Source organism: Mobula birostris, chromosome 18 (assembly GCF_030028105.1).
Source record: "Mobula birostris isolate sMobBir1 chromosome 18, sMobBir1.hap1, whole genome shotgun sequence".
In the NCBI taxonomy this organism is placed as follows: Eukaryota; Metazoa; Chordata; class Chondrichthyes; order Myliobatiformes; family Myliobatidae; genus Mobula; species Mobula birostris.
The window spans coordinates 68931329-69003417 of NC_092387.1; the positions used below are offsets into that span (position 1 = coordinate 68931329).

The window sequence follows — 72089 nt, forward strand, 5'->3', positions numbered from 1 at the left end:
TGGGGGGGGGGCAGTTCTGTTGATAATAAATGAAATCAAATCCTTAGAAAGAGGTGACATGGGATTGGAAAATGTACAATCATTGTGGGTAGAGTTAAAAAGCTGCAAATGTAAAAAGACCCTGATGGGAGTTATATACAGCCCCAAAATTAGCCAGGATGTGGGATATAAATTTCAATGGGAAATAGACAGGCATATAATAAGAGAAAAGTTACAATATTCATGGGGAGCTTCAATATGCAGGTAGATTGGGAAAATCAGATAGGTGCTGGATGCCGAGAGAAGGAATCTGTAGAACGTCTATGATATGGCTTTTTAGAGCAGCTTGTGTTTGAGCCCAGTAGAGGAGAGACAGTTCTGGATTGGGTGTTGTGTAATGAACCCAGATTTGATTAGAGAGAATAAAGTGAAGGAACCCTTGGAAGGCGGTGATCATAATATGATGGAATTCACCCTGCAGTTTGAGAGGGAGAAAATATAGTCAGCTATATCAGAATTACAGTGGAGTAAAGAGAATTATAGAGGCGTGAGGGAGGAGCTGGAAGGGGACACCGACAGGGATGATGGAAGAACAACAACGGCTGGAGTTCTGGGAGCAACTTAGAAGACGCTGGATAGATACATCCCAAAGATGAAGAAGTCTTGTAAAAGGAGGATGAGACCACCATGTGTGACAAAGGGAGTCAAAGAAGCATAAAAGCAAAAGAGAGGACAAAGTCAAATTGCAAAGTTCAAAGTAAATTTATTATCAAAGTAGATATATGTCACCATATACAACCCTGAGACTTATTTTCTTGTGGGCATACTCAGTAAATCTATAGAATAATAACCATAGCAGAATCAATGAAAGACTGCACCAACTTGGTTGTTTAACCAGTGTGCAAAAGACAACAAACTGCAAACGCAAAAAGAAAGAAATAATAATGGTAAATAAATAAGCATAGATATTGAGAACATGAGATGAAGAGTCCTTGAAAGTGAGTCCCCATTGGTTGTGGAACATTTCAATGATGAAGTAAGTGAAGTTGAGTAAAGTTATCCACTCGGGTTCAATATATAAAATATTGCTATATAGAATTAGCATATAATATAGCAAAATTAGTGGGAAGATAGAGGATTGGAAAGCTATCAAAAACAGCAAAAGGCAACTAATAAAAACAAAAGGAGGGAAAAAATGAAATATGGTTTAGCTTGCCAAAAATATCAAAGAGGAAATGCCTTTTTCGCTGCCGCTGTTACTGTGTGATCCTGAATCTCCGGAGGAGAAGGCCCCGAATCCTCGGCTTTGCTTGTTGCTCAGCGGCCGGGACGGGGTCGAGGCACTCGGCAGAGATGGTGCTCGGTGTCGAAGGCCTGGTTGGAGGCTCGAAGTTTTCGGACGGACTCAGAGTTGGCTGTGGTCAGTGCTTCCAATGCACCGACGGTTGCTGGTGCCTGGAGGTTTATGGCAGAGAGAGTTTCTCCCTTCTGCCGCCTGCTATTGGGGACTGTCGGAAGTCGATCGGAACTTTGAGATTTTTTTTTACTGTTCCCATGGTTTGTTCTATATCAAATTATGGTATTGTTTGCACTGCTGTAACTATATGTTATAATTATGTGGTTCTGTCAGTGTTAGTCTTTGGTTTGTCCTCGCAAACACGAGGAATTCTGCAGATGCTGGAAATTCAAGCAACTTTGATTTGGTTTGTCCTGTTTTTTTTTTGTGATATTACTCTGAAAGAACATTGTATCATTTCTTAATGCATGTATGCATTTCTAAATGACAATAAACGAGGACTGAGTGTCCTCATAATCTAAAAAAATCTAATCTAAAAAAAACTTTATTTTAAGATACTGTGTATAAATAGTAAAAGCGAGGCAAAAGTGGATATTGGATATTGAACCATTGGAAAATAATAGACATAGTAGTGGGGAACAAAGAAATGACAGATGAAATGAACATGTATTTTGTGTCAGACTTCACTGTGGAAGGCACTAGCAGCACACCAGAAATTCGAGAGTGTCATGGAGCAGAAGAGAGTGTGGTTGCTGTTACTAGGGAGAAGGTGCTTGGGAAGCTGAAAGGTCTGAAGGCAGTTAAGTCATCTGCACCAGATTGACTACACCCCAAGGTTCTGAAATGGGTAGCTGAAGGGATTGTGGAGCCATTAGTAATGATCTTTCAAGATCACTAGATTCTGGAATGGTTCCAGAGGACTGGCAAAATGCAAATTTCACTCCACTCTTTAAGAAGAGAGGGAGGCAGAAGAAAGCAAATTATAGGCCAGTTAGCGTGACTTCAGTTGTTTGGAAGATGTTGGGTTCAGTTATTAAGGATTTTAGGATACTTGGAGGCACGTGATAAAGTAGGCCAAAGTCAGCAGGATTTCCTTTAAGGGAAATCGTACCTGACAAATCTGTTGGAATTCATCGAGGAAATAGCAGGCAGAATAAACAAAGAAGACTCAGTGGTTGTTGAATATGTTGAGTGGATGAAGAATGTAATGCTGAGGACTTATAAGGGATTGGACAGACCTCACTTGGAGTATTGTGAGCAGTTTTGGGCTCCTTATCTAAAGAATGATTTGCTGACACTGGAGACAGTCCAGAGGAGGTGCATGAGAATTATTCCTGGAATGACAGGGTAAACATATGAGAGAAAATCTGCAGATGCTGGAAATCAGAGCAACACACACAAAATGCCAGAGGAACTCAGTAGGCCATGCAGCATCTATGGAAAAGTGTTCTGTTGACAGTTCAGGCCAAGACCTTTCGCAGGATTGGAAAAAAATTCTGAGCAGTAGATTTAAAAGGTGGGAGGAGGGGTTAACACATGAGGAGCCTTTGATGGCTCTAGGCTTGAGCTCGTTAGAGTTTAAAAAAATGAGGGGGCATCTCATTGAAACCTATCAAATATTGAAAGGCCTAGACAGAGTGGATGTGGAGAGGATGTTTCCTGTAGTGTGTGAGCCTAGGATTAGAGGACACAGCCTCAGAAATGAGGACATCTATTTAGAACAAAGCTGAGAAGGAATTTCTTTAGCCAGTAGGTGGTGAATCTATGGAATTCATTGCCACGGATTGCTGTAGAGGCCAAGTCATTGAATATATTTGAAGCAAAAATTGATTGGTTCTTGGTTAGTCAGGGTGAGAAGGCAGGAGAATGGCTTTGAGAGGGATGATATAGCCATGATGGAATGGTAGAGAAGCCTCAATGGACTGAATGGTCCATTTCTGCTCCAATGTCTTATCGTCTCTGAGCCCATTCCAAGGCTGGTTTCTGATCCCCAGCTGTCGCCGTTTCAGCCTTGACAAATTGTTTCTGTTTACAGCTGTTATCTTCAGGCTTAGAGGTTCAATGTCGCTAACCCTCCCCCACACATGACCTTCTAACAGCCCTCCGTTATGTTCGCCTCTCTGCAAATATCTTTTTACAGGGCTAGCAATGGATTATCTCAATTGCTTTTTGGCTGAGGTTTTGGTGTCATGAAAGGGGATCTCATAACATTACTGGAATAGTTTTAGATGAACTATTATTTCAGGTATTACATTACACAAATTGCTGCCACAGCTGAATAATTGTTTGCTCAACTTCACTAATCCATTGCCAAGTCTATGATGTACTGTTTCCTCTTAGTTTTTAAACTGTATTTTAATTTCCTGCTTAATATTGTCAGCACGATAATTCAGGTTTCAAATAAAATTACTGCTTACATTAAATCAAAATTGGTTAAGTATAAAATTTACCACTATCCTTAAGTCCTTCGGGGTTTTGCAACCCTGTGGCATTTTCCATCTCTACAACTGTGATAAGTCCATAAGACCATAAGACATAGGAGCAGAATTAGGCCATTCAGCCCATTGAGTCTGCTCTTCCATTCCAACATGGCTGATCCTGGATCCCACTCAACCTCATACAACAGCCTTCTTGCCATATCCTTTGATGTCCTGACCAATCAGAAAATATCAACCTCAACCTTAAATATATCCACGGACTTGGACTCCACCACAGTTAGTGGCAGAGCATTTCACAGATTTACTACTCTCTGGCTGAAAAAATTCTTCCGTACCTCTGTTCCCCTCAATTTTGAGGCTGTGCCCTCCAGTTCTGGATACTCTCACCAGAGGAAGTGTCCTCTCTGCATCCATCCTATCTAGTCCTTTCAACATTCAGTAGGTTTTAATGAGATCCCCCACATTCTTCTAAATTCCAGTGAGTACAGGCCCGAAGCTGCCAAATGTGCCTCATATGTTAACTCCTTCATTCCCAGAATCATCCTCGTGAACCTTCGCTGCCTGTTTGCATTCGGCCTTGCCTGAGAAATTGGACTGTCGAGTCAACTGTCTCTGAAGACTAGTGGTATTTGTTTTATATTTAGTTGTTCTTTTCAGTCGCTGTGTAGGCTTCATTTTCCATTTGACAGCTTTAGTTAACGGCCCTGTTTGGCCTAGCGTTTATTGTTTTCTTTTCCTTTTAACACTGTTCGCATTAAAGTCTGTGAGTTATCGACCTGTTTCAGTGTCTCTCGCTCCACACTTGGGCTATACCTGAACCCAGTTTCACTTTTTTGCCCATTCTTCCAAATTGTCTAAGACCTGCTGCAATCGCATTGCTTCCTCAGCCCTCCTCAGCGAGTGAATCACGTAGCTTCCTCAGCCCTCCTCAGCGAGTCAATTGCATTGCTTCCTCAGCCCTCTTCAGCGAGTCAATCGCATTGCTTCCTCAGCCCTCCTCAGCGAGTCAATCGCATTGCTGCCTCAGCCCTCCTCAGCGAGTGAATCACATTGCTTCCTCAGCCCTCCTCAGTGAGTCAATCGCATTGCTGCCTCAGCCCTCCTCAGCGAATGAATCACATAGCTTCCTCAGCCCTCCTCAGCGAGTCAATTGCATTGCTTCCTCAGCCCTCCTCAGCGAGTGAATCACATAGCTTCCTCAGCCCTCCTTAGCGAGTGAATCGCATTGCTTCCTCAGCCCTCCTCAGCGAGTCAATCGCATTGCTTCCTCAGCCCTCCTCAGCGAGTCAATCGCATTGCTTCCTCAGCCCTCCTCAGCGAGTCAATCGCATTGCTTCACTCCCCATTGTGGGAAGGGAAGATGGGGAGGTTTTGCTCTCTACTGGGAGGGGAAGATGGTGGGAGTTGTTGCTGTCCACTGTGGGAGGGGTGGTGTTGAGGAGACTGTCAACACAGATTCAAACTGAGGTTCGGGTTCAGGTTCAGATTAATTTATTTATCACATATACATTGAAACACACAGTGAAAGACAGGTTCAAGCTCAGTTTTATTGTCATCTGGCTGTACATCTTGTACTGTGCAAAAGTCTCAGGCACATGTAAAATTCTGTAAAGCAAAGACACTTTCAAAAACGATGAAATTAAAAGTTTCTAAAAATCAAAAAAATTACTATGAAGAGCAGTAAACTGTAAAAAGTTAAATCAAATTGATATTTGGTGTGACCAATCTTTTAGGTACACTGTTATGCAGTTTCACAAGGAAATCACTGGTAGGTTGTTTCAAGTATCTTGGAGAATTTGCTACAGTTCTTCTGCAGACTTTGGCTGTCTTGCTTGCTTCGGTCTCTCCAAGTAATCCCAGGCAGCCTCAGTGATGTTGCGATCAGGGCTCTGTGGAGACCAGACCATCTGAAACAATATTAAGGTGCACAGTACTGTACAACCAGAGGGAACAATATTCCTCCGGACCACAGTGCACCCACAATTCATATATCACACAGCACATAAAACAAATTATTACCAGTTAATAAAATATCATTCAAAATGTTCGTGAAGTGTGCAGGATAGGTAATCAGTAAACAGCTGGCTGTCCAAGTGATAAGACCTCGGTGATGGCTGGGTATTCATCAGTCATTTGCAACAACAACACAAACTAAGGATGTGCTGGGGGCAGTTCGCCACACATTCTGATGCCATGTAACATGAACACAATGCTCAGCAGAACAATGCAAGCAATAAAACAAAACATCTTCATTGTTTTGGTCCAATTATATTCTAGGCAGTAGATTAAGTTGCAAGAGAGAAATTTAAAGATGAGTTGATGGCCTCTGAGATTCATAGTTACCCACATCTCCAGTGAGTAATTGCTGCCAGTAAAGATTCTCATCTCAATTGAATTGAGAGCAGACAGCTTTTAAACACATCCATTTTCCATGGTGATTCTACATAGTGTATCCCTGCATTATTATCAGGATTTTACTGATATAGCCTGGTCATGTTTTGAGATTAAAACATCTGCAAAGCACTCCAACGTGTGGTGAAAACTGCCCAGTGCATTATCGGCACCCAATTGCCCACCATTGAGAACATCTACCATAAACGCTGCCTGGGCAGGGCGAAAAGCATTATCAGGGATGCATCTCACCTTAACCATGGACTTTTTACTCTCCTCCCCTCCGGTAGGCACTACAGGAGCCTCCGCTCCTGCACCAGCAGGCACAGGAAGAGCTTCTTCTCTGAAGCTGTGACCCTGCTGAACCTCTCATCACAGCGCTAAGCAGTATTGCATCAGTATTGTACTGTCTCAGTACTTTTATATTTGTGTGCCGTAGTACTCATTTAATTCGCAGTTATTTTGTAAATAACACTATTCTTTGCATTTCTGGTCAGATGCTTACTGCATTTCATTGGCTTTGTACCTGTACTCGACACAAAGACAATAAAATTGAATCTAATTGAATCTAATCTAATCTAATTTTGTATGAATTCATTAAATGCCAATTTCAATTCAGTTGTAGCAGAATTTCTAAACTAAGGATGGCATGGTTAGTGCAATCGCCTTACGGTGGCAGCAATCACCAATCCAGGTTCAATTCCCACCTCTGTCTGTAAGGAGTTTGTATGTTCTCCCCTTGACCATGTGTGGTTCCACCAGGTGCTCCAGTTTCCTCCCACGTTCCAAAGACGTACAGGTTAGCGTCAGTAAGATGCGTGCACGCTATGTTGGTGTCAGAAACATGGCGACACTTCTGGGCTGCCCACCACAACTCTCACTGCTTTAATTTTATGCAAACGACACATTTCACTGAATGTTTCGATGTATATGTGAGAAATAAAGCTAATCTTTCTTTCTTTTCTTTCCTTATTAATCTTTTTATTGATTTAAAAAGAGCATATATACAAACAAGAGGACAATTATCTCAAATATATATATCAATAACAATACAAACAGAAAGTGAAATCGACATTATCAAAATCATACATAGTATTAAGCTAATATGTTGTATATAATTAAAAAGAAGACAGCTAATTTTCCTCTTATCAATTCATAGAGAGAGAAAAAAAACTTTAAATTTTTAAAATGAGAAGAAAAAAAACCCCTCGCTACACTATATGAGAAAAGGGAAAATAAAGGGACTGGGCAGTCCATTCTGAGAATACGGCCAAAAAAAAAGAAAGACTTTCTGATCAAATCTAAAACTTCAAAAAAAAAATTGGAAGAGTAATAAATCAAATTAAATGAAAATATTAAATAAAGGTTGCCAGATTTGCTTAAATTTAAAGGATGTATCAAATGTCCGACTTCTTATTTTCTTAAACTTAAGCAGGACATAATGGAGGAGAGCCAATAAAAGACAGTTGGTGGATTAGAATCCTTCTACTTCAGTAAAATGGCTCTCCTAACCAATAAAGTTGAAAAGGCTATCATACGTTGAGCAGAAACAGGAATATTTCCTGCTTCCGATGGGATAATCCCAGAGATTGCCGTAAGTAAATTAGGTTGTAGGTCCAGATCCAAGACTTTTGATAGTGTTTTAAAAACATCTCTCCAAAAATTATCTAGCTTTATACAAGACCAAAACATATGAGTTAAAATGGCCACCTCAATACTACATCTGTCACAAATAGGACTGATGGTGGAAAAAATACGGGCTAGTTTATCCTTTGACATATGGGCCCGATGCACCACCTTGAACTGTATCAAGGAATGACAGGCACAAATAGATGAGTTATTAACCAAATGAAAAATTTTACTCCATTGATTATCTGAAAATGACTCTTGAAATTACAATTCCCAAGCATGTCTAATTTTAACTTTAGATATCATTCGTAAATTCAATGACCGTTTATAAATTATAGCTATCAACACTTTTTGAAGTGGTTTAAGCTGAAAGAGAGCATCTGTCATATTAGGTGGAAAACCAGAAGGGTAATTTGGCAGCAAACCACATAAAAAATTCCTAATTTGTAAATATCTAAAGAAGTGTACATTAGATAAATCATATTTATCCACTAACTGAGAAAAAAACATTAAGCAATCCCCTAAAAACAAATCTGAAAAAGTTGTAAGCTAATCTTTATCTTTAAACTGAACAGGGTCTGCAGATGGTTTAGTGAACTGCCCCAATTTATATTAAAATTCTGCTATTTGTAGAATTAGTTTGTCCTAGGAATGCACCTATAATGTAGATGAAGGCTCTTATTTAATGACAGGAGCTTACCATTGTTCTAAAACCCAGCATTCACTGGTAATCTGTTATTGCCCCAGTGAAGATAATGGTAATCTGCCTCCTCACACCGCAGTACTGTTTATTAATTGCTTTATTGATTGAAGACCGTGCAGAATAGGCCCTTCCAGTCCTTCGAGCCGCACCTCCCAGCAATCCCGGATTTAACCCGGGCCTAATCGCGGGACAATTTGCAATGAGCAATTCACCCACCAACTGTTATGTCTTTGGACAGTGGGAGGAAACCAGAGCACCCACAGGAAACCCACGGGATCGCGGGGGGAAGGTACAAACTCCTTGCAGGCAGTGACAAGAATTGAACCTGGGTCGCCTGTATAGTAAAGCGTTGTGCTAACCACTACACTATCCTGCCGCCCTGTTGGACAGGGAGTTTCAAAATTTGGGCTGTTGAAGGAACTGGGATGTATTTCTAAGACAGGATAGTGTTCCATATGCCTCTTGTCTTCAGTCTGGGGGAGGTCACAGGTTTGGCAAGATGCTGTCAAAGAGACTGCTTGACACTCACTGACATTGACAGCTGTTTCCAGTTTACATGCACCCTCAGGAGAGAGAGGTCTCGTTTGTTACCATTCCAGGACTCAAGCTTGGCATTCCCAAGATCTTTATCAGAGCAGGCAATGTCCAGAGGGAGATGTGAGGAGTGACAGGAATACTCGATTGCAAAGAGCTGGCTGAGACAGTCACTGAGGTCCTCCTGAATCCAACTCGCTGCCTCTCCTCACAATCCATGTTTCACACATCAGTTATTTTCAGGTCGGTGGAGAAGTAAAAGCATTATTTCCCAGTCTAAAAAAAATAAATACTTTCTGACAGGGTCAAAGAGCAAGACAGGGTAGAATTTAGACAATTTCCTCAAATGTTCTGATTACATCCTTATGCAAGTATTTGAACGAGAGGCATTAACTTGATTGTTTTAAATGAATGATGCATCCTTCACCCAGTCCAATCCTGCCCCACGACAGCTCAGTTCACGGGTTTTCAAAGGCTGTACCTGCTTTTCCTGAGCTGTTGGGTAACAGTTTCAGGCACAAGTAATGTTATTTGAAACCAGAAAATAGAGCCTCCAAGACCAGGGCTGCACTGACCCTTCACAAAATGACCCATTGAATTCTGTACCAGTATATCTGGTATTGGAGAGGGCTCGGAGGAGGTTCATGAGAATGGTCCTGGGAATGAAAGGGTTAACATATGAGGAGCAGTTGATGGTTCTGGACCTGTATCCACTGGAGTTTAGAAGAATGAGGGAGATTCTATTGAATATTGAAAGGACCTGGAGAGGATGTTTCCAATAGTGGGAGAGTCCAAGATCAGAAGGCACATCATCAGAATAGAAGGGTGTCCATTTGAAAGAGAAATGTGGAGGAATTTCTTTTGCTAGAGAGTGGTGAATCTGTGGAATTCATTGCCATAGACACCTCTGGAGGCCAAGTCTTTGGGTATAAAAGGGATGTTGATAGGTACTTAATTAGTAAGGGTGTCAAAATTTACAAGGAGGAGACAGGAGAATGGGATAGAAGGCAGGAAAATAGGATGAGAGGGAAAATAAATCAGCCATGATCAAATGGTGGAGCAGACTCGATGGGCTGAATGGCCTAATTCTGCTCCTATGTCTCATGTTCTTATGTGAAAGGGACAGTTTTAAAAGAACTGGGAAGTTGCCACAGAATGGACGAACACTGAGACAGAGTTGTAGATATTGTAGAGAGGAAGGTTAATGGGAAAGTGAATCCCCTCGTTTGGGAAGGTCCCAAATCCAGCTACACCACTAATAAATGTTCAAATGCCAACAGACCCCAGTGGCATAATTCTCTGTAAGATGAAGCAGCTGATGAGAAGACAGATATAATACTGATTCTAAACTGAATGAGGAGACGTCATTCTAGAGAAGGGTTAAAGGTTCAGTGTTAAACCGTAGGACAGGAGCATTGACAGACCATAAACCCACTGGATAATTAGCTAAATATTAAATAAGGCCTCCTGGTTGTCTGAGGAATGTCTACCAACGATTCTTGGAATTATTTTGTTGATAATATTCCCAGAAGTGGAAATATCAGGAATTGTGATGTGTAACAAGCCCTGCTTACAGGAGAAGATGAGGCGGTATGGACTGGGAGATCAAGGATAACTGCTGAGTCATAGTGGCACAGAAGGCCATGAGACCATACAAGATTGGAGCAGAATTAGGCCATTCGGCCCATTAGGTCTGCTCCACCATTCCATCATGGCTGATTTATTTTCTCTCTCAACCCCGTTCTCCTGCCTTTTTTCCACAACCTTTGATGCCCTGACTAATCACCTCTTTCAGTACTCCCAATGACTGGGCCTCCACAGTTATCTGTGGCAATGAATTCCACAGATTTTCCACCTTCTGGCTAAAGAAATTCCTCCATCTTTGTTCTAAATGGATGTTCCTCTATTTTGAAGTTGTATCCTCTGGTCCAGATTCACCCACGATTTCAAACATCCTCTCTACATCCACTCTATCTAGTCCTTTCAATATTTGATAGATTTCAATGAGAACCCCCCCCCCCACTCTTCTAAACTGCAGTGAGTACAGGCCCAGAGATATCAAACGCTCCTCAAACGTCAGCCAAACGTTCCCAAAATCATTCTTGTAAACCTCCTCTGGACCCTCTCCATTAACAACATTTCTTTTCTTAGATAAGGGGCACAAAAGTGCTCACCATATTTCGACTCCAGTCTGACCAATGCCTAATAAAGCCTCAGCATTACATTCTTGCTTCTCTGGAAATGAATACTAACATTGCACTTGCCTCCCTTACTACTGACTCAACCTGCAAGTTAACTTTTAGGGAATCCTGCATGAGGACTCCCAAATCCCTTTACACCTCGGATTTCTGAAGTTCATTGAAGGTCCCAGCACTGATTCCAGTGATACATTGAGAATTACAGACATTTTGTCAGGAAGGTATGAGTAGAAAGTACCTGTGCCTCACAGCAGGTAACCAAGCCTCTATCCCAACTGTGTTTCTGTCCTGTATGAGTCTCTACTGCACCTCTTCCTGCTCCTGTATTCCTTGTGTTTATCCATCTTTCCCAGAAATGCTCCATGCCAATTCTCTCAAATGCTCCCCATCAGAGTTGTCACCTACAGCTTAACAAAAGTAATATCCTTGCATCCAGTAGTGACTACTCCAACAGTCAACTATTAAACACAGGGAAGTCTGCAGATGCTGGAAATCCAAAGCAGCACACACAAAATGCTCGATTAACTGAGGTGGTCAGGCAGATGCTGAGTCCTGCGGCATTTAACTAACAGTAAACTATTAAACTTGATACTTTCTTCTTCCGCAGGAGGTGACATCACTGCCAAGCATTTCAGAGCATTCCACAAGCTGCAAGGAAATGGGCTGTTGCACAAGACAGTTGAAAGTGAAGCCAGTGATGGGTCTGGAGTCACTTGGCTGCCTGAACCACTTCCCTGAAGGACCTTTAGGAACTAGATGGATTTTCCAGCAATAATTTTGTTTCAGGATTTATAATCCAAATATATTTAATTGCTTGAATTTTACCACAGCTCCCCTAATGAGGCTAGAATTTGTCTCACGATCAATAGTCCAGAACACCATATCAAAGTCCAAGATGCTCTGCAGTACCAGTGACCCAGGTTCATTTCCCACCACTGCCTGTAAGGAGTTTGTACCTTCTCCCTGTGACCACACGGTTTCCTCCGTGTGCTCCGGTTTCCTCCCACAGTCCAAAGACGTACCAGTTGGTCAGTTAATTGGTCATTGTACATTGTCCCATGATTAGGCTGGGATTAAATCGGGGGATTGCTGGGTGGTGCAGCTCAAAGGGCCAGAGGGGTCTACCCCATGCTGTATCTCAATAAATAAATTAAGTACTATGCTGTCCTAGGCTTTCTTGTTAATCAGGTGTTGACATGTAACAAGGCAGAGATCACACCAACAATTGTTTGGTATATAGGTTAATTATTGTATGTCATTTGGAGTAATGAATATCCTGTTTCTGTGCAGTGAGCTGTGAATAATCATCAGCAAGTCCCAATCACACAGGACAGACCCTGTTAGTCCTCTGATTTATTTCCACTCTGTCTGCAAGACCCCATCGTAATAAGTCCATGTTATACTTGTTCCAAGATCTTTGTTAATGCCCTGTGGGGTTGTGATCAAATTTGGAGAGAAAATTGTAGTCTTAATTCCTGAAAAGGTGGATTGAAATTCAACCACAACAACTGGAAACCATCAGCAACTTTATATGCCCAATGCGGCTGCAAATCCCCACAGATCTTCAGTTTATGTGAGCGTTTGAAAAGGTTGGTTGGGAATAGAATAGCAACTCCTGGCCGTGCTTCCCTCCTGCTATGCCGCACCTCTGAAAGGTCAAATGCGGAAAGAGTCAATGAGTCATGAGATCAAGACTTTTCCCCCAGACAATCCACTCAGTAAAATCTCTTATAAGAAGAGAAACCTCTGACAGAGAAATACAAACTATCTGTATTCCAGGGGTGTAAATGATCACAACACCTGTCCTACATCTGATGTGGTGGATGGCTTCTTGCAACTGGTTTAAGGGGCTGTTTGTTAACTTTCTACACCTGGCTAGACCACATGTGCTTCCTTTTCTTTAATAGTGGACTGATGACTACAGCAGGAAAGCGGGCTTGGAGGGAAGGTAAACCTCCCAATGGACCAGATCACTGATCAACATTAATTGGGTCTTTGACTGAAGGTTTCAAATGGCTCCCAGATTTTCCACAGTTGTTGGAATCTCTGGTCATTTCCAAATGGTGACAGATGATGGTGCTGTTATCTTCTCAGTGCCTAGTAGGGGCAACAGTGCTCCCTCTCGCTCAGTCTCAGTCCCCTCATGAGAGATGAGATACACATGCAATATACCAGGGGTGATTGATAAGTTCGTGGCCTAAGGTAGGAGTCAATTTTAGAAAACCTAGCACATTTATTTTTCAACATAGTCCCCTCCTACATTTACACACTTAGTCCAGCGGTCGTGGAGCATACGGGTCTTGGACCTGCAGAAAGTGTCCGCAGCAGGGGTAATTGATAAGTTCGTGGCCTAAGGTAGGAGGAGATGAGTTATTAACCTCAAACTTTCTGCATAATCACTCAAAGCGCTGCACTGCATGTGCATGTAACGAGAGCTGTATAACTCATCTCCTTCTACCCTAGGCCACAAACTTATCAATCACCCCTCGTCTACCTGGTACATCATTCCTCACCAGCCCCTCGAACCCCACAATGGCCACACTCAAGATTGTTCCTCAGTCAGTCTTCACTCTGGGCTCACACCTGACCACAAGTGGATGAAATGAGTCTGGTCCGCGACCATATACCCCAGCCAGTGGCGATTCAGGGTAAAACCTGCAAATGTTTAGGAACTGGCACAGACTCGAGAAGTGGAATAGATCATAGGCCATAGAACAGTACAGCATAGAACAGGCCCTTCAGCTCACAATGTTGTGTCAACCCTTTAACCTACCGCAAAATCAATCTAACGCTTCCCTCTCACATAGCCGTCCTAACGCCAACTCCTCTGCTTGCATCTTCGGAAGCAGCTCTATTTCCATCTTTAATATCTCTATTTTCCCCTTTCAGGGTTCTTTTGAAGACCCTGACCTGGAGTTACACCCTGAATTTGGTTCTTTGTAGGAATGGGACCCGCTCTCGGGGTTTCACAACTGGCCGTTATTCGATGTGCCCTTGCTCGCTCGCCTTCGGAGTTCCGGGACCTCGTGGCTCTGGAGACAGGCAGACCAAAGGTCAGTGTCCCAGCAGGAAATTGGTGTGTTGTGGGAGATGGAAGATCTCTGGCTGTGTCCCCAGAGACCTGAGATCTTTGGGCACAGAGCTTGGTAAAAGCGATGCAACAGACTTTTAACATCATAAACCAGCGAGTTGTTTGTTATGTCTCCCCTCTCGCTGTGAAAGAGAGAGTCCTCTTTCTCCCTTATTAGGGAGAGAGAGAGCCCATGGTATGTCGAATACTGGGTGAATGAATAGTCTTTGGGGTGGTGAAAGTCTATGACTTTATTGATGCTTTGTTGCACGCTTGAGTGCTCGGTGGGGGCTGTCGATGCTTTTTTTTGCCAGTGGGGGGGGGATCATTGCTTTGCTGCTGTTTACGTGTGGGAGGGATGAGCTGGGGGGGAACTTTGGGGTTCTAACATTTAACTGACATTCATTCTTTGGGGCACTCCCCTGCTTTTGTGGATGTTTGCGAAGAAAATGCATTTCAGGATGTATATTGTATACATTTCTCTGACGTTAAATGCACCTTTGAAACCTTTGATATTCCTTTCACCCATACCCCTATCTAAGAATCTCTTAAATAAGCTTAATGTAATGAATAGAGGCAGGAATATGGAGACAGTTGGGATTAGTGAGACCTCTAGACCAACAGCCAGGCTTGAAGGCCTATATTGGAATGAGGTGGTCAGGAAGACTCTTACTGGAGAATCCCTAAAAAGGAAGTTAATGATGAAGAAGAGCGGTCCGGAATGTTACCTCAAATTCATCTATGAGTGTAAGTACAACTTCAAGATAACACGAGGCAGATTCAGAACTAATTTTAGGACCTGCTTTATGCAAGATTAGGTCCTGAATTAATTTTAAATGTTGAATTGTTTGGCTGCAAGATCTTTCCAGGTGTCTGAGTGGAGATATCAGACAGCCTTCTCCCTTTGTGTTTGCTTTGTGCTGGTGGAAAAACATCTCAGGTATTTTCGTCTTGTTCTCGTGCGGTCCTTCAGTCATAAAACAACATTCAACCTCATTATTAACCGTTTGTTGACCGAGCTAGGTTTGTTTTCTGACCATCTGACCTTGCCCAGTAATCTGTAAGAAACTACCTTAGATGCTTCCCTGCTTCAGGGAGTCAGTGGTGAAAGTATCTTGGAAGCATAGAGTCAAAGAGCACTACAGCACAGAAACAGGCCCTTCAGCTCACACTAGACACACCCATATCATGGCCTTCTCTAACCCTCCCATCCATGTGCTTCTCCAAATTTCTCCTAAATGTTGCCATCGAACCAACAGCCACCACTTCCACTGGCAGCTCGTTCCACACTCGCAACACCCTTTGAGTAAAGAAGCTCCCCCTCAGGTTTTCCTTAAATATTTCACCTTTCGCCCTTAACCTATGACCTCAAGTTTTAGTCTCACCCAACCTCAGTGGAAAAAGCCTGTTTGGATTTACCCATTCTATACCCTCATAATGTTACATAGGTCTATAAGCTCTCCCCTCCTTCTCCAGTGATCCAGGAATAAAGTTCTAGCCTCTTTCCCCTATAACTTTATAATGATGTTAACAGAGTTCTGCTCTGGAAAATGAAAATGAGAAATTCTCTTATAAAGAGAATAATGCAGATCAAAACTTAAACTAAAACTGAAGCTGGAAATCTAAAATAAAAACACAAAACTCCATCAATTTATTTCTCAGTAGAACTGCTACTCCATCACTCTTAATGACCTGGGTTTGGTCCTGATATCTTGTGTCATCTGTGTGGAGATTGCATATTTCCTCTGTGGGTGCATGAGCTTCCTCCAAATGCTACGATTTCTACCCACATCCCAAAAAAAAAGCAGCTTGCTTGGTTAAGTGGCATTTGCAAATTGCCTCTAATGCGCCGGTGAATGGCAGAATATCAGAGAGGAAGGCAATCTGGGGGAGTACTGTGTAAGCAGGGGAGTTCAATAGTCAACATAGACTTGACAGGCCAAAGGGCTGGAATCCATGTTGCATCCTTCTAGGTCAGGCCAGATCTGTGAGAAGAGAATTAATGTGTTAGGTCAAAGAACCTTCAGCATAATGTGTCTTTCTCCTGAAATATTAATTCTGTTTCTCCTGAAAATTCTACAAAAGGTAATGGATATGGTCCAGTCCAACATGCATAAAGCTCTCCCCACCATTGAGCACATCTACGCAGAGCGCTGTCACAGGAAAGCAGCATCCGTCATCAGGGACCCCACCACCCAGGTCATGCTCTCTTCTCATTGCTGCCTTCAGGAAGAAGGTACAGGATCCTCAGGCTCACACCACCAGGTTCAGGAACAGTTATTACCCCTCGACCATCAGGCTCCTGAACCAGAGGCGATAACTTCATTCAACTTCATTTGCCCCATCACTGAAATGTTCCCACAACCTATGGCCTCACTTCAAGGACTCTTCATCTCATGTTCTAAATATATATTGTTTAATTAATTATTATTATTGTTTCTTTTCCTTTCTTTATGTATCTGCACAGCCTGCTGTCGTTGCACACTAGCCGTCCACTTTGTTGGTGCAGTCTTTCATTGATGAAGTTATGTTTATTGGATTTATTGAGAAAGTCTGCAGGAAAGTGGATCTCAGAGTTGTATATGGTGATATATTCAGTAGGTATTGTGACAATAAATTTACATTGCACTTTCAACTTTCCTCCTCCTGTTGTGGTGAATTGTGAACTTGTGAATTTACATTTTCATTTTGATATTTTGATGTACACCTGAAAAATAAAACTAATCTTTAATCTTTATCTTTTCTTTACCATTAGAAACATACATCACTAAAACTGTTTTTGAAATAATTTCCCAATCATTTCTCCTGCTTTAGCAAATTGTCTGTCAGTGTCCAGCAGTTACTGGTAGGGAAGAAATTTAAATTATTTTTTGATTAACACAGTGGTCATTTAACCATAACAATGTCTCAACAATTAACCATGATGGAATGGCGGAGCAGACTCAAAGGGCTGAATGGCCAAATTCTGCTGCTATGTCCTATGGACACTTAAGGACATTTCACTCAGTAGTTAGGATCTTGCAGAGTGTGCTCCTGGACTAGGTGAGGGGTGTAAGGAACAAATGAAGTGAATTGGAAAGAGGTTTGTCACGGGTGTGGGGGGGGGTGGTGGGAGAGACAGTGATGTTTGAACCAATTGTTGTAACACTTCTATAGTTCAGAATTATTACTGCTCACTTGAGCTCAAGAGCTATGAGGTAATGTAGCTCTGTAAAACTCCGGTTAGACCACATTTGGAATATCATTTTCATTTCTGGTCACCTTATTATAGGAAGTTTTAGACAGAGTGCAGAGGAGATTTAACAGAATGCTTCATGGATTAGATAGCCTGTTCTATGAGGATAGGCTAAGTGAGCTAGGGCTTGTCTCTCTGGAGCAAAGGAAGATGGGAGGAGATTTGATGGAGGTGTACAAGATGATAAAAGGCACAGATTAAATGGACAACAAGATAATTTTTCCCAGGACAGAAATAGCAAATTCCAGGATGCACAATTCTTAGGTGATTGGGGGAAAGTAAAAGGGGATGTCAGGATAAGGTTTTCTTGCACAAAGAGTGGTAGGTGCATGGAATGCACTGTATCTGCAGAGGTAGAGGCATTAGGGACATTTAAGAGGCTCTTAGATAGGCACATGGATGATAGAAAAATGGAGGCTATGTGGGAGGTTAAGGCTAGATTGATCTTAGAGTAGGTTATAAAGTTGGCACCACATTATGGGCTGAGGAGCCTGTACTGTGCTGTATCATTCTCTGCTCTACTATTTGGACAAGATTTAGAGAGACCTCGGCCAAAGCCAAGCAAATGGGAATAGCTCACGGCAGCCATCTTGGTCGGGCAAATTGGCCAAAGGGCCTGTTTCTATGTTGACTTTATAACTACCTCTGCTTGGCAATGAACTGGGGTGGTGTTTGTCAGTAAATGTACCAGCTGACTTGGCACTCACGTATCTCTAGTTATTCATTGTCAAGAACCTGCTTCAGGAAAGGTCGCAAAATTTAGCCCAGAGATGAATGATGGGAGTTAAGGGCTTTTAATTAGAAAATTAATGTCAAATTAGACCAGAGAAATTCTAAATATCTATTTAAGAATGAATCCAATACCAGAAGGAATTACAGGAATTAAAAGGAATCGATGTTCCCGCCGATCATTCCTTCTTCACTTACCACCTTCCAAATTCTTATTTCAACCCCCTCCCCTACCCTACCCACCTATCTTACCCATCACCTTGTCTCACCCGTCACCAGCCAGCTGGTACACCCCCCCCCCACCCTCCACCGCCTTCTTATTCTGTTTTCTTCCCCCTTCCTTTCCAGTCCTAAACAAAGGGTCTCAGCTCAAAACGTCAACTGTTTATTCCTCTCTATAGGTGCTGCTTGACTTGCTAACTTCCTCCAGCATTTTGTGTTCCTTACTCTGGATTTCCAGCATCTGCACAATCTGAAAGTACGCGTAATTTTCTACCCCAGACAACCACTTGATGGACATCTGTAGTCCAAACATTGTCAACTTAGCAAATGGTCCATCAACAATGTCTAGTCATCAACATAATGAACAGGCTAAAAGTAAATTAAATATGCTTTTATTTGTATAATAATTGCAAAACAATATATAATAATGTCCCCGTTCAATAACTTTTGTGAAATAGATATCCCTCAGCCCGGCTCTTGAACCAGAGACGATAATTTCATTCAAATTCACCCGCCCCATCACAGAACTGTTCCCACAACCTACGGACTCACTTTCAAGGACTCTTCATCTTTATATTTATTATTTTTGTTTATTATTTTAATTATTTTGTTTTATCTTTTTGTATTCGCACATTGTCTTTTGCACAGTTTGCTTGTCCTCGTGTACAGTTTTTCATTGATTCTATTCCGTTTCTTTGTATTTATGGTGAATGCTTGCAAGAAAATGAATCTTGGGATTGTATACAAAGACATATATGAACTTTGAGAATAAATTTACTTTGAACTTTAAACATTTCTTTTCACATTTTCTGGAGTTTAGCAGAGGAATGTAAACTTTCACAAATTTGGTACTGTGCTTTGCCACGGTTGCAGACTGGGGGCAGGAAATCAAACAAACAAAGTGAACTGAGCTCCTGGGAGCAGGCACAAAGACTCCTTAATTTTAGAACAAATTATGAGGAACCTTGCAAAATAGCATTGTATTGTGTTACAATGACCGATCCTGCCCCGGGAATGCTGTCAGACAGAAAGGCTTCAGAATCTGCAATTACTGCACATTACTGTACTCGTGAAATATTTGGAAAACAATGCAGAATATTCAAGGACAAAATCAATAGCTGATACAGATCATTAGGTAAGAGAGAGAAATCAGCCCCATTGTATGGGTCTTATGTTTATAATGAGTGACATATAGAATGCAGCCCTTCCCTTGGGTCCTCCATACTCATTTCCAGAAGTAATTCAGTTTTTATTTAGACCACCCTGTAACAAAATACACTAAATATGTGTACCCATCATCCTAGACATTGATATTGTTTAATAAAACTGAATTTATATTCATTATATTCATAGCCTATAGGTTATAGCTAGTAGTTTTCCTTTAAGAAATTTGAGTGAACAGTTTTAAGAATGTCTGAACTTGCTTAAACGTTTCTTTTTGCATGATGTTTGTCAACTAAATAGTCTTGTCTTATTTCTTCATAAAATCTTTGGCAAGTGTTTTCCTCAGTTTGCAATCTGCAGAAACATCTTTCTTCAATTCAGAAAGGCAGCAAAGGCAGTGTGTGTCCAACGAACTAGCTTGAAAAGACAATGAATGCAGCAGGAATCTTCAGAGGGTCATGAGGTGACAGACAGATTAGAGTCGTAGAATCATAAAAAAGTACGGCATAGAAACAGGCACTTTGGCCCATCTAGTCCATGCTAAGCCATTTGAACTACCTACTCCCATTGGCCTGCGCTGGACCATTGACCTCCATACTCTTGCCATCCATTTACCTATCCAAACTTCTCCTAAATGTTAAAATAGACTTTGCATGCACCACTTGCACTAGCGGCTCGTTCCACACTCTCACGACCATCCGAGTGAACAAGTTTCCCCTCATGTTCCCCTGAAACTTTTCATCTTTCAGCCTTAACCCATGACCTCTAATTGTAGTCCCACGCAATTTCAGTGGTAAAAGCTTGCTTGCATTTGCTTATCTACACCCCACATAGTTTTATAGACCTCAGTCCAATCTCCTCTCAGTCTTTTACATTCTAAGGTATAAAGTCCTTCCTAAAACTCATGTCTTCCAGACCTGCCAACATCCTCGTAAATTTTCTCTGTACTCTTTCAACCTTATTTACATCTTTCCTGTAGGTAGGAAACCAAAACTGCACACAATACTCCCAATAAGACCTCGCCGATGTCTTATACAACTTCAACATAACATCTCATTTCCTGCAGATTATCCCAGGAGAATATTGTCGGGTGTATCAGTGGGCTGATAGGGTTCATGACTGTCCAACACTGGATGAGGTCCAGCTTGATGAACGTAGCACCAGTACAGACATGAGCCCATCATCTTCTGATTCAGAGATGGACAGCTGGTCACTGAGTTGAACGAACACTAAGATGTATCATTGTGCAACAAAGATCTTTCAAAAGAAAATGTTCAGCAAAGGAAAATGAGTATGAATTCTTCTGAATGTTGTAACTCATGTGGAACGTATATTTCGCTCTACATTTTTCAGGGAAAGTTTGTGTGCTGTGAGATGCAGACCAAAACACTAACAGATTTACTCTCATGAACATTTTTAGTGTGCTAATGTTTTTTTGGGCCAGCTGGTGGCTGCTATTATGCTTATTCTTCCTGCTGAGTCTCTTTAGCCGGTCCACAGGGACCGATGTATCATTTCCCTCTTGGCGCCAACACCTCACTGTGGAATGATACATGCGACTCTCCATTTAAGGTGAGAGGTTAGTCATAGTGTTCAACTCCAATTGTAACTCTTCAGCAGCCCATGCTAGCATGCAGCACACCTTAGATAACACTCAGACTAGGTGAGATAAGTAGCAAAGCATTATAATAAAATCACTACAAAAGTGTTTAGGCAATAATCATCTTCCACAAGGGACAGTCTAAGTACCAGCCCTTGATATTCAATGATATCACGGCAACCAAGCCCCCAGTATCAATATCCTGGTGTCACCATTAACCAGAACTCCACTGGACCGTTCACATAAATATCAATGCTTAAATAGCTGGTCAAAGGCTAAGTATCTCACCTCAAATGACTTGTATCTTGGAAACCCAAATTCTTTCCATCATCTACGAGACACAAGTTGGGGTATGACAGAGCACTCTGCACTTGCTGGGAAGAGTTGTTGTCGTCATCATCATTATGTGCAGTGTCGTATGACATCATCATTATGTGCCATGTCATGTGATGTGGGTGATCATGGTCTCATGACCACGATTGATCTCAGCAAATTTTGCTTCTTCTGGGTATTGTCTTTACAAGATGGGCAACCCCAGCCATTATCAATACTCTCCAGAGATTGTCTAGCTGGCGTCAGTGGTCACATAACCACAACTTGTGATATGCACTGGCTGCTCATACAACTATCCACCACCTCCTCCCATGGTTGCACGTGACCCTGATCAGGGGCTAGGCAGGTGCTGCACCTTGTCCAAGGATGACCTGCAGGCTAGTAGAGGGAAGGAGCACCTTACACCTCCTTTGATAGAAACATAGCTCTACGGCACCGCCCATGCTGAGATGAGTGCATTTCCCAAAAGCCACAGAAGCCTAATGCCATCCAGGACAAAGCAATACCTGTCGTCACAGAATCATCACTTGCATCCTCCAGCACCAGCACACAGTGGCTGCAGGTTATACAGTCTACTGATCGCACTACAACAATTTGCCCTGTCCGCTTTTACTACACCTTCCCAGTCTGCAACCTCTGCCGCTAGGGCACCTGGCACAGCCTGTATGTTCTGCCACAAACCTCACAAGATCCTGCCGTTTTGAAAACACCAATGATACTTTGTTATTAATGCAAACATAGCTCTTTGCCAAAACCAACCAGTATTCTTGTCCCATATTCCCCTTGCTAATTTACTTTCATGTGTGATTAAGATTTAAATTTGACGAGTCTCTTTCTGGGACTCTGGTGGCAGATGGGCAGGTCCCCATAGGTAAGACCATTGTCACTATCACCTGTGCCCTGAGCGGAGATGGGAGATCACTCATTGACCTCAGGGTGGAGGTCTCCTCCCTTTTGGTCAGGAAATTGAGATGCTTAATTGGAATCCAAGAGATTCTTCCGATGCTGGAAATCCAGAGCAACACGTACAAAATGCTGGAGGAACTCAGCAGGTCAGGCAGCATTTATAGAAATGAATAAACAGCTGACATCACAAGCTGAGGCCCTACATCGGACCGTGGTTTAATTGGAATAGTTGGGGAAATGGACATTATTGGGTGAAGGAAGCAAGTTGCAATGTCACCTCAGCAGTTCAGAAATCCCAAGCAAACCACACTAGCCCGAGGCCTTGTCATCTCATGCAATACTTATGCTCATCATTGTACTTCTTTATTAAATGTCCAGACTTAAGGTTAGCATGTGGAGGATGAAAGCCTTAATAAGATAGTTGCTAAGCTGAATCTGAAAGCATTTCTCAGCATGTGCTGTTATTAACATTCAGCTGGTAAATAATATCACTGAGCTTTTGGTGCTTGGTTACTGAGTGATGAACTGTGCCAGATCCCAATCTTCGTGGAATATAAATCAGTTTCTTCAGCATACAGGATCCGCATGGCTTTAGTAGCCCTTACATCTTCGATTTCCTGAAATTTAACAAAGATTTTATGAAAAACTAGGTGATACTTATATTTGTTCAATCAATACACTGGCTCAAGCTGTTAATACATTCATAGAGCACTACAACCCTTAAGCCCATCAGGCCCTTGCTAACCTTTTCTCTGCCTAGTCCCATCGAACCGCACCTGGACCATATCCGTCTATGCCCTTCCCAAGCAAGTACCTATCCAAGTGTCTCTTAAATGCTACAATCGAACCCACATCTACCAGTTCCACTGACAGTTTGTTCCTCATTCACACCACCCTCTGAATGAAGGGGTTCCCCCTCATCTTCCCCTTAAACATTTCACACTTCACCCTTAACCCATGACCTTTGCTTGTAGACTCACCCAACCTCAGTGGAAAAAGCCTGCTGGCACTCTTGCTATCTATATCCCTCTACAAAATCTCCCCTCATTATCTCGCAATCTAGGGAGTAAAGTTCTAACCTATTCAACCATTCCCTATAACTCAGGTCCTCAAGTCTCGGCACATCTTTGTAAATTTTCTCTGCAGTTTTTCAAGCATTGATTTCTTTCCTGTTAAATTTAACTTCCTTGCACTAACTTGACACATTGCATTGTAGGATCCACATGTTGGCACTGCCCCTGTGTGAGTCGTGTACCTGTGGTCAGCTGTGCACAACACACAGAGCAGAGGCAACTGTTTTCCAGTGTAGGACTGGGCTGGCAGTCCAGGGGGACCTCTAACTGTTTCAGTAGGGAGTTCACAGTGCTGGGACATCACAAACCCCACCATGGAGTACTGCCCTTCTCTGGGACACTCTCTACCACTGATGTTCAGGGTCATGCACCAAGCTGAAATCATTTACATCCCTATTTGTGGCCAGAACAGCAAGCATCAAAGGAGAAACAAGTACTGAGGAATTGGTGTAGCAATTAGCACAATGGTTTATTGCATCATTTGTAAGATCAGAGTTCGATTCCCAGTACTGCTTGTAGAGAGTTTCTACTTTCTCCCTGTGAGAATGTGGGTTCCAGTTTTCGCCCACATTCCAAAAACATACGGGTTAGGGTTGGTAAGTTGTGGGCATGCTCTGTTGGTGCCAGAAGCATGGCAACATTTGTAAGCTGCCCAACACAATCCTCACTGATTTGATTTGACGTAAACAATGCATTTCACTGTGTGCTTCGATGTACTTGTAACGAGTAAAGTTAATCTTTATATATGTCCAACAACAAACTTCCACAATTTTAAGATAATTTTAAATGTTACAAAAGAGTGGACATCAGCACTTTGGCCAAATCAACCTATTCATAGCAATATGGGTAAAAACCCAGACCAGTGGCTTCCGACAATCTAATATCTGAAGTGTCTCTTTAACAGTTGACGAGAGCACACCAGTAGTGTAGTGGTTACCGCAACGTTCTCAGTGCAATGGCCAGAGTTCAGTTCCACTGCTCTCTAGAAGGAGTTTGTACATTCTCCCCGTGACCGCATCGTTTTCCCCTGAGTGTCCCACTTTCCTCCCACATTCAAACGATGTACGAGTGAGGAGAAGTAATTCGTGGCCATGCTATTTTGGTGCCGGAAGCATGTCGGCCCTTGCAGGCTGTACCCCAACACATCCTCGGACTTTGTTGGTCATTGACACAAAACGATTTGTTTTACTGTATGTTTCAATATTTTGATATACATATGACTAATAAAGCTAAAAAAATTAGTAGTGCCAGGCAGAACATAGCAAGCCTTCCAATATTAAGGTAATTAAATGCCTTGTGCTGTACATTAATGTGTTAATTATTGCAGCCCAAACATCTTTCATCCGAGCCAGTCATCGTTCACGAGCTCCTCTTACTCCTGGGATCCCAGGTCACAGGTTCTGTTCCCTGTGCTCAACAACACCTCCCCCCGCCACCCCCGGAGACAGTGGCTTCACAAAGCAGTGGGCTGCCAGTCAAGTGTTGTTAGATGCCTGGTGTCCATCTTCAGCCTAAGGACTCGTACCAGAATAACTAATAAACTGTTTGCATAGCGCAAAGGAAATCTGATATTCCATTAATGGTGTGAATTTATTGACAGAGTTTTGAACCGAATTGGGATAATTGCCATTATTAAAGTTCATTACCTGATTTATTTTCAATGCTTCTTAGAAAAACAAAAGGAGAGCATACTTTCCCCAGATGAAAAAGACTGTGCCACAAACAGGCAGCGTTTAATTCATTTGCCTGTTATATTATTTCTCTAACATTCCAATAAGAAACAAAAATACACAAAAATTACCCTCCTCTGATACCTTTGGGTAACTCAAGGCTGCTGTGACAAATGATGTCTCGGGAAATCATTATTACAGGAAACTAAGGAAGTATGCTTTGTATACACAAATTTATAAAAAAGATTTCATTTGAAAATATAACAGCCAGCGATAGGTATACTTAATCTCAGTGCCTCATGTGACAATAATTTAAGATGGCCACAGGGTTTCTGTGTTTCTTACAGATATTTGTTTCTGAACCGGAGCCATTTGGTTTTGGGATGAATGCAGATTTGGTCACCGTTGTTCTTCAGAGTGGCTCTGTGAAGCAAAAGATCAACATACATGAGTGAGTGGGTCGATTTTCATTGCCTTGTAGATCTAACAGCAAAGAAAACAAAAGGCCAGAAGGCCATGAGACATAAGGAGCAGGATTAGGCCATTTGGCCCATCGAGTCTGTTCCACCATTCGATCATGGCTAATTTATTATCCCTCAAAGTTATCACTGCTCTCAATATTATTTGTAAATTTATTTATAATTTTCTTGTATTTGCACAGTTTGTCTTCTTTTGCACATTGGTTGTTTGGCTGTCTAGGTGTAGATTTTCATTGATTCTGTTGTATTTCTTTGCTCTATTGTGAATTTGAGAACAGAGGTGGATTTCTGTGTAGTATATGGTGACATATACGCAGTTTGATAATAAATTTACTTTGAACTTTGAACTCTCAACCCCATTCTCCCTTTAACCTTTGATGCCCATAGGCTTGGTCAGTCCATAACTTGGTGCACTCATAATCTAAACTGGGAAAGGAGTGGCGGTGATCGGATTAAAGAGGTGTCTCGATAAACTCTTGGAGAATGGACAGAGTTGCCTAGTGCTGGACGATAGGATCAACAGCAATGAGTGGCAACTCATTGCAAAGGATATGGTGGATTGAATGGCCTACTTGCCTGCTGCATGACTATGAGATTGGAACATGTGCAAGGAGAAAGTCTGCATTCTGCCCTTGGCAGTTTGACTAACAATGCTGCGGGGAGTGCTCAGGGACCCAGGGAGTAAAGTTCAGAGTGAAATTGAAGGAGTTCTGAGAAACCCCCTAATTCTCTCCTTCAGCACTCAGAGATTTAATGAGTAAGTTGATGGAATTTGAACATCTCAGTTTGCAACAAAATGCCAGACATCAATTATAATCCAAAATGCACAGAAACTACTGCACTCAATTTTTAATATTATATTTCTCTGTCAAAATTACTGACAATTTTCCTTTAGAGCAAAAGACGGAGAAATGTGAGGTGAACGAAACTTCTAGGATTCTATAGGAACTTCATTGCTTGAGGGGAACAGCAGCGAGGAAAAATTTCTATGCTGTTTTCATTTCCCTCAAGCCAACAAGTTCACATAGAGTCTGGGCAGTTTCATTCACCTTATGTTGAAATATGCAAAGATGTTTTCCCGGTAACTTTTGGCGAGCAGCTTTCACTTCCAAAATTCCTGTGTATGCTGTGCTACATTGCAAAATACAAAAAACTGTCTAGTTCTACAAGTTACTGAGGCTGAAAGCACTATAACACAGAAACAGACCCTTCATCCCATCTGGTCCATGCTGAACTATTCTTCTGCCTTGTCCTATCGATCTACACCTGGACATAGACCTCTGTACCCCTCCCGGCCATGTATTTATCCAAATATCTCTACCTTTAATATCTTTATTTTTGCCTTTCAGGGTTCTTTCGAAGACCCTGACCTGGAGTTACATGCAGGCTTCAGTTCTTTGCAGGAATGGGACCCGTTCTCGGGGTTCCACGACTGGCCGCTATTCGACATGCCAAGGGTTTGGCCTTGGGATCTCAATCGTGTTCGGAAGCCTAAGATCTCGGGGCTCTGGAGACAGGCGGATCGAGGGCTGGTGTCACGGCAGGAGACTCATGTATTGTCGGGGAGGCCAGAGAATCTTTCATTGTGGGCCCGAAGACCTTCAGACACAGAGCTCTCTGTTGGATATAGCAGGGAGAGAGAGAACCTGTGGGTTGTCGAATTTCAGATGAAATGCCAAGCCTTTGGGGTAACTTTGGTTTGTGTCTTTGCTATTGCTTAGCACACGCTTGGGCTCAGTGATAGCATCGATGCGCATTTATTTTTGCCAGTGGGGGGAGGGGGATCGCTTGCTGCCGCTTACATGCAAGAGGGGAAGCTGGGGGGGCGGTCTTTGGGGTTCTCACATTTAACCGTCGTTCATTCTTTGGGACACTTCTCTGTTTTCATGGATGTTTGCAAAGAAAAAAAATTTCAGGATGTATATTGTATACATTTCTGTGACATTAAATTTGACCTTTGAACCTCTGAAATGCTGAAAACAGACCCCCATCTACCACTTCCTCTGGCAGCTCGTTCTACACTCTCACCAGCCTCTGAGTGAAGAGGTTCCCCTTAAATATTTCACCTTTCACCCTTAACCTATAACCTCTAGTTCTAGTTTCTACCAACCTTGGTGAAAAATCATGCTTGCATTTACCCTAGTTATACACTTCATAATTTTGTACTGTATTCCTCAAATCTCTCTTCATTCTCCTATGTTCCAGGGAGTAAAATCTTGATAATTTAGTGACTGAGAGTCACCTTTACCAGTGGGATTTATTTATTTATTTGTTTGTTCGTTTTGAGATACAGTGGAGAACAGGACCTTCCAGCCCAACAAGCTGAGGTGCCCAGCAACCCACCAATTTAACTTGAGCCTAATCACAGGACAATTTACAAAGACCAATTAACCTCAGTCTTTGGAATGTGGGGGGAAACCGGAGTACCTGGAGGAAACCCACGTGTTCACAGGGAGGATGTGCAAACTTCTTACGGACATGTCGGAATTGAACTCTAAACTCCAATGCCCTGACCTGTAATAGCATCGCACTAACCACTACGTTATTGTGGCACCCAAGAGGATTTATACTTTCCTTAACATTACAAGGACTTATGACAGTGTAAGAGAATTAAATGAATTGTACAAACAAAAACCTAGTATTCCCTAAGTGATCATAAATGGAAAAGAGGACACTTCCCAATTTCACATTCTTTCTGGGCACTGGATAAGCTGGAAAATTCACACCCCCATCAACAATACAAAATAAACAATCTGCTCAGACCTTTCGCTGAACAACTTGCTGTCGGTGCCAGACAACTGGGAGGTGGCGGGTCTAAGTGTTTCCAGATGTGCAGTTCATCGTTAGCACTGATGCACCCAGGGGACTGAAGGATGACTGCAGTGTGAATACATTGAAAGCTAAACCAAAGCTGTGGAATTGATGTGTTTGCAGATCAGGCATTATTTCTATTGACCTTTACTTGACCATAATGTGAACAGTGGTTGCTCCTGAGCTGGACGTTACTGTCTGAGCCACACACGGCATCATCAGTCTGACAGTCAGGCTGGTGGGCGTTGGAAAACTTGTGGACTGTGTAACTCCACAAATGATGGGTGGGCCAAGTGATCCATCCCAGGATTAGATGCACCAGGGACTTACGTCGCCCATTTCAACAGCCCCAACCTGGGGTTTGTTATATTTGTGCATTAATATCCCACTAAAATCAGCACAGAAAGTGAAGAGTCTGTTCCAGTGCTGTGCTGTTCTATGTTCTATGTATGTAAGCTTTTCCTAGTCATGTACCTGTCCGAAAGTCTTTCACATATTATTATTGCATCTGCCTCACCTGCCTCCTCCAGTCGCCCATTGCATATTAGAGGGAGAAGGCAGGAGAATGAGTTGAGAGGGATTATCAGCCATGATCCAATGGCAAAGCAGACGGTCTAATTCTGCTCCTACAGTATGTCATATGGTCACAGACACCCAAGGGACTGAAGGACAATAGCAGTGCGAATACATTGAAAGTTAAACCAAAGCTGTGGAATTGGTGTGCTTGTAGATCGACAATATTTCTATTGACCTTTACTTGACCATAATGTGAACAATGGCCGCTCCTGACCTGGACATTACTGTCCGAGCTCTCATGGCATCGTCAGTGAGACGGTCAGGCTGGTGGGTTTTGGAAAACTTGTGAACTCTGGATCTCCACAAATGGACCTGAGATCACAGCCTCAGAACAAACTGACATCACTTAGAACGGAAATGAGGTGGAATCTCTTTAGCCCGAGAGTGCTGAATTTGTGGCATTTGTTGCCATAAGTGACCGTGGGGGTCAAGTCGCTGGATAGATTCTTGATTTGTCAGGTCATGAAAGGGTAAGGGGAGAGGGAAGTGGATCAGCCATGATGAAATGGCAGAGCTAAATGGTCTAATTCTGCTCCTATATCTAATGGTATTAAAGACACTTTTAGATGGAATCTGATTTCTCCAACTTCTGGTAATTTTCTCCTTCTGCCTTCCCTCTTCTTCCACTTCCCACTCTAGCCTCTTACCTCCTCTTCTTACCTGTCTATCACCTCCACCTGGTGCCCTTCCTCCATTCCTTTCTCCTATGTTCCACTCCCCTGTCATATCAGATTTCTTCTTCTCCAGCCCTTGACCTTTTCCACCTCTCACCTCCCAGCTTTTTATTCATCCACCTACCCCACTTCCCTAGCCATCTACTTCCACCCGTCACCTTCTAGCTTCTACTCCCTCCCCTCACTGCACCTACTTATTCTGGCATCTTCCCCCTTCCTCCCGAGTCCTTAAGACGTGTCTCATCCTGAACTGTCGACTGTTTATTCATCTCCATAGAAGCTGCCTGATCTGCTGAGTTCCTCCAGCATTTTCTGTGCATAGCTTCAGATTTCCAGCATTTTGTGTGCGTAGCTTTGGATTTCCAGCATTTTGTGTACGTAGCTTTGGACTTCCAGCGTTTTGTGTGCATAGCTTTGGATTTCCAGCATCTGCAGAGTCTCTTGTGTTTATAGAACACAGAACAGCACAGCACTGGAACAGACATTTTGGCTCATGTTGCCTGTGCCAAAGTCAATACCAATTTAAACTAATCATTTCACCTTTCACATGATCTATGTCCTGCATACCCTGCATATTCATGAATCTATTCAAAAGGCTCCTAAAAACCAGCATTTTATCTGTCTGTTCCAGGTAAAAGAGGTCACTGTATATGTAGCTTTTGAACATTCCCCCTCTCACCTGAAATGAGTGTTCTTGTGTTTTGTCATTTCCTCTCTGGGGAGAAGATTCCATTTGTCTACCCTGACTGCATTTATCAGACTTTTTCCGCCTTAAAAGTTGAAAGGTGCTCCTGACAGGGAGGCCCCTCTGTTATCTACTGTGGGCACTTGGTCTGCTGAGTTTGGGAGTTGGCCTGGTACAAGTTCCAGATACTCGGCAATGTATTGTCATTTCTCCAGCTCACAAGCTGCTGTAGGGACTCTGGTCTCACAGCCTGAGCTGTTTTGTATCTTTTCCAAGCATTTGGAGCTAGAAAATGATGCTCTTGAAGCAATTAACTTTGGATGTTATTCTCCCGTCCATATGGGATCTGGTGGCTGTTCCACATTTTCATCTTTGGTTCTGATGGAGTACCAGTCTGCGGAAGCCCCCCTCCAGGCCCCAGCACACCACTGGTTCCATTTCTAGGTCACCCAGATTCCAGTTCTCTGGGCTCACCCATGTCAGAATCAGAATCAGGTTTATTATCACCGGCGTGTAACTACAGAACTGGATGAAAGTCTCGCTATATGTGTGTTGAAAACTTCTGCACACTGATGTATGTAGACCCCCCCCCCCACCGTTTATCAGGACCCCTGTTTCAGACACTGTCGGTGTGGAGCATGCACGTTTTCCCAGACACTGTGTAGTTTCACACTGGGTGCTCCACTCTCCTCCCACATCCCAGAGGCATGGACACACCTTTGGGATGTTGCACTTTCATCAGAACCACGTTCCATCTGGCTACAGCATAATCCAGGCCCTTCAGCCCACAATGTTGTGCTGACCCTATAACCTACTCTACCATCAATCTAACCCTTCCTTCCCACATGGCCCTCCAGTTTTTCACCATCCATGTGCCTAAGAGTTTCTGAGTGAGCTAGGGCTTCTCTCCTTTGAACGAAGGAGTATGAGAGGTGAAGTGACTTGACAGAGGTGTAAAAGATGATAAGAGCCATAGTTAGAGTGGACAGCCAAAGACTTTTTCTCAGGGCAGGGGGCATCATTTTAAGGTGTTTGGAGGAAAGTATAGGGGGTTCTTAACACAGAGGGTAGTGGGTGCATGAAGCACCCTGCTAGGGGTGCTGGCAGAAGCAGATGCATTAGGGAAAAGAAAACGGAGGGCCCTGTGGAAGGGAAGGGTTAAGCTGATCTTAGATTAAAAGGTTGGCACGATATTGCTGCCCAAAGGGCCTGTGCTGTGCATTGTTCTATGTTCTATAACAGAAGGGGAAAGGTTGGATCAGTTTAAAGAGAGGGGTGCCGAGTCCCAGGAGCACATGAGCAGGGTTTGTGAGCTAGTGCTGGTCGGTGTGTCCATCCCGGGCAGAGGGTACTCACCCAAACCCCACTCACCTACTGTGGGAGCCAGCCCTACAAAGAATTTCACAGCTGCAAGAAAGAGTCTGGGCTGGGCACCTGTGCAGATGCCGCATTCAGTTCAATACCCTCTCCCCACTCACCAGTGAGGCATCTTGGCAACCTGACAGGGAGTTTAAAACCATTCGAAGTGTAGGTATCATTAACAGATTATTCAGGGAAACTGCCTCACAGAATCTTGTTTTAAGGTACTAGCAATAAGTGTAATTTAAACAGCAAAATGTTAGATTATTAGAACTTACATGATTTGCAGGGGGCAGTTTGGAATCGGAAGAACTGTCAACTTTTGAATGCTGTTCGGGCCAAGACGCAATGTACCTCCTCTGCACTTACATCTGTTCATTATCGATGATGGCTTCTCTGTGGAAAAAGAGGGAAGGAAAAGAGAAAGAGGGAGACAGAGAATGAGAAAGAAAGAGAGAGAAGCAGATAGAGAGAAAGACAAAATGCAAACTCTGTCACAATAAGTTTTCAACTGCAATTACAAATCTAGTTATGGCCTGCAGACAATGTGCATCAGGGAGCATTCTGATTGGTTCCATCACTGCTTGGTATGGAGGATATAGAAAAGTGCAGCAAAGAAACAGGCCCTTTGGCCCATCTAGTCCATGCCAAAACCATTTAAACTGCCTACTCCCATCGATCTACAAAACTCTTTATTTTAATTCTTTTAAAAAAAACTGCTGATGAACGCAGCAGGCCAGGCAGCATCTATAGGAAGAGGTACAGTCGACGTTTCGGGCCGAGACCCTTCGTCAGGACTAACTGAAAGAAGAGATAGTAAGAGATTTGAAAATGGGAGGGGGAGGGGGAGATCCGAAATGATAGGAGAAGACAGGAGGGGGAGGGATGGAGCCAAGAGCCGGACAGTTGATTGGCAAAAGGGGTATGAGAGGATCATGGGACGGGAGGCCTAGAGAGAAAGAAAGGGTGAGGGGGGAAGCCCAGAGGTTGGGCAAGGAGTATAGTGAGAGGGACAGAGGGAGAAAAAGGAGAGAGAGAAAGAAAAAAATTAATAATAAATAAATAAATGAATAAATACTGGCTGGGGTACGAGGGGGAGGTGGGGAATTAAGGGAAGTTAGAGAAGTCAATGTTCATTCCATCAGGTTGGAGGCTACCCAGATGGAATATAAGGCAAACAACAGGAATTCTGCAGATGCTGGAAATTCAAGCAACACACATAAAAGTTGCTGGTGAACGCAGCAGGCCAGGCAGCATCTCTAGGAAGAGGTGCAGTCGACGTTTCAGGCCGAGACCCTTAGTCAGGACTAACTGAAGGAAGAGTGAGTAAGGGATTTGAAAGTGGGAGTGGGAGGGGGAGAGGGAGATCCAAAATGATAGGAGAAGACAGGAGGGGGAGTGATGGAGCCAAGAGCTGGACAGGTGATAGGCAAAAGGGATACGAGAGGATCATGGGATGGGAGGTCCGGGAAGAAAGACAAGGGGCGGGGGGACCCAGAGGATGGGCAAGGGGTATATTCAGAGGGACAGAGGGAGAAAAAGGAGAGTGAGAGAAAGAATGTGTGTATAAAAATAAGTAACAGATGGGGTACGAGGGGGAGGTGGGGCCTTAGCGGAAGTTAGAGAAGTCGATGTTCATGCCATCAGGTTGGAGGCTACCCAGACGGAATATAAGGTGTTGTTCCTCCAACCTGAGTGTGGCTTCATCTTTACAGTAGAGGAGGCCGTGGATAGACATGTCAGAATGGGAATGGGATGTGGAATTAAAATGTGTGGCCACTGGGAGATCCTGCTTTCTCTGGCAGACAGAGCGTAGGTGTTCAGCAAAGCAGTCTCCCAGTCTGCGTCGGGTCTCACCAATATATAAAAGGCCACATCGGGAGCACTGGATGCAGTATATCACCCCAGTCGACTCACAGGTGAAGTGTTGCCTCACCTGGAAGGACTGTTTGGGGCCCTGAATGGTGGTAAGGGAGGAAGTGTAAGGGCATGTGTAGCACTTGTTCTGCTTACACGGATAAGTGCCAGGAGGGAGATCAGTGGGGAGGGATGGGGGGGACGAATGGACAAGGGAGTCCCGTAGGGAGCGATCCCTGCGGAAAGCAGCGGGGGGGGGGGAGATATGCTTGGTGGTGGGATCCCGTTGGAGGTGGCGGAAGTTACGGAGAATAATATGTTGGAGCCGGAGGCTGGTGGGGTGGTAGGTGAGGACCAGGGGAACCCTATTCCTAGTGGGGTGGCGGGAGGATGGAATGAGAGCAGATGTACGTGAAATGGGGCAGATGCGTTTGAGAGCAGAGTTGATAGTGGAGGAAGGGAAGCCCCTTTCTTTGAAAAAGAAGGACATCTCCCTCGTCCCGAAATGAAAAGCCTCATCCTGAGAGCAGATGCGGCAGAGCCGGAGGAATTGCGAGAAGGGGATGGCATTTTTGCAAGAGACAGGTTGAGAAGAGGAATAGTCCAGATAGCTGTGAGAGTTAGTAGGCTTATAGCAGACATCAGTGGATAAGCTGTCTCCAGAGACAGAGACAGAAAGATCTAGAAAGGGGAGGGAGGTGTCGGAAATGGACCAGGTAAACTTGAGGGCAGGGTGAAAGTTGGAGGCAAAGTTAATAAAGTCAACGAACTCTGCATGCGTGCAGGAAGCAGTGCCAATGCAGTCGTCGATGTAGCGAAGGAAAAGTGGGGGACAGATACCAGAATAGGCACAGAACATAGATTGTTCCACAAAGCCAACAAAAAGGCAGGCATAGCTAGGACCCATACGGGTGCCCATAGCTACACCTTTAGTTTGGAGGAAGTGGGAGGAGCCAAAGGAGAAATTATTAAGAGTAAGGACTAATTCCGCTAGACGGAGCAGAGTGGTGGTAGAGGGGAACTGATTAGGTCTGGAATCTAAAAAGAAGCGTAGAGCTTTGAGACCTTCCTGATGGGGGATGGAAGTATATAGGGACTGGACATCCATGGTGAAAATAAAGCGGTGGGGGCCAGGGAACTTAAAATCATCGAAAAGTTTAAGAGTGTGAGAAGTGTCACGAACATAGGTAGGAAGGGATTGAACAAGGGCGGATAAAACCGTGTCGAGGTATGCAGAAACGAGTTCGGTGGGGCAGGAGCAAGCTGAGACAATAGGTCGGCCAGGACAGGCAGGTTTGTGGATCTTGGGTAGGAGGTAGAAACGGGAAGTGCGAGGTGTGGGAACTATAAGGTTGGTAGCAGTGAATGGGAGATCCCCTGAGCGGATAAAGTCAGTGATGGTGTGGGAGACAATGGCCTGGTGCTCCTTAGTGGGGTCACGATCGAGGGGTAAATAAGAGGAGGTATCCGCGAGTTGTCGCTGTGCCTCGGCAAGGTAGAGGTAGGTGTTGTTCCTCCAACGTGAGTGTGGCTTCATCTTGGCAGTAGAGGAGGCTGTGGATAGACATATCAGAATGAGAATGAGATGTGGAATTAAAATGTATGGCCACTGGGAGATCCTGCTTTCTCTGGTGGACAGAGTGTAGGTGTTCAGCGAAACGGTCTCCCAGCCTGCTTCAGGTCTCGCCAATATACAGAAGGCCGCATCGGGAGCACCGGACGCAGTATATCACCCCAGCCGGCTCACAGGTGAAATATCGCCTCACCCGGAAGGACTGTCTGGGGCCCTGAATGGTAGTGAGGGAGGAAATGTAAGGGCATGTGTAGCACTTGTTCCGCTTACAAGGATAAGTGCTAGGAGGTCGATGGGAAGGGATGGGGGGGATGAATGGACAAGGGAGACGCATAGGGAGCGATCCCTGCAGAAAGCAGAGAGAGAGAGGGAGGGAAAGATGTGCTTAGTGGGTAGGATCCCGTTGGAGGTGGCGGAAGTTACGGAGAATTATATGTCGGACCCGAAGGCTGGTGGGGTGGTAGGTGAGGACAGGGGAACCCTATTCCTAGTGGGGTGGCAGGAGGATGGGGTGAGAGCAGATCTGCGTGAAATAGGAGAGATGCATTTGAGAGCAGAGTTGATGGTGGAGGAAGGGAAGCCCCCTTCTTTAAAAAAGGAGGACATCTCCCTCATCCTGGAATGAAAAGCCTCATCCTGAGAGCAGATGCGGCGGAGATGGAGGAATTGTGAGAAGGGGATGGCATTTTTGCAAGAGACAGGGTGAGAAGAGGAATAGTCCAGGAAGCTGTGAGAGTCAGTAGGCTTATAGTAGACATCAGTAGATAAGCTGTCTCCAGAGACAGAGACAGAAAGATCTAGAAACGGGAGGGAGGTGTCAGAAATGGACCAGGTAAACTTGAGGGCAGGGTGAAAGTTAGAGGCAAAGTTAATGAAGTCAACGAGCTCAGCATGTGTGCAGGAAGCAGCGCCAATGCAGTCGTCGATGTAGCGAAGGAAAAGTAGGGGACAGATACCAGTATAGGTTTGGAACATGGATTGTTCCACAAAGCCAACAAAAAGGCAGGCATAGCTGGGACCCATACGGGTGCCCATAGCTACACCTTTAGTTTGGAGGAAGTGGGAGGAGCCAAAGGAGAAATTATTAAGAGTAAGGACTAATTCCGCTAGACGGAGCAGAGTGGTGGTAGAGGGGAACTGATTAGGTCTGGAATCGAAAAAGAAGCGGAGAGCTTTGAGACCTTCCTAATGGGGGATGGAAATATATAGGGACTGGACATCCATGGTGAAAATAAAGCGGTGGGGGCCAGGGAACCTAAAATCATCAAAAAAATTCAGAGCATGAGAAGTGTCACGAACATAGGTCGGAAGGGATTGAACAAGGGGTGATAAAACCGCGTTGAGGTATGCAGAAACGAGTTCGGTGGGGCAGGAGCAAGCTGAGATAATGGGTCTACCTGGACAGGCAGGTTTGTGGATCTTGGGTAGGAGGTAGAAATGGGAAGTGCGGGGTGTGGGAACTATAAGGTTGGTAGCAGTGGATGGGAGATCCCCTGAGCGGATAAAGTTGGTGATGGTGTGGGAGACAATGGCCTGGTGCTCTTTAGTGGGGTCACGATCGAGGGGTAAATAAGAGGAAGTATCTGTGAGTTGTTGCTGTGCCTCGGCAAGGTAGAGGTCAGTACGCCAGACTACAACAGCACCCCCCTTAACGGCGGGTTTTATAGTGAGGTTAGGATTAGTGCGGAGGGAGTGGAGAGCAGAGCGTTTGGAAGGAGTGAGGTTAGTCATAGTCATAGACATAGTCATAGTCTTACTTTATTGATCCCCAGGGAAAATGGTTTTCGTTACAGTTGCACCATAAATAAATTAAGTAGTAATAAAACCATAAATAATTAAATAGTAATATGTAAATTATGCCAGGAAATAAGTCCAGGACCAGCCTATTGGCTCAGGGTGTCTGACCGTCCAAGGGAGGAGTTGTAAAGTTTGATGGCCACAGGCAGGAATGACTTCCTATGACGCTCTGTGCTGCATCTCGGTGGAATGAGTCTCTGGCTGAATGTACTCCTGTGCCTAACCAGTACATTATGTAGTGGATGGGAGACATTGACCAAGATGGCATGCAACTTAGACAGCATTCTCTTTTCAGACACCACCGTGAGAGAGTCCAGGTCCATCCCCACAACATCACTGGCCTTACGAATGAGTTTGTTGAATCTGTTGGTGTCTGCCACCCTCAGCCTGCTGCCCCAGTACACAACAGCAAATATGATCGCACTGGCCACCACAGACTCGTAGAACATCTTCAGCATCGTCCGGCAGATGTTAAAGGACCTCAGTATCCTCAGGAAATAGAGACGGCTCTAACCCTTCTTGTAGACAGCCTCAGTGTTCTTTGACCAGTCCAGTTTATTGTCAATTCGTATCCCCAGGTATTTGTAATCCTCCGCCATGTCCACACTGACCCCCTGGATGGAAACAGGGGTCACCGGGTGCCTTAGCTCTCCTCAGGTCTACCACCAACTCCTTAGTCTTTTCCCATGGAATGGGAATGGGAATGGGAACAAGGTGAGGTGAAGTAAGCAGAACAAGTGCTACACATGCCCTTACACTTCCTTCCTCACCACTATTCAGGGCCCCAGACAGTCCTTCCAGGTGAGGCGACGCTTCACCTGTGGGTCGGCTGGGGTGATATACTGCGTCCGGTGCTCCCGATGTAGCCTTGTATATACTGGCGAGACCTGACGCAGACTGGGAGATCATTTCGCTGAACACCTATGCTCTGTTCGCCAGATAATTTATTTATTTGATAATAAATAAACCTTTCAACCTTTGAACCACCAAGGATATCACTAAGGACTCTCTCCATCCAGGATGTTCCCTCTTCTCATTATTACCATTGTGGAGGAGGTACAGGAGCCTGAAGACACACACTGAATGCTTCAGAAACAGTTTCTTCCCCTCTGCCATCCAAATTCTGAATGGTCCATGAACCCATGGACACTACCCTATTATTCCTTTTATTTTGTAATTTATAGTAATTTTATGTTTTTGTTCTGTACTCCTACTGCAAAATAATAAATTTCACATCATATAAGACAGTCTTGATAAACCTGATTCCTATTTTGATTTCAAACTCTCCAAGAAAATCATGAGGTGGAAACTGTTCCCTCTAGTAACTCACGAAGACAGGAACTTCTGGCACAGTTCCCCTCCTGAGCCTACCCATTAATACCCGATTTATTTACTCTGTCAAGGAGGCCTCTGCCTGTGATTTACCAGAACACACCAGATCTCTCTGTATCTGGTCAGCCAGAATGTGGGAACAGACATCCTCCAGTCAATAGAGTTACAAGCAATGGTCAGTGGTAAATACATAAGGCCACAAGACATAGGAGCAGAAATAGGCCATTCAGTCCATCGAGTCTACTCCACCATTCCATCCTGGCTGATTTATTATCCCTCTCAACCCCATTCTCCTGCCTTCTTCCCGTGACCTTTGATGCCCTGACTAATCACGAGCCAATCAACCTCTGCCTTAAATATATTCAATAACAGACAGCCTCTGTGGCAATTAATTCCACAGATTCAACACCCTCTGGCTGAAGAAATTCCTTCTCATCTCTGTTCTAACAGGGATGTCCCTCGATTCTGAGGCTGTGCCCTCCGGTCCTATATTCCCCCACTATAGGAAACATCCTCCCCATGTCTTTCTCTATCTTGGCCTTTCGATATGTTTCACACAAAAGGATGATACTGTACAATATGTCTAATGATGCAACATAACAAGTGTGATGCAATTCCCTTTTAAATGCACGGCAGCATGGTGGTTACAGTAATGCCTTTCAGTACCAGTGATTGGGGTTCAATTCCTGCCTCTCAGTGCCAGTGATTGGGGTTCAATTCCTGCCTCTCAGTGCCAGTGATTGGGGTTCAATTCCTGCCTCTCAGTGCCAGTGATTGGGGTTCAATTCCTGCCTCTGTACGTGTCAGTTTGTAGGTCCATCCTGCGACCACATGGGTTTCCTCCAGGTGCTACAGTACCCTCCCACATTCCAAAGATGTACAGGGTAGAGTTATTAAGTTCTGGACATGCTTGGTAGGTACTGGAAGCATTAAGGCTATTCTGGGCTGTCCCAGCGCATTCTTGGGCTGTGTTGATTGTTAACTCAAATGACATATTTCACTCCATTTTCTAAATGGGGAGAAAATCCGAAAATCTGAGATGCAAAGGGATTTGAGAGTCCTTGTGCAGAACTCCCTGAAGGTTAACTTTCAGGTTGAGTCGGTGGTGAGGAAGGCAAATGCCATGTTAGCATTCATTTCAAGAGGTCTAGAATACAAGAGCAGGGATGTGATGCTGAGGCTTTATAAGACACTGGTGAGGCCTCACCTTGAGTATTGTGAACAGTTTTAGGCCCCTCATCTTAGAAAAGATGTGCTGGCATTGGAGAGGGTCCAGAGGAGGTTCACAAGGATGATTCCAGGAATGAAAGGGTTATCATACGAGGAAGGTTTGATGGCTCTGGGTCTGTTCTCACTGGAATTCAGAAGGATGAGGGGGGATATTGATGAAACCTTTCAAATGTTGAAAAGCCTGGACAGAGTAGATGTAGAAAGGATGTTTCCCATGGTGGGAGAGTCTAGGACAAGAGGGCACAGAGATGTGGAGAAATTTCTCTAGCCAAAGGGTGGTGAATTTGTGGAATTTGTTGCCACATGCGGCTGTGGAGGCCAGGTCGTTCAGTGTACTTAAGCAGAGATTGATAAGTTCGTGATTCGACTTGGCATCAAAGGTTACAGGGAGAAGGGGCTGAGAAGTAAAAAGGATCAGCCATGATTGAATGGTGGAGCAGACTCGAGGGCCAGATGGCCTAATGGTACTCCTATGTCGCACGGCCTCTCCGGTGAAATGATATCATATTTGTTAAATAGGGGGCCGTTCACAATTCTGATTTGATGGAGACAGACGTGAGAAGCACGGAGGAACATCTGGAGAAACTTCTGAAACGCCCGGTTTGCTGCTGCTGCTACTGTGCGATCGAGAATCTCCGGAGGGAAGGCCCCAAATCCTCGGCTTTGCTTGTTGCTGGCGGCCGGGGTCGAAGCGCTCGGCAGAGATGGTGCGCGGTGTTCAGTGTCGGAGGGCTGGTCAGAGGCTCGAAGTTTTCGGACGACTCGGAGTTGGACTGTGGTCGGGATGCTTCCAGGATGCTGCATCGGCCAGTTTGTGGCACTGGAAGCGCATGGCAGGGAGAGTTTTCTTCCTTCTCCCATCTGCGTGAGATGTGGGACTTTCGAAGGACTTTGAACTTTTTTTACCGTGCCCATGGCCTGTTCTTCATCAAGTTACGGTATTGTTGCACTGTTGTAACTATATGTTATAATTAAGTGGTTTTTGTCAGTTTTTCAGTCTTGGTCTGTCTTGTGTTTCTGTGATATCACACCGGAGGAACATTGAATCATTTCTTAGTGCATGCATTACTAAGTGACAATAAAAGAGGATTGCATATCCTCATAACCATAATCATAATCATATTAATCATAATAATGTCTTATGGTCTATGATCTTTCTTTTCTTATAAGTAAATTAATTGCCATTCTTTAAATTAAATACATTTTTTGCATTGGGTGATGGGAGGTGTGAGAAAGTCTGCAGATGCTTGAAATCCAAAGCAACACACACAAAATGCTTGAGGAACTCAGCAAGCCAGGCAGCATCTATGGAGAGGAGAGAAGAGTCAACTCAACATGAAACTGAATTCCTGCAGCAGCTTGTGTGGGCTGCTGCTGTCATCCGTCTTAGGGTCAAGCCAATCAGCTTGGAGGCTTGCGTACGTAGCGCTAATCAACAGTTTATCTTTAACGTTTTGTTCTGTTATGCTTCAAAACTAAACAGGTGGTGTTTGTGATTTGTGTATCATCTAAGCCATTGATTTGAAAACCGTTCAGTAATCCGTCAATCCACCAATCGGAGCAGCAACCTTGGAAGGACAGAGGAGTGACTTCCTGAGCCGGAGCCTGGTGTTCCTAACATTCAGAGTCATTTACTTACCAAATGTACATCGAAACATGCAGTGAAATGTATCCTTTGCATTAACAACCAACACAGTCCGAGCATCTCCTGGGGGAAGCCCACAAGTGTTGCTGCATATTCTAACACCAACATAGCGTGCCAAACAGCACAACAACAGCAACAAAACAAAACTCCAACAGCAAATCAAGCCCCTTTCCTCTTTCCCACACACACAAAAACCGGCCTCCTGAGCTCCAACCATAGCCCAGATTCACATACTCATAGTCATCAGTCTTCTAACTTCCAGGTACACCACTGGGTGTCCAGTTCTCAGACTCGCAGACACTGGGCCTCCGATTTGCAGACAGCAGTCCTCCAACTCATAGAGTCACAAACACTGGGCCTCTAACTTCCAGATACACCATTAGGCAGACATGCAGATATCAAGTGTCCAACTCACAGAGTTGCAGACATTGGGCCTCGGCTTCCTGACTTGCTGACTATGATCTTCTGACTTTGACTTTCAGTATTAAGCCCAGACTCACTGATTACGTGAGTGTGAACTCCTGACTCACACCTAGGGTGCACTGGACCTCTAGCTTCCTGCCTGCATGATCCTGCGATCTCTAGACTTGCCAGTCTGGGGTCGGTTTCACTGACATGGAAATGCAAGACAGACTGAGAATATTCGTCACCTCAACATCAAATTCACACACACTTTGATGAATATAACAGAAATTAACCTTTAACATCTAAATCTTCGACAAACATCTGTCGGTGTGTGGTGGAAGGTATATTGACTATTTTCATCATGGCCTAGTATGGAAATACAATGTCCTCGAATGGAAAAGCCCACAAAATGTAGTGGCTACAGCCCAGTCTATCATGGTGAAGCCCATTCCACCAGTGAGCACAACTACGTGGAGTGCTGTCGCCGGAAAGCAGCATCCATCATCAAAGACCCTCTCCATCAAGCCCATACTTCCTTCCCACTGCTGCCATCAGAAAGAAGATACAGGAGTCTCAGGATTCGCACCACCAGGTTCAGGAACAGTTCTTACCCCTCACCCATCTGGCTCTTAAACCAGAGAGGGTAACTTCACTCAAGTTCGCTTGCCCCAACATTGAACTGTTCCCTTAACTTTTGGACTCACTTTCAAGGACTCTTCATCTCATATTCTCAATAGTTATTCCTTATTTTTTGCTCTCTTTTTTGTATTTGCATAGTTTCTTGTCTTTTGCACATTGATTATTTGTCCATCTTGTTATGTATGGCCTTTCATTCATACTATTGTATTTCTTTGTATTTACTGTGAATGCCCTCATGAAAATGAATCTCAGGCTCGTATATGGTGACGTATATATACTTTGATAATAAATTTACTTTGAACTTTGAATGGTTGGGAACCCCTGCTTATTATCAGTCAGGACCCAAGATCAAAATACCCCGAGGATCACACTGCCAGTCAATTTTTAGCGATTGTGTGGAGGGTCCTCTGGAATTCTGGACAAGAGCCCATGGTATTAAATCAGGCCCTGATTTATCAATGTCACTTCATGGAGACCTAGTTTAAAAGAGCAAACTCCCCATTTCAATGGGACATGAGAAATTGCAGAGCAATGAAAGTGCTGTGTGGTGAATGCGTTAACTCTTTAGGAATGAGATCCCTTTGCGTGTGTGAGCTCCTTCTCCCAGTGAGTAACCCACAATCAGCCTGGTAAAGTGGCCATTGACACAGGCAGTGCAATGGCACAGAGAGCTCCCACCTACTTCATGTCTCTTTGATCATTACCAGCAATCGATTTTCTCAAAACAGATTGAAAAGGAAATAATATGGAACATTTGTATAGCTTTTTGTCATAATATTGGCTGAAAAAGTGGTAGAGTTATAACTTTCTTTCTATTCTCTCCAAACCACCTACAAGTTTGGCGAGTTTGTCAAACATCTGGTAGGGAGGCTCAATTCGCCAAGGCCCAAGGATAATTTCACGCTATTTTCTATGGCTGATTTCATAAAGACAGAATCAAATATATGTTGAGTCCGTGTTTCCGAACTCGTAAAATTATTTGAATAAGAGAGTGTTTTATTTCCTGCTGCAGTCTGGGAGGAGTTTGTATGTTTTCCCTGTGACCATGTGGGTTTCCTCTGATGCTCTGGTTTCCTCCCAAATTCCAAAGACGTACTGGCTACTAGGTTAATTGGTCACATGGGGTAATTAGTCACATGGGATAATTGGTCGGCATGGGGTAACTGGTCACATGGGCTTGTTGGACCAGAAGGACCTGTTACCGTGCTGCCCCTCTAAATAAAATATATATATAAAATTTTGCATAGTGTGCACAGTTATGGTTAGTTACCCTGTTGTAGGAAAGATGTTATTAAACCAGAAAGAGTACAGAAAAGATCTGCCAGTACGTTGCCTGGAATTGGGGACCCGAATTACCAGGGGAGGTCTCATAGGCTAGGACTCTATTCCCTGGAAAGTTGAAGATCGAGGGGTGACCTAGCAGAGGTCAATAAGATCATGAGAGGCATAGGCATGGTGAACAACGTAGTCTTTTTCTCCCAGGGATTGAAAGCTAAAAACAAGAGGGCATAGCTTTAAAATCAGAAGGAAGTTTTCCAAGACAGCTTCTTTACCCAAAGTATTTGAAATGAGCTGCCGGAAATAGTGGGTGAGCTGGGCACATTAGCAATATTTGAAAGCCATCCAGGAAAGTATATGTCGAGAAGACGTTTAGAGGGCTGTGGGCTAAACAAAGGCAGATAGGACTCTCTCACCGGGCAACACAGCCAGCTTGCATAAGATGGGCTGAAGGGTCTGTTGTCATGACTGTCTGACTCACAGTAGAATGCACCCTAATCAAACCAATTGAAACCTATCAAATATTGATCGGCCTAGATAGAGTGGACGTGGAGAGGATGTTTCCTATAGTGGGAGAGTCTAGGACCAGAGGACACAGCCTCAAAAGGATGTCCCTTTAGAACAGAGATGAGCAGGAATTTCTTTAGCCAGAGGGTGGTGATTTTGTGGAATTCATTGCCACAGATGGCTGTGGAGGCCGAGTCATTGGGTATATTTAAAGCAGCGGTTGATAGGTTCGTGATTAGTCAGGGTGTTAAAGTTATGCGGAGAAAGCAGGGGAATGAAGTTGAGAGGGGTAATCTATCAGCCATGATTGAATGGTGCAGAAACTGAATGAGCCGAAAGGCCTCACTCTGCTCCTGTGTTCAATGGTCTTCATGTAACAGAAGATGCAGCTAGTTTGTCTGTAACATCACTGCTGCTGTTGGTACGTTTACATTGAAGTTCAATACAGAATACTGGCATTCTGTATGTCTCTGGAGGACCAGACTCCAGCTCTCTGCTGTTATTATCTGATCTTTCTCATACATACTGTTCGGGAATGCAATCCTGATTACACAGTTTGATTGATCATTTCCTGCGGTGAAGGAGTCTGCTGAAGATCATGAAGACAGCACAAGCCCACAGCCTGGCACCAGTTAAATTATTTGGCACAGATTGCACCACAACTCTGAGGGTTCGTTACGCATCAAGGAGTGTGGGCAATACCCGAATCAGAACTGAGACCGTGGTCCTGTTCAACTTCAAAACTCTCCGTTTGACTACAGCTTCCAAGACTGGACCCCATCCAGCTGGGATGCAAACTGTTGCAGCAACACTGGAGACCAGATGTATGGAAGGATTCACAATACACACAGACTGCTGGAGGAACTCAGCAAGTCCACGACGTTCAGTACTGCAACACCAGCTATTTACCTCTTCTGCCAATCACCTTCCAGCTTTTTAATTCAAACCCCTCCCCACACACCCACCTTCCCCTTCTCCTAGTCTCATCGATCACCTGCTAGCTTGTACTTCCCCACCCCCCCAACCTTTTTATTCTGGCTTCTGTCCCCTTCCTTTCCAGTCCTGATGAAGGGCCTCGGCCCGAAACATTGTCTGTTTATTCCTCCCCATAGATGCGGTCTGGCTTGCTGGGTTTCTGCAGCATTTTGCATGTGTGGTTCAAGACTTTCAGCATCTGCTGAATTTCTTGTGTGTTTGGAAGCATTACTCTGGTTCCAAAACATCCACACCATCCCCTCCAGTCCTGAGACATGAATCCATGGCTAGGTGAGCTCTGGAGACATGTGCATGGCGTAACAACCATTGCAAAGCAAAGCCACACAGATCGTCAGACACACAAGTCCGTGTCAGGAATAACAACCACTGCAAAGCAAAGCCACACTGATCATCAGACACACTAGTCCATGAGTGCACAGGGGCAATGAACAACGTACAGTATCTGCGGCAACATTACAGGCTCAGAGCCTCTGATAAGCAGGGTTCGTATAATTTAAATAGAAATCATACACAATTTTTGTAAGAAAGAGTACGATTAGAACAGAACTCATCCATTCTAGTGTAAAGTGTTCAAAGCGGTCACAGAGTCTAACTGCAGTGTCATGTCAGTTGGTTCAGAACCAGATGGTTGAAGGGAAGTAGCTGTTCCTGAACCTGGTGGTGTGTGTCTTCAGGCTTCTGTATCTCCTGCCCTATGGAAGATGGCATGGCCTGGAAGGCGGGTATCTTTGATGATGGACGCTGCCTTCCTCAGGCAGCACCTCCTGTAGGTACGACTGATGGTGGGGAGGGATGTGTCCGTGATGTATTGGACTGAGCCCCGTGGATATTCCTGATGGGGAGGGATGTGTCCATGATAGACTGAGCCCTGTGGATATTCCCAACGGGGAGGGATGTGTCAGTGATAGACTGAGTCCTGTGGATATTCCCGATGTGTCCGTGTATTGGGCTGAGCTCTCTACTCTCTGCAGCTTCTAACGTTCCATACCAGACTGCAAAGTACCTAGTCGGAATAGCTTAAACAGTCCATCTGTAGAAGTTTGTTTTAGAGTGTTCAGTGACAAGCCAAACCTTCTATGAATATAAAGATGCTGGCACACTGTCTGGTTATTACAGCTGTGTATTACAGTATGTGCTGGGACTGACAGTCAGCTATTTATGTCTTGTTTGTCTATAGAATGTGGCATTTCCAGTATGGCTAGAATCTCTTGTTCTGGCTAACTGTTCTGAACCGTGTCAGAGGGCAGCTAACGACTACTTTCCATGGGCCTGTCATTCCTTATTTGCCAGGACTCTGTCCCTGAAGGGCATCAGTAAAAACAGTGGTTTATCAGAATCATGTTTGTTGTATGATATGAAATGTGGCGGCACTACAGTACAAAGATAAAATTATTACAAATTACAAAATAAATAAATAGTGCAAAGCAGAGGAATAGTGAGGTCATGTTCACAGGTTCATGGACTGTTTAGAACTCTGATGGCAGAAGGCAGGAAGCTGTTTCTAAATCTGGTGAGTTATCAGTTGAGGAGAATTTAGAGACTTTGTTTAGAAATTCAGTACAGAACTGGCACGCCCAAGCCACCGAGCTGCAACAGTCAGCAACTCACCAACTTCAAAAGGATTCAAAGTACGGTTATAGAACCCTGAGAATCACCTCCCCACAGACAACCGCGAAACAAAGAAAACCATGAAAACCATTCAAAGAGACACATCAACCCCTGCGCAAGAAACAAGGCATGCAAACGGCAGCAGGATGAGCAAAAACATGGAAAATAAGACACAAAATCAAAGAGTCTATAGTCAGTTCAGCTCTATGTTCATTATCTGCAGGCAGCCTCAGAAAACACAGCGTGATGTGAACTACAGTCCCATCCACAAACGGTATCGATCAGACCTTGCTCCAGCACCATCCTTCAACAGCATTGAGGGAGAGAGAGAACATTCAAATGCAGGGACGCTCCTTTGGGAGCAGCAAGTGAGAGAGACCAACACACACAGGCACCTAACCCTAGCCTAATCACAGGACAATTTACAATGACCTATTAACCTACTAACTGGTATGTCTCTGGACTGTTGGAGGAAACCAGAGCATCTGGAGGACACCCATGCCCACACAGGGAGAAACATACAAATTTGCTCACAGAAGATGCCAGTATTGAACTCTGAACTCCAACGTCACAAGGGGTTATAGTGCTGCGGTAACCTCTAGGCTACCTGACCAATACTACTTGTCTTCACATGCACCGTGAGGTCTAGGAAACAGAACATTAGTCCTGATCTATCTCGTTATGGAGAAACTGAAAACGTGGGCCGCGCTGATAGGTAGGTACACTCAGTAGCCACTGTATTAACTACACCTGTACATCTGCTCATTAATGCAAATAACTAATCAGCCAATTATGTGGCAGCAACTCTGCAAAAGAAGGATACAGACATGATCAAGAGATTTAGTTGTTGTTCAGACCAAATATCAGGATGGGGAAGAAAAGTGATCAAACTGACTTTGACCATGGAATGATTTTCCGTGCCAGACCGGGGAGTTTGAGTATCTCAGAAACTGCTGGTCTCCTGGCATTTTCATGCACAACAGTCTCTGGAGTTTACAGAGAATGGTGCAAAAACAAAATAATATTCAGTGAGTGGCAGTTCTGCAAGAGAAAAAGATTTGTTAACGAGAGAAATCGGAGGAGATTGACCTGACTGGTTCAAGCTGACAGGAAGGTGACAGTAACTCAGGTAACCACATGTTACAAAAGTGGTGCAGAAGAGCATCTCTGAATGCACAGAACGGGCTGTTAGCAGCAGAAGACCACAAACATATATTCTGTGACAGAAAATCTTCTGCGTGACCTGGTCAGCAGGAACTTGTTGCTTTGAACTGAGAGGCACAATGCAGAAAGAAATTTGTTAGAACACATAACAGTTCACAATTGAAGTTCGAAGTAAATTTATTACCAAAGTATGCATACCATATGTCGTCATCGTTTAATTTCACGCCTTTTGGTGCATTGGGTGGCATTTTTTGCCATTTCCTTAGCACATTTGTCTGTTTTTTACAAGGTTGAGTTGCTAGCTCGATGCTCAAACCAGCACAATGGAAGCGTGCAAGGAACCAGCTGGATTTGAACCTGGGAACATTGTCGTCGAAGTCCGATGCTGATGCCACTACGCCACCGGACGCAAGTGTCTACCATGCTTATGCCTCCGATTCATCTTTTTGCAGGCTGCCACTAACAAAGAAACAGAATCCGCAATAACGGCACACAACAAAGACCAACAAGTGTCCAATGTGCAAAAGATCATGCAAATAATTTAAAGAGTAAATGAATAATAGAGTACTGTACATAGAATTGGAAAATTAAACAAGTAAGTCTGCGAAGTCAGTTCAACGCAGAGGAATTTAAGGTGGGGGTTATACGGGAGGCAGGGTTCGAGGGTCGGCACAACATTGTGGGCCGAAGGGCCTGTACTGTGCTGTACTATTCTAAGTTCTATGTTCAGAGAGGAGTGAAAATGGTCCAGGAGCCTGAAGGCTGCAGGGCAACAGCTGATCCCAAACCTGGTGGTGTAGGACCCCAGACTCTCACCTCCCACCCAATAGTAATAGCAACAAGAGAGGGAGATGAGTCAAACACAGGCAGACAGTATTGAATACCAGCACTTTTTCTTCTTTCAGGCCTGTACACTTTAACTTAACTCAATACTTTAGTCAGCATTGAGAAATGGGGCTAATCATTTGTTCATTTTCCGCTGTGGCGCCTCGACACTTTAAACTGGTCTGGAGTCAACACCAGCGATGGTGGACCTTCGTCGTCAAGGTGCCAGACCTACACTCTTGAGAGACAAGTTTCAATCCTTCCAGAGACAGTCCACTTAGGTTTAGAAAATTCAGAAGTTCATTTTGCAGTTCAAAAGTACATTCAGAGACAGGTTGTTGGTGCAGAGCCAACAACCTGTCTCTGAATGTGAACAAAACAAAAGAGATGGTTGTTGACTTCAGGAGGACACGGAATGACCACTCCCCACTGAACATCGACGACTCCTCCATAGAGATCGTTAACAGCACCAAATTTCTTGGTGTTCACCTGGCAGAGAATCTCACCTGGTCCCTCAACACCAGCTCCATAGCAAAGAAAGCCCAGCAGCATCTCTACTTTCTGCGAAGGCTGAGAAAAGTCCATCTCCCACCCCACCATCCTCACCACATTCTACAGAGGTTGTATTGAGAGCATCCTGAGCAGCTGCATCACTGCCTGGTTCGGAAATTGCACCATCTCGGATCGCAAGACCCTGCAGCGGATAGTGAGGTCAGCTGAGAAGATCATCGGGGTCTCTCTTCCCGCCATCACAGACATTTACACCACATGCTACATCCATAAAGAAAACAGCATTATGAAGGACCCCATGCACCCCTCATACAAACTCTTCTCCCTCCTGCCATCTGGCAAAAGGCACCGAAGCATTCAGGCTCTCACGACCAGACTATGTAACAGTTTCTTCTCCCAAGCCATCAGACTCCTCAATACCCAGAGCCTGGACTGACACCAACCTACTGTCCTCTACTGTGCCTATTGTCTTGTTTATTATTTATTGTAGTGCCTGCACTGTTTTGTGCACTTTATGCAGTCCTGGGTAGGTCTGTAGTCTAGTGTAGTTTTGTGTTGTTTTACGTAGTTCAGTGTAGTTTTTGTATTGTTTCATGTAGCACCATGGTCCTGAAAAACGTCTCATTTTTACTGTGTACAGTACCAGCAGTTATGGTCAAAATGACAATAAAAAGTGACTTGACTTGACTTGATGACTTGATTTCTCAAAGTGAAATTACGGTCTGCAGATTACAGTGATCATAGTCCAGGCAACTAGGCCACCTAATTTTCAGCACCAGTCTGAAAGTCCAGGCGGCAGGACTCATTATGAACGCAAACTTTCTCAAAACTGCATTGTCTGAGAACAACCAACACATCCAGAGACTGTGATGCATTTCACTCCAGGGACTATTCGTTCAGTAGCTGTCTACAACTCCCCAGATTTGGATTTAAGTTGCTTCTAAAATTTATGGACCTATTGCTTTACACATGATAAACCTGTAATGTGGCATGATACAATGTCGATCTCTTTTGACTCAGTTGGCCTGTCATGTCCAGTCTGTAAGCAGCAAGCATGAATATCTCCTGGAGCAATAATTAAGCCTCAATCTCATGTAAGTGAGAATATTCTGGATCTGTGCAACAAACAGTCTTTCTCAATCAAATTGTGCATTTAGACAGAACAACCGGAGAGCTCTTCTGAAATTACTCTTTAATCTGCAACCCTGGCGAAATTCTGTCTAACCCCGTTTAAAAGCAATTCAAACTAACCAATTTACCGTAAACTAACAAGCCATTCACAAGTCTGCTTTGCAGATAAAATTTATACTACAATATTCTTCTGCTCTGGAGGATTTGTCTGACAATAGTCTAGTTTGGTTATTCCTCTTATGTCTCCTCTTATTTTATTTGTGAAGTATTTGAGAACTGATGTACCATTTATGCCCAAAAAAAATCAACAAGGGTTGGATTTTTAATTATGTACTTCATGGAAATTCTGACATCAGATGTTAACCAAAGCAGAGCAGAATGTCAAAAAAAAGCTGAAAGGAGTGAAACCTCAGATATGATTGTGAAGTAAATGCAGAATCTCAAAGCAGCAGGGAGTTCCAAGTTAGTGAATGCACTGGAGTACATTCTTCATCCAAATGACATGCTTCATTGTCACCTGAGCAGGTAATGCACCCACCCCTGAGAGTACCATCACTGTCCCCGCGCCTCCCGGATCATCATCACAGTCTGACAATGTCACCCAATTCCGCTTCAGCAACAGGCCCTTCTTACTGTCATTCATTTGGAGAGTTATCTTCACTTCAGAAAACACACCTCTAATCAACACATTCAGGAGGACCACAAAATCTCAGGCACTTCCACTTAACGATAATTGAATTCTAAAGATGGAGAATTATTTTAAGTATGGTTTTAAAAACTTGGAATTGTTACAGGATTTAAAATGACTTAGTACCAGAACAGTTCAGCATGTTGTTTAAAAATTTTTCTTGGAGCTAATTTTGGAGCATTAGTGATTTTTTAAGCTATGAAAGATTAAGACTGGAGTCCTGTCACTCCTTCTCAATGGCCTGCTGAATGCAGCGAAAAGGAGACAAGTAAAGTGCAATAATCAGTTGTTTTGGAAAATGTCTTCATTAGTTAAAACCAGATTGGAATCTGTACAAAAACAAGAAAATGTTTTGGCAGGGGACAAGCGTTTTCTCTCTATCTTTGATTTGATATTATTAAAGCACATTTTTCGATTTACAATCTGGAAAGTTCTGAAAATGACAAGGTGTACAAAGGACTGCGAGGGTGATTCACACTGAAAATCGATGTTAAAAAGTTACTGAGTAGTGACTACTTACCACGGCTCAGGTCGATGCATGTCATCCCAATCAGAAGGACAAACAGCACACATTTCACATTCATGTTGGGTGGTTCGAGAGTCTTGTGCAGCACAGCTACCAGAGTTTGAATAATCCCAGATTCAATCATTTCCAGCTAGTTGTATCTCTGCATTTGGAAAGAATCCACCCCCATTCCAGCTTTTTATTGGATCATGAAAATACCCAAGATGGTAGTTTATCAAAAACTGGCAAGGTGGTTACATTTTGAGTTATTTCCCAATTATTGGAATAGTTTCAGCTCTCCTCACTAAAACTAAATACACATGAGACAAGCCAGGGTCAGATGACCAGCTGGTATCTTTAACGTTGCCTGTCCAGAGCAGAGCCATTTCAGAGTAATTTCCTAGCACCAGCCTTCCAGTCCAATTAGCTTCTAACGTGCATCTGGGTAAGCTCTGTAAACGTATTTGTCCTTGCAAGACAAGGAGGGATTGCCCACAGATCAGGTTTGCTCACTGACTGGTAAAGTTAGTGCAGGAGACAGATCCCAAAACAGAGGCATGTTATCTTGCAGCTCTCAAGTACAGGGTCTGAGGACACTGCAAAAAAAGAAGGAAATCATATTTCTCTGCCAGAAAAAAAGTACAAAAAAAGTTTTTAAAAAATTTTAAGAAGACTAATTTCTTGAACTCCCTCTCAATCAATTCACAAAGGAGCAAATATTTAGGAGTTTGAGTATAATAAAGTGACAGATCCTGATAACAGGACGCAAGCTGTAATCTTCGTCTGTCTGCACTAATGAAGATTAACTGATTGACTCCCTATTTTATTACTACAACTACTCATTCTGATTATTAATCATAACTTTATTTGTTTCTTTGTTTCAGAGACTTTTTTTAAACTTTGTCCTTCAGGAGATTAGCTTGCCTGTTTAAAGTGGGCTTCTTGCCATATCATTCCAATAGGCAGACAGATCCAAACAGAATTCATGGGATGAAGTTTGCACCCACTTTACCCACTAACCTAATGCCAGACCTTTAGTCTGAAATCACAGTCATGATAGACAGGGACATTGGGAAAATGGGATGTCTCCCTGAAGAAAGCGGTCACACTATTGGCAGGAAGTGTAACCTTTGCAAACCTCTATTTATGACTGATGAATAGATCTCTTTGGACAACATGCTTCACAGCACCAGTGTTCAATTCCCACTGCTACCTGTAAGGAGTTTGTACAATCTTCCTGTGACCACTCATACAAAACTATGCAGTGTTACACCAGTATCCCATGCAGGAGTTGTCAAAGAACACGTGGTTGTGTTACACACAGTGCCATGGTAGTGTGGCGTAGCAGTTAACACTATACTGTTACAGCTCGGGACATTGGTGTTTGGAGTTCAATTCCAAAGTCACCTGTACATCCTCCCTGTGGAATACATGGGTTTTTTCGGGTGCTCCAGTTTCCTCCCACCACAGTCCAAAGACATTCTGGTTAGTAGGTTAATTGGTCATTGTAAATTATCCCATGGTTAGGCTGGAGTTGAATCAATGGGTTGCTGGATGACGTTGGCTTGGCTTGTTGGACTGGAATGGCTTGTTCCATGCAGTATTTCCAAATAAATAAATAACTTCCAACAACTTTCAGTGACTCTTCTGAAAACAGACCATTTGTAACATCAGATTATTATGGAAGTAAGCCTGTAAGCTAACGAGACAATATTTAAAATTCAAAGCCGCACACTGCCCTCACTAGCCTTCCAGGCGTCCTCCCATGTTTGTGTATTGGAAGAGGAGAAAGCAACCTCTGCGGACTCCTTCCAGGAAAACTCCGAAATGACGAGCAGATCAAAGGTGCTCAGACAAGTGCGCTTCCGGTTCCTTCCTCGAAAAGCCGCCACCAAGGATTGTACTCACACTCAGTCAAAGCAAAGCAAGGTGCAGAACAGTAGCGTAGCAGTTTGCATCATGCTTTACGGTGCCAGCAACTGCGGTTCAATACCCACAGCTCTCTGTAAAGAATTCTACGTTCTCCCCATGACCATGTGGGATTCCTCTGGGGGTCCAGTTTCCTCCCTCATTCCAAAGGCGTACGGCTTAGGGTTACTAAGTTGTGTTGGCACAGGAGGCATGATAACTCTTGTGAGCTGCACATCCCCAGATTGTGCTGATCATTGATGGAAAACAATGCATTTGTCTGTTTCAATTTCTCAGTGTACGAGTGACAAGTAAACTCATCTTTCATCCGATGGGAGCTGGAGTATGTCACTTGACCCAAGTCTGCTCCACTGTTCAGTGAAAGTATCACTCATCCAGTCTCCGCCTCACCTCTGTTTTCATGTTGAGGTGATTACGTACAGTGAGGTGCAGGGACAATGTACAGCTTGAGCAGCATAACTGGCACAGTGGCACAGTTTTAGGGTGTACCTGTACCGGGTGCCCAGGGATGGGTAGTACCTCTGGTGAAAAGGCTTGTCCTGTCCCCTCGAGACAGCACGTTCATCTTTGGTCCCCACCAGGCACACGGCTCTCACCTGAGACTCCAAGTAACTGCTTACATGTGACAGCAGCCACACCCCAGTACCGTACACTGCTTCGAGAGACAGGCTAAACCAGGTGAGGGTAGCCAGCAGGTCTCACATGCAGGTGAAATAGGGACGTGCGAAGCCAGTTCCGGCTGACAGGGCAGGTGACATCACCAGTGAGATTCAACAACCAGGAAGGCAGCTCTGCCACACTCCGTGGAGAGTGAAGGTGATGCCAAGACATAGGAGATGTTATGACCATCCATTGCAACCAAGGAAGTCTTCAGTTGTGGAAAAGGGCTTCTGAGATCCAGAGACTGGAACTGTCCCAGTACAATGGTTTTCCCACTTTAGAATCTCTCCCTCACAGCTTCCCATCATTGCGAAATTGACAGAAAGCCAATGGGATGGCACAGTGGCTCACTGGCTGGCATGAGGCTGTAAAGAGCCAGCAACTTGCGTTCATTTCTGTCTCTGACTGTATGGAGTTTGTGCCTTCTCTCCATGACCGTGAGGGTTCCCTCCTGGCGCTCCACTTTCCTCCCACATTCCAAAGGCGTGCAGCTCAGGGTCAGTAAGTTGTGGGCATGCTTTATTGGCGATGGAAGTCCGGAGGACACTTGCAAGATGTCAAATCGAGAGTCCCACCTGCGTAGTTATAAACGATCCCACAACTTTATTCAAAGAAAGTCGTGGACTCTCAGTGTCCTGGTCTGGGTTTTAATTTTCAGTCGGTTGAACCCATTATGATGATTATGGAAAGTGGCTATGGGAACGTCAGTGGCATTTCTGGCCCCGTTAACAATAATGGTTAGTTCAAAGTAAATTTGTTATGCAAGTATGAACATCATCATATACTACCTCGAGATTTGTTTTCTTGCAGATGAATAAAGAAATTCAACAGAATTTATGAAAAACTAAGAATAACAAAGTCTGAAAAACAACTAAACTGCGAAAGAAGACAAACGGTGCAAATATTGAAGAAGATAATATTGAGTTATAGAGTCGTTTAAAGCAAGTCAATAGGTTTGGAATCAGTTCAGTGTTGGGGTGAGTGAAGTTATCCTCTCTGGAACAGCAACCTGATGGTTGAAGGGTAATGACAGTTCCTGAACTTGGTGCTGTGGGACCTGAGGCTTCTGTATCTCCTGCCTGATGGTAGCAGTGAGAAGAGAGCATGGCCTGGATGGTGAGGGTCCTTGTTAATATATGCAGCTTGCTTGCTGGAGCGCTCCTTGTAGGTGTGCTCAGTAATGGGGATGGCTTTGCCTGTGATGGACTGGGCTGTATCCACCACTTTCTGTAGGTTTTTACATGTCTAAGGTTTAACATTCTGAGGGGAGATGTGTTTGCTTCCAAATGGAGGGGTTCTACCTTGTGCCCCACACTGTAATGTGTGGTGACTCTTGCCAAACCTCCACCAGCTCCTTGGTGTAACCTGAGCGGATGAAACCCAGTGAACATCACTGCTCAGTTCTTGTAGGAACAAACTGAAAGGCCACACAAAATTGATGTTTGAATTAACGGACGATTTACTACAAACTTGGTCTTCACCAGGAGACCAATAAATCTAAATCAATTAGTGAAATCTGATCTAGTTGAGCATGAATTCGGTGTAACTTTTGCACTCTCAGTTGATGAGATTACCAGTAAAACTATATTTTGATAGCAGGATAGTAGTTACAGAAATACTTAGTTAAGTAATGGACTAGGTTCTGATTACAGAATAAAATGATTATCCACAGGTCTAACAATAAATTCCATTTTCTACTACAACAATGGGAGCACAGTATAACGATTTAAGTTTCTGGAATGAAGTCACTGCTGCATTTCATGTTCGTTTTATATTCATGGTCAACACTTTTCTAGTAACTCCCATCAGGGAGGAGGTACAGGAGCTTGAAGACACACACTCAATAATTCAGGAACAGTTTCTTTCCCCTGTGCCATCAGACAGGAAGCTGCCCTACCAACTGTGCCACAGTGCCAAATAGTTTCCCGAGTCATATCTTCCTATGCTTAACTCTGCTTCTTCGCACTGCGCAGGCTCACTTTTCAATTGAAAAACAGAGAGGGAAGTTTCTTTGTGAATAATGTTGTTTGCTGTTGTGCTTTATATGTAAAGACTGGCAGCTCAGAATGCATGTCACTCGGGTGATCGATGCAGTGGCAAAGTGTTGATCATTCTTGCCAAATCCAAGGTACAACTGCAATCATAACTCCAGCTGTGGCCAGTGAACGATGTACCGTGGAGTGGACTCTGACAGGTTACATCACAGTCTGGTACAGAGACTCCAATCCAGGGGATCACCGGAGATCGCAGAGCACTGGCGACTCAGCCAGTTATGTCACAGATACAGCCGTCGCCATCATAGAGAACATCTTCACGTGGCCATGTCAGCATACGTCGCAAGGAGCCCTCAGCACCCGGGGCATGCTCTCTTCTCGTTACTACCATCAGTGAGGGGTCTGAAGACCCATTATCAGTGATTCAGAACAGCTCTTTCCCCTCTGCCATCAAGTTTTTGAACTGTCCATGAACCCAAGAACACTACCTTTTTTTATAATATTATGTATTTTTGTAACATAGTAATTTCTGTCTTTGCACTGTACTGCTGCCACAAAACAACAAATTTCACATCGTATACAGAATGTCTCTGATAATAAATCTGATTCTTATTCTGATTCAGTGGTGAGAAATTTATTGCCACTCACGAGAGTCCCCGGGGTGACGCATCGTTTCAGTGTTTGAAGGACTTCTCCACCTGACTCAGCCCCCCACCGATCCCCGTGTGATGAGATCTTGCTGAGCACGATTGAACAATTGATCATCACTGCTATGTCTGACTCCGAGAAACACAATTGCTTCCCAGTGCCAGTGAGTTACTGCAGTTGCTTCAGTTATGAAATACCTCTCAACACATCACTGGCACCAACCTACCCGCCATCAAGGACATATGTACAGAAATGTGCTGGAAAAGTCCAGTAACATCATGAAAGATCCTACACACCCTGCTCATGGTCTGTTTGTCTAACTCCCATCAGCTACGCTGGATTCACGCCAGAACCACCAGACTCAAAAACATCTACTCTCCCAAAGTAGTAAGGCTGATTAACACCTCCACCCACCAACCCACCACTGCACACCCCCAACCACCAACACTTTATCATTTCCTGTCAGTCACCTTCTGTACAGATGTCACTTTATGGACATACAATCAATCTATGTGTATAAGCTCTCTTAGGTATTTATATTTACTGCGTCTTTATCTTATTAGTCATAGTCATAGAAAAGTACAACACCGAAACAGGCCCTTCAGCTCATCTAGTTCATGCTGAGCCAGTTAAACTGCCTACTCCCATTGACCTGCATCGGAACCATAGCCCTCCATACCCTACCATCCATGTACCTCTCCAAACTTGGCTTAAATGTTGAAATTGAGCTCGCATGTTTGTGTTTTTTTGTGCTGCATTGGATCCAGAGCCACAGTTATTTCCTTCTCCTTTACACTTGTGTACAGGAAATGACATTAAGCAATCTTGAATCTTGAATCTTAACACACAACGCCTGTTTTATTTAATCTTGTATTAAGTCATAGCCTTCACTGCGTTCTACACAGCAGTTGCAGGAGATCTGGCTTCACGTTGGAGTTTACCATGATACATTAGAGAACGTAATGAGGATTTGGTTTTTATACTTCCATTTATTCGGGTGTCAAACAGGCGATGCAATCTACTGCTCTCTCCAACCAGTTCAAAGGGAATCTGAATTTTATAAATATTTCTGATAAATAATTACCATTTAATCACTAGCAGCCAGGAAATCTGGTTGTCCCAATGATTTTCTGAAGTTTGTTTTCAGCAGCTGAACAAACATAGCAAATGACCCAAATTATCGCTGAGGTAAAAACAGTAACGCCAACCAGAGTGACACGAGAAAGGGCCTTCATGAAAGTGCCTCCCATGGGTCTCATACAATTGAAAATAATGGGAATTCCTCACAGTTCTGCCTATGAAGAGGGTTAATCTTTCTTCTTTGCTCCAGAGAACCATAAGGACTAATCGATAACAAGCTTGATTGACAATGTGGAATTCAAGTTGTGGATGTTTTTTACTTTTTAATAATTGTGTTTCTAATTCAATGCGTTTGAAAGTATTTAGTATTTTGCCTGTCAGTTATTATGAATTTGTGGGAAGTATTTTCAGGAAACAATATGGTATGATCATAATTCATACAGCTCATTACTCTGACAAAAATTTGGGGTTCTATTCCAGGTTCCAGTGTGTGGGAGATTGTGAAGTGCCTGGGAATAGGCTGTTTATACTAAGAAGAAGTTAAGAATAGTTTTTTCTTCAAAAATAGCTTTGCTCGTTGAGAGTTTATTCATTCTTCCAAAAATACATACTCTTTTCCAGTCCTTTGGGGAGCTCAGCACAACCTTGTTATGTAGTTCATACAGTTTTCCATAATGCTTAACCTGAAATGTTGTCAATACGAAGTACCTCTATCGAAAGCCTTTAACAGGAACCTTTGTCAGCCTTCAAATCATGAACGATGATTCCAGCATGGATAAAGCAAAGAGAATGCTGAGCTAATCAATAAAAAGCAGATCTTTGATCTCACCTCAAAACTCCTTTCACATCTACAAATACTATAACAAACTGCCAGAACAACAGGAAAAGGTCAGTGGCTACAGTTTACCATCACAGCAGGACTTTTATGTGTCCAGCACAAAGAATCAGGCAAGAAAATTATTCTGGATACGACTCACCCTGTAAACTGCCTTTGCCAAAAGCTCCCTTTTCGAAAGTGCTATAAGACTATTAAAACAAAATAACTTCACACCCAGGTTTCTTGCCCCAGGTAGTAAATCTCACCAACCATTCTAGTTATCCTCCCCAACCCCTTCTATCTATTACCCCCATCACTACACTGAAGTGTAAATAATATAAGTCACTTTTTATAATACTGTTTATATGGTAAATACTTGCTGATATTCATGTATTTACAGACTTTATATTCTTTAACCTCTAACTTTATTAGTCTTTATTTTAATAAAATAAAAAAATATTTTTATATAATTGATAAAATAAATATATAATTGATATGGCTCCTTAAGTTTGTTATAGCCGGGGGTAGTAATGGGGACAAGCTCCCACTACTTATTAAATGCTTCTAGTGGCGTGCGCCTCAGTTAGCCTCAGCTCCTGGCCTTCACGTGTGGCTGAGTTCCCAAGTGCAGCTGAACCATTTCTACTGACAGGAGAACAGACAAAGGTGGGTTACTGGCATAGTTCCCTCTAAGCTGTGCACGTGTGCACGCGCACGCAAGTTTTTCAACCAGCACACTAAGGAAATTAATGTGCGCACAGAAGGTTCATTACCTAAAATAATGTAGTAGTTAATAATTATACTTATTGAAAATAATCTTTTAGCTAACCATTTCTGTTAACTAGTTATCAGCTTTTCAAATACCACAATGCACGTCACTAATTTACGTCACCTCACCTATCCTGTTCTGGTTTGTACAGCTGTATCACGGCGGCAGCCATGTTTGGCGGACAGTGTTCCGGTCGTAAAGTTTACAAAGATCTGTTTCAAATCCTGTAGATAGCTTACCGAGTTTTTAAATGGAAAAAATATTGATTCACTATGTCGAATTCAAAAGAAGCAAAGGGCGTGAAGCGCAAAAGAACTGCAAATTTGTTTAAAGTTGAATGGCTTAACAAAATAGTAGAAACTGCTACACCGAAAGCTCATGAGGTCATGAACGTTCAACTACGAGAAATATTTATGTATGATTCGGAAACTGGAGTTATCTGTTTGTATTGTTGTGATGCGAAAGTTGCTGGAGAATTTGCTAGTGGAAAGAAGTGGAATGATATTTGGAAACTTGACTTCTTGAAGCGTCATTTGGCAAGTAAATCGCATTTGGACGGTGTACAAAAGCTCAGGCAACAGAACCCGTCACTACCCGTTACAGGAGTGCTACGCATGTTACGTTTGAGTGCAGATGAGCAAGAGCGAAAACGATCAAACCCAGAGGAGATCAAAGTTGAGGTACAAGAATGGTCAGCTTTTGATTTCTCTGCAATTGCAGGTTGTGACTTCACATTTGGCAATGAATAAATTAATGCCTTATGTCTAAAATATCATGATTTTCTAGCTGAAAATACTGCAATAGTTCGACAGTTTAATGATTTCAAATTTTCCGTGCAAGAAAATATTAAATCCAAATCGATTTCAAATTTTGCTCAAATGGTGGCATTTGTACTTCAAAATGAACAGTTTTGCGACCTTGCAGAGTTGATGGACATTGGGGGAACCTTTCTTGCGTCTAGCGCGGACTGTGAGTGAGGTTTTACCCTAATAAATCAACTCAAAAACAAGCTGAGAAACCATTCAGGTGAATGTTATTTGGATATGCTCAGGAGAATCAAAAGCTATCAATGGGATGGAAGTTTTGTTAGTTGAAATAGAGTTTACAAAGAATGGGTAAATGCCAAAGACAGGAGAGAGAAAAAATAACTGAGTGATTTAAATATGATAAAAATTAAATATCTCCAACCTGATGGCATGAACATTGACTTCTCTAACTTCCATTAATGCCCCTCCTCCCCTTCGTACCCCATCCCTTATTTATTTATTTATTTGTTTATTATCATTAACCAATTTCCCCCCGGGGTCAATAAAGTATGACTATGACTATGACTATTATTATGATTTTTTTTCTTTCCCCCTTCTTTTTCTCTCATTTTTCTTCCTCTGTCCCTCTCACTATAACTCCTTGCCCATCCTCTGGGCTTCCCCCAACCCCCTTTTCTTTCTCCCTAGGCCTCCCATCCCATGATCCTCTCCCTTCTCCAGCCTCGTATCCCTTTTGCCAATCAACTTTCCAGCCCTTAGCTCCATCCCTCCCCCTCCTGTCTTCTCCTATCATTTCAGATCTCCCACTCCCCTTCCCACTTTCAAATCTTTTACTATCTCTTCTTTCAGTTAGTCCTGACGAAGGGTCTCGGCCCAAAACTTCAACTGTACCTCTTCCTATAGATGCTGCCTGGCCTGCTGCGTTCACCAGCAACTTTTGTGTGTGTTGCTTAAATATGTCATTTAAAGTTAAGTTGGATAGATATATGGACAGGAAAGGAATGGAGGGTTATGGGCTGAGTGCAGGTCAGTGGGACTAGGTGAGAGTAAGAGTTCGGCATGGACTAGAAGGGCCGAGTCGGCCTGTTTCCGTGCTGTAATTGTTATATGGTTATATGGTATGTTATTTTGTTATTATTCTGTGCATTTTTATGTCAAATATTTTGTAAACCTACATAAACTGTCCCATGTGTGCATTCAGTGTGCACATACTTTTGTCACGGAAAAAAATTTGCACAACATAAGATTTTTGCACACACTGACTACTAAAAATTAGAGAAACATTGGTTACTGGCTCCTTAAAACCAGTGGCTTCGGGCAGATGGGAATCATCAGCCACGGTTCGTAGCTCATCAAGGAGAAGGATGACCCTGATCTCAAGCGTCTCCTGCCTTGCGGCTGTACCCAATCATGGGGAAGGCTTCGAGAGTAAACCCGGAGGGAACAATCTGGAGCTGGAGTCCCTAAGGCAGTTCTGGGTTGAGTACAATGCTGGCTGGTAACTCCTGCGACACTGCTGGTACCAAACGGTATCAGCCTCTGCCGTTCCTTTGGGTTCATCAGATGTGTGGAGAGGGGGAGCTTGCTACATAGGCAACAGCCTGCTCTCGTATTGTGCTGCCCAGGTTTGCGTATCTAGACAGCTAGGCTGTGGATGTTGTAGTGTGTGAAGGAAGAGAAGTGGCTGTGGTCTCTGTTACAAGGCAAGAGGTGCTCAAAAAGCTGAAAGACCTAAAGGTACATAAGTCACCCGGACCAGATGAACTGCACCCTAAGGTTTTGAAAAAGGTAGCGTTAGAGAGTGTGGTGGCATTAGAAATGATCTTTCAAAAATCATTGGACTCTGGCATGGTGCCAGACGACTGGAAAATTGCAAACGTCGCTCCACTCTTTAAGAAAGGAGGAAGGCAGCAAAAAAGGAAATTATAGACCAGTTAGCCTGACCGTAGTGGTTGGGAAAGTGTTGGAGTCAATTGTTAAGGATGAGGTGATGGAGTACTTGGTGACACAGGACAAGATAGTACAAAGTCAGCATGCTTTTCTTCAGGGAAAATCCTGCCTGACGAAACTGTTGGAATTCTTTAAAGAGATTACAAGTAGGATAGATAAAGGCGATGCATGAGGCTGCTTACCAAGTTAAGAGGAAGTTACTAACATGGTTAGAGCATTGGCTGATTGGTAGGAGGCAGTGAGTGGGAATAAAAGGATCCTTTTCTGGTTGGCTGCCACTGACTTGTGATGTTCCACAAGGGTCAATGTTGGGAGCACTTCTGTTTAAGCTGTATATAAATGATTTAGGTGATGGAAACATGGCTTTGGTGCCAAGTGAGCAGATGATATGAAGATTGGTGGAGAGGCAGGTAGTTTTGAGGAAACAGGTAGGATGCAGAAGGACTTAGACAGATTAAGAGAATGGGCAAGGAAGTGGCAAATGAAATACAATATTAGAAAATGCATGGTCATGCACTTTGGTAGTAGAAATAAATATGCAGACTATTTTCTAAATGGGGAGAAACTCCAAGAATCTGAGGGACTTGGGAGTCCTTGTGCAGAACACCCTAAAGGTTAACTTGCAGGTTGAGGCAGTGGTGAGGAAGGCAAATGCCATGTTAGCATTCTTTTCAAGAGGTCTAGAATACAAGAGCGGGGATGTGATGCTGAGGCTTTATAAGTCACTGGTGAGGCCTCACCTTGAGTATTGTGTACAGTTTTGGGCCCCCCATCCTAGAAAAGATGTGCTGGCATTGGAGAGGGTCAAGAGGAAGTTCACAAGGATGATTCCAGGAATGAAAGGGTTATCATACGAGGAACGTTTGATGGCTCTGGGTCTGTACTCGCTGGAATTCAGAAGGATGAGAGGGGATCTCATTGAAACCTTTCGAATGTTGAAAGGCATAGACAGAGTAGATGTGGAAAGAGTATTTCCTGTGGTGGGAGAGTCTAGGACAAGAGGGCACAGCCTCAGGATAGAGGGGCACCCTTTCAAAACGGAGATGTGGAGAAATTTCTTTAGCCAAAGGGTGGTGAATTTGTGGAATTTGTTGCCACATGCAGCTGTGGAGGTCAAGTCATTAGATATATTTCAAGCAGAGATTGATAGGTACTTGATTGGACATGTCATCAGTGGTTCTGGGGAGAAGGCCAGGAACTGGGGTTGAGGAGGAGATAGAAAAAAGGATTAGCCATGATTGAATGGCAGAGCAGACTCAATGACCCAGATGGCTTAATCTCCTCCTATGTCTTATGGTCTTATGGTCTTATGGTGATATCCATAGTCAACTCTGACCGACGGAGGCCCTCATCTCAATTGAAAATGAGATAGATTGTGAGGTTAAGAATCCATGTTTTCCTACTGGGAAACTATTCAATAGTCTGATATCAGTGGGATAGATGCTGTCCTTGACCCTAGTGATAGGTGCTTTCAGGCTTTTGTATCTTCTGCCCAATGGGAAGAGAGAGAAGAGAGAATGTCCGGCTGGATTGGGGTTTTTGATTACGCTGGCTGTATTACTGAGGCAGTGGGAAGAGTAGACAAGGCCTTTTCCTGTGCTGTACTGTTCTGTGTTCTATGTTCTACGGCATAATTGACACTTGTAATAAGTGCTTGAAAGTTGGCACAAGTGGACCTTGAGGTGCAGAGCATTGAGAAAAAGCAACCCTGGAAGTCTGTGATCCATGGATAAATGTTGGATAAATTCCATTAAGAATATATGTTTACCTCTTGCCTGGGAGAGGCCAATAGAACCTGGGTAGAATCAGGATCTGCACTTCCAACATGAAATGGCCAACACTAATCTACAGGAACACACATAAAATGCTGGGGTAACTCAGCAGGTCAGGTAACATCCATGGAAAAGAATGAACCGTCGGCATTTTGGGCCAAGCCCCTTCTTCAGGACAGAAAGGACTAATCCAGCTGAAGGAAATAACTATGAGTGGCAAACATGTCACAGAACGAATAAAGTCATGGTATAACTGGTGAAACATGAGGCTGGAGAAGTTATCACTACCATGTGTGGAACACTAGAATGTCTGTAACTAATGGTACACTGCACCTGAATGGCTATGTTAAGCACCAGCAATTGGAAATTCATTCTGTCTGATTGGCAGACAATTTATAATTGATGTAATTATACACAGATGTCTAGTCCATTCATTAGAGTCCCTTTAAGAAGAAATTGATTTAATCATAATAAATCATATTTGAATGAAAGAATCAACATATAGTAATTTACATTCTTATGTTCCTCTGGACAATTAAAAGTCAGTTTCTTGTGGTAAGGTAATTATAATGTTTATATAATAAATTTCATCCCATTACTGTGTTTTCCATATCATATATCATTGTAACAGAGAGGGTAAATTATCTACTTATGATTGTTGGCACCGTTGGGTTTGTGGAAATGCACATCCTTTGTTTCATAAACTGCACAATAATCAATTTACCCTCAACAAACAAATAATCTCATCAAAGTGTACCAAACAAAGAGCATTCGCATCCTCAGGCAATATCGAATAACCAGGCATAAGTCCGGAATATTATCCTTCTGCGTAAGTTGCCGGTTAACGTAAAACTACAGCATTAGCAATCTGGGTTTATTCCTGCTGTTGTCTGTAAAGAGTTTGTGTGTTCTTCTCATGATCGCATGGGTTTCCTCCGGATGCTCTGGTTTCCTCCCACATACCTTTCAAGGATGTACGGTTAGGGTTAGTAAGTTTCTGGCGTGCTATGTTGGTGCTGGAAACATGGCGACACTTGCAGGCTGCCCCCAACATATCCGCAGACTGTTCTTGTCATTGACACAAGCAACGCATTTCACCGTATATTTCAATGTCCCGATACACTTGTGACAACTTGAGCTAATATAACCATATATCTTTTAAGCTAATTGTGACTTTGTAATGTCCTTTGTGAATTTTTATTATTTTCACATTATAAAGTACTAGAGTTGCACTGCTTCCATGGAAATGCAATGGAGCATTAGATTTGGAGTTTAAAAGAAATATTAAACTAAGATTAAACTAGTTCAAAGGAAGACACATGAGTCCAAAATGTGGGTTGAACTTGGTGCTTACTCAGTCGAGGCATGCACATATCACATGGTAGTGTGATGACATTAACAATTCATGTATTTATACATTTAACCCATAAGGAATTATTTAAGTGATCAAGAGTGCTTAATCAACCAATATATATACAAGATTACTCAATCATAATATAATACTAAATAAAGAACACTTCTCCCTGCTTAACTATAACAACTCTACTACATACATGATATATTATATAAAACAACTACTATATAGACATCCACAGCATAATAAATTTTAAATTGCCCCATCTAGGCCCAAAGATTTAATCATTTGGAGGATTTCTTATTCTTGTGGGATAACATCTTTCTTAAGAAGAGAGATTACTCTGCTTGGCAAGTGGACTTGTGGTCGTGAAACAATCTTGCGGTAGCATGGTAGGGTAGGGTAGTGGTTACCACAATGCTCCACAATACCTGCAAACTGGGTCCAATTCCCACTGCAGCCTGTGAAGAGTCTGTATGTTCTCCCTGTGAGATTTCCTCCAGGTGCTCTAATTTCCTCCCACAGTCCAAAGACGTACCATTTGGTGACTGATTGGTCATTACAAAGTGTTCCGTGATTAAAATCAGAGCACGGCTTGAAGGGCCGAAAGAGCCTATTCCACACTCCAGATCAGTAAGTAAGTCTCAGGTTTTAGGAGCTCCTTCATTGTGATTGTACGAATTGACTGAGCCTGTAGGAACTGCTTCTGACAGCTCTGGACATCTTTCTCCTCCTTTTATCAGCTTTTCTCCCTCTTTATCCTACTTTTTCTTTCTCACGTTCCTTCTTCCTTGCACACCTTTCTCTTTCTCACTCACATTCTTTCTCGCCATCTCTTCTCTCCTTTTCATCTTCTTATCTTTCTTTTTCCTTTCATTTTTCTTCTTGCTAGTTTGTGCATCTTGATTTTGGGAAAGCACATTTAGTTCACAGGAGTATTGTCCATCCTTCCATTGCTCTCTTTACGATCTTGTCTCTCCTTTTGGTTTCCTAATCTACAACATCATCTGACAAATCCTCAGTTTTCATGTCTCCAGTCACTCCTTTCTTTTTGGCCTTCCATTCACCCAGTCGGGATTTGGTCTTTACAGCTTTTTGTCTCCCACATGAAGTTCATGCACGCAGAGTAGATTCTGGTTCTTTATACTCACAAAAGCCGAATGCTTGCAACTTTCCTGAAGTCTTTGTCTTTGCTATGGCTTTGCTCACACTTGTGTGCTTGGTTGTAGTGCCAATGCTTGTTTGTTTATTGCCAATGGGGGGAGGGGGGATTGTTGCTCGCTGCTGCTTATGCACGGGAGGGAGGGGAGCTGGGGGGGACTTTGGGGTTCTTACGTTTATCTGACATTCATTCTTTGGGGCACTGCTCTGTTTTCGTGAATGTTTGCAAAGAAAATGCATTTCAAGATGCATATTGTATACATTTCTGACATTAAACTGAACCTTTGAACCTTTGAACATTCAAAGTTCCTTGATCTCTCTTCCAGCTCAAAACCAAGCCACATTTTGCAAGTAACTGCCTGATTAGCATACCAGAAGCTTCCTCAGAGATTTTGGCTATAAAAACTGTTGTAGTCGGACCACTGCTTTCATCACTTTCAAGATCCCTCTGAGCAGTGTTGTCCTTCCTTGGTCCAATGTGCTTTCCAACCAGAGGCACAGAGGTTGTCACCAACTCCTGTTTGCCCTCAGTTGGGCCGCAGTTTATGGTGTGCAGCATGGAGGCAGTTGTGGCATCATACAGTACCTTTCTTAATTCGCTCCCAGTCGGCTTCATTGCAGAGGGTGTAGCATGCAATTGGTGGATGAATCTCCAATCAAGTTGTAGTTGTCTCAGCCAATCACATCCCCACAATGCTGGCCCTCCAGATTTTATCACATACAAGCTCAACGTGGTTTGTTGGTTGCTGTATTTCACTTTTATGACTGTCATTCCCACAAGAGTCATCTTTTCTCCAGTATAAGTTCTTAGTTGGACACCTGCAGCTTTCAGTTTAGTATCTTTGAATGCCTCTCAAACTCATTTTGTGGAATGACTGAATTAGCCGAGCCAGTGTCCAATTCTATTTTAATGGATTTGCCGTTCACTTCTGGTGTAAGCCATATTGCTTGTCTGTAACTTTTCACAATATAAATCTCAAGGCTACACAGTCCTGCATCACTCTCATCATTACAAGATTTTTCATCAACAGGGTGCAGATTAATGCTCTTTTTGAAAGTGCAACTTGATTTTTTTATCTTTTTCTCTTCTTTGTGCAGTCCATTTATTTTCTTCTACCCAACATGCTCATTGTATGTGCTCTGCTTTGTTGCATTTTCTGCAAGTTTCAGCATTAAACCTGCATTTGCTTTGTGAATGACCCCCTGTCACAATGGTAACACAATTTGTTTGGCCACACTGGTTTCTGTTTATCATTGCGATTTTATTCATGTTCACTTTCATTCCTGACGGTAACTCAGTTGTGTCTCCGACTGTGGTTTCCATTGAAATAGTGATTTCAGTTGCTCTTTTAAATATAAGCTGTGCTTCAGTTAAGGGCTGTTCTTGAATGTTTTATTGTAAGATTCCACAAACTAAACGATCTCTCAGTGCATCATTAAGCCCACCATTGAAGTGACAATGCTCAGACAATCCTCTTCAATTCGGTCACATACACTGAAATGGATTCCCCTTCCTTTTGATTCCACTCATGAAACCTAAAACATTCTGCAATCAACAATGGCTTTGGTTCTAAGTGTTCCTGCATTATTTTGATAATATCAGCAAAGCTTATTTCTGCTGGTTTGGTTGGAGCAGTCAAACTTTGAAGCAAACTGTATGCTATTGCACCCAATACACTCAGCAAAATTGTTACTTATTTCTCATTGGCTATTTCATTTGCATCAAAATGCTTCTCAATTTGTTCAGTATAGAAAATCCAGTTATCTACAGTGTAATCTAATGTGTCAATATTTCCAATGTAGCCAGCCATATCTGATTTTTTTCTAATTATTATCATCCAGTACTCACTCTTTATGACCCCATGACTTCTTCCATTTACTGCTTTTTAAGAAAATATTTGATCGTGTCTTCCCTTCCAAAGAACATGGGGTGTACTGTTCTGTTTTTAACTTGACTATCTCTGTACATGATGGACTGCTTTTTTTTGCTCCCCATTCCTCACTTCATTTTTTTTGTTCCAAGGTCTTATTGACCTTGGTAGGTCAAATATGATGGCAGAATATAGCATTAATGGCAAGACTCTTGACAGTGTGGAGGATCAGAGGGACCTTGGGATCCAAGTCCATAGGACACTCAAAGCTGCTACGCAGGTTGACTCTGTGGTTAAGAAGGCATACGGTGCATTGGCCTTCATCAATCGTGGGATTGAGTTTAAGAGCCGAGAGGTAATGTTGCAGCTATATAGGACCCTGGTCAGATCCCACTTGGATTACTGTGCTCAATTCTTGTCACCTCACTGCAGGAAGGACGTGGAAATCATAGAAAGGGTTCAGAGGCGATTTACAAGGATGTTGCCTGGATTGGGGAGCATGCCTTATGAGAATAGGTTGAGTGAACTTGGCATTTTCTCCTTGGAGCGATGGAGGATGAGAGGTGACCTGATAGAAGTGTACAAGATAATGAGAGACATTGATCATGTGGATAGTCCGAGGATTTTTCCCAGGGCTCAAATGGCTAGCACAAGAGGGCATAGTTTTAAGGTGCTTGGAAGTAGATACAGAGGAGATGTCAGGGGTAAGTTTTTATACAGAGAGTGGTGAGTGTGTGGAATGGGCTGCCGGCGGCGACAGTGGAGGCGGATATGATAGGGTCTTTTAAGAGACTCCTGGATGGATACATGGAACTTAGAAAAATAGAGGGCTATGGGAAAGCCTAGGTAGTTCTAAGGTAAGGACATGTTCGGCACAGCTTTGTGAGCTGAAAGGCCTGTATTGTACTGTAGGTTTTCTATATTTCTATGTTTCATTACACTTGCAAAGGTCAAAAGCCATCTCATGCTCATTTTAAAAATACCTTATCGCCAATGTCATCTTTTGTAACTTCAAAACATTAAACTAATTCAAAGGAAGACACAGAAGTCCAGGAATGTGGGTCTAACTTTATGTCTACATTAAGTGAGGCGCACACATATCACGTGGTGTTGTGAAAACATATACAATTCATGTATTTATACATATAACCCACAATGAATTATTTAAATGATCAAGAATGCTTTATCAATCAATATGTATATATATATACAAGATTACTCAAGCATTATTTAAATATGGAATACACAACACTGGGGTTTGGGAACGAGCAGGTGGGTGGGCCTGCTACTTGAGGCATCGGACACAGGCATGGTTGCCTGAAGGGCCTCACCAGCACAGTGTGATTCCAAACGGGAGAAGCAGAAGGAGAAAAGGAGCACAAAGACGGTGAAACAGACACGCTGCAAATGTTTTCAACTGTGAGATGTCTACAATGGATGAAGTCAACCAACCCAAATAGTGTAAAGGCAAGTAAAGGAGAATGATAGAATTGTAAGCAACAGAAATAGATCCTTTTAGTTCATGTCATCAAGGCAAAGCATGATGGATATCAACACTAGTCCCCTTTGCCCATGGTACATCCAAACCTCTCTCATTCAGATTCATCTATCACAGGTAAGTGAAAATATGCAGTGAATTGCATTGTTCACATTCACAACCAACACGCCTAAGGATGTTTAGAGAGAGAAAGTACATTTTACGTATTGCACTGTACTGCTGCCACAAATCTCATTTCATGATTTATGTCCTTGATAAAAAATTATGAGGGGTATAGATAGGGTAAATGCCAGCAGGCTTTGTTCTACTGCGGTTAGGTGACTAGGACTACAGGTCATGGTTTAAGGGTGAAAGGTGAAATATTTAAGGAAAACATGAGGGGGATCTTTTTCTCTCAGAGGGTGGTGAGAGTGTGGAATAAGCTGCCAGTGGAAGTGGTGGATGCAGGTTTGATTTCAACATTTAAGAGAAATTGGGATAGACGGTTGGGGTATGGAGGGCTATAGTCCGGATGCTGGTCAATGGGACTAGGCAGATTAATAGTTTGGAATGGACTAGATAGGCAGAAGGGCTTGTTTCAGTGCTTTGGTGCTCTCTGACTCGAGGAGAAACTTGATTCTGGTTTTAGACCATAACACCATGAGACATAGGAGCAGAATTAGGCCATTCAGCCCATCGAGTCTGCTCCGCCACTCCATCATGACTGATCCCAGATCCTACTCACACCCCATACACCTGCCTTCTCACCATATCCTTTGATGCCCTGACCAATCAGGAAAGAATCAACTTCCACTTTAAATATACCCATGGACTTGGCCATTGCAGTCTGTGGCAGAGCATTCCACAGATTCACCACTCTCTGGCTAAAAAATTCCTCCTTACCTCTGTTCTAAAATGTTGCCCCTTAATTTTGAGACTGTGCCCTCTAGTCCTGGATACCCCTACCAGAGGAAACATGCTACATTTTGTGGTTATTTGATTCATGAAGTCATTGTCAGAGCAATCTCATCGATCTCATCAAACCCCTTCCTCTCTCTCAAACACAGATTCAAATTTATTTATCACATGTTCATTGAAACATACGGTGAAATACATTATTTGTGTTAACAACCAACACAAGTGGGGATGTGCTGGGGCAGCCCACAAGTGTCATCACCCGTTCCAGTACCAACATCGCATCCCACGATGCTCAGCAGAACAAAACAGAACACAACAAACAACAAAACAACAACAGCAAAACAAACCTCATTCCTCCCCCCAACTCTCCCACATACACATGCAAGGACAGACCCCCAGGCTTCCAATCTCCAGTCTTTGGCCATTGGGCTTGAACTTCCAGACTTCCAACCAACTTTCAGGCTTCAATCTTCAGATATCAAATCCTGGACTAGCCAGTGACAGGAGCCAGAACTCCAAACTAGAACTCCGGGCATGCCGACTGACCAGAAGAGAAAGAATATTAAGCTACATTCACTAAAGAGTGTGGAGACGGAGAGGACTGGATTTACCATCTGTTTTATTTGATGTGGAGTGTTTAAATCTCCAATAAAAATAACACAAGCACGCAGCTGTATATAAGGTTCCATTACTGGAGTCCAAAACTAACATCCCTCACCCACAGCCGACTCTTCAAACTAACATCCCTCTCCCACAGCCGACTCTTCAAACTAACATCCCTCTCCCACAGCCGACTCTTCAAACTAACATCCCTCACCCACAGCCGATTCTTCAAAGGTGTGATGGTTTCCACCTCAATGATTTACTTTCCCAGAGTATTCTCCCAGCTCTTCCTCCTAAACCCCCTACTTACTCCAAGTCCATACCACCGAGTTTCTACTTCACTGAGAGAATTTTGTAGGATAACATAATGGGTGATAGATGACACTTATTGCTTATAATAGAAACTGTTCTACATAATTCACAAACACTGCATTGAGTTGTTGTGTTCACGTTGAGACGGTGCCTGATACAATGATGTCAGTGTAAGGTGACTGCTTTCAGTTTGTTTGTAATGAAACTAAAGTGCTGCAACTTTTATTAAGTGCATAAAAAGATTCTGGCATGTTTTATTCACAGAATCCTACAATTTGTTGAGGTATGTTCCAATTATCTTCCATTTCATTATACACGGAAGGGACATTGTACGCAAGGTCGAGAAGGTCGTTTCATCTGTTCATAGTATTCCAGCTCGATGAAGGGTTTCCCCAGCCTGTTACTATCCTTTGTAATGCTTCCTCTGACCTTTCTCAGTGGTCTTTGAGGTTACTGACAATTAAATCCAAACCTTTGGAAGTTTACTGGGTGTTGTACTGTAGTTGGAGGCAATTAAGTTTTTTACAATGATACTTCATTACCATTCTGACTATTATCCAAA

The 72089-nt window shown here is 43.3% G+C and overlaps 1 protein-coding gene across 1 annotated transcript; it reads right to left on the bottom strand.

Annotated features, from left to right (window-relative positions):
* Positions 1 to 18801: 18801 nt before the first annotated feature.
* Positions 18802 to 51622, bottom strand: LOC140212205 (stromal cell-derived factor 1-like). Its single transcript, XM_072282908.1, has 4 exons — positions 51461 to 51622; positions 32034 to 32151; positions 25517 to 25594; positions 18802 to 23045 (listed from the first exon to the last, which is right to left on the bottom strand). Exons 1-4 carry the CDS (start codon positions 51588 to 51590, stop codon positions 23030 to 23032), a joined length of 342 nt encoding a protein of 113 aa, XP_072139009.1. The 5' UTR covers positions 51591 to 51622; the 3' UTR covers positions 18802 to 23029.
* Between the last annotated feature and the right edge of the window lie 20467 nt (positions 51623 to 72089).

Coding starts and splice junctions, on each gene's coding strand:
- LOC140212205 (XM_072282908.1), bottom strand. CDS start 51,590: ATGATTGAATCTGGGATTATTCAAACTCTGGTAGCTGTGCTGCACAAG. Junction 32,152..51,460: donor ATGCATCGACCTGAGCCGTG/GTAAGTAGTCAC, acceptor CTTTTTCCACAG/AGAAGCCATCATCGATAATG. Junction 25,595..32,033: donor AACTGCCCCCTGCAAATCAT/GTAAGTTCTAAT, acceptor TTTGCTTCACAG/AGCCACTCTGAAGAACAACG.